This window comes from Miscanthus floridulus, unplaced genomic scaffold (assembly GCF_019320115.1).
Source record: "Miscanthus floridulus cultivar M001 unplaced genomic scaffold, ASM1932011v1 fs_322_2_3, whole genome shotgun sequence".
In the NCBI taxonomy this organism is placed as follows: domain Eukaryota; kingdom Viridiplantae; phylum Streptophyta; class Magnoliopsida; order Poales; family Poaceae; genus Miscanthus; species Miscanthus floridulus.
The window spans coordinates 1-60,000 of NW_027096577.1; the positions used below are offsets into that span (position 1 = coordinate 1).

The following is a 60,000-nucleotide window of genomic DNA, read 5'->3' on the forward strand; positions in this document are numbered from 1 at the left end:
TCCTTTATATGCCATTAAAAATATAATTTTTTTCTTTTCCATCACATCGCAACCGTAAAAAAAAGAAGAGATTTTATACATGATGATATTTTTAGACGTGTGTGGGACTTGGAGAGTGCTCATGATATGTGGCTAGCACTCCAAGCCTTTTACGGTGACTCCTCCACATGGGATGATGGTAAATTCAAGAAGGAGGATGAACCAAAGAAGGAGGCGCATGAGTGTGTTGAGCATAACCACAATTTGGTGATTGTGGAAGATTGCTCCACCTCATGGTCAAGTGATGATGATAATCGATCTACTACAAGTTCACTTGACAAGGTTGATGATGATGCTGATGCCACAAGTGTTGCAAGTGATGATGCTACCCATTGCACACTTGATGGTAATGACGGTTCATGCTCAAGCCATGATGAAAATGCTACTACATGCTCTCCAACCACACCACATTGTCTCATGTCACAAGGTGACACTAAGGTATCAAATGATAATGTGGTTGATCATGTTGATTCATATGATGAGCTTGTTAGTAGACTTGCTAGCATGACCATGTCTTTAGAAAATGAGAAAGCTAAAACATTGAAATTAGAAAATGAAAACTCATTTCTAAAGAACTCTTGTGAAGAACATAAGAAATTACATAATGCTTATAAATCTTCACTTGATGAGCTAAAATTGAATCATGAGACACTACTTGCATCTCATAATGAATTATTAGAACAACATGCTTCTCTCATTAAAGTATTTACAAAGAAACTTAAAAATAATGAGAGCTCATCACATTGATCAAATGATAAATTGCAAAATGTTACTAACCCTTATGATGTAGGCAAGAAGCATGTATCCACCTCTTGTGATGACTTATTAGAAATGCCATGCTCTTCACATATAGATGCTTGTTCTACTTCTATGTCTTGTGAGACTAACCTTTTGAAGGAGAACAATGAGCTCAATGAACAAGTGAAGAAATTGAGCAACAAGTTAGAGATGTGCTACAACTCTCAAGTCATATTTGAGCATATGTTGAAGACTCAAAGAAACTTTGGTGACAAGAGTGGAGTCGGCTTCATGACTAGCAAAGTCAATTATCAAGAAAGCCGCAATGACACAAGTGGCATTGGCTTCAACAAGAGCAAGATCAAGGGCAAAAGATGGGGCAAGAGAAGATATGAAAGAGAAATAAAGAAGCAAGAACAAGAGAAGCTCTCTCATTTCATGTGCTTCAAGTGCCATGAAGTGGGACATCTTGCAAATGGTTGCCCCAATGAAGAAAAGCTCAAGTTGAAGAAAGAAGAAGAGAGGCTAAGACATGTGAAGTGCTTCAAGTGCCGCACTTGGGGTCATCTTACCTCAATGTGCCCAACCAAGCAATTGATGAAGCAACAAGTGAAGCCTCAACCAAAGCCACAAGTTGAGCAAGAGAAGACACCCCAAGTTCAAATCAAAATCAACCATGAAGATGGTGGTGATTTGATGATAAAGAAGAAGAAAACAAGAAGGGGTGGAAAGGCAAGGCATCCAATGCAAACTCAAGATGCCAAGATGATGAGCAAGAATGAAGATGAGAAGAAAGATTATGCTCACATCAAGTGCTTCAAGTGTGGAAGTACGGGACACTTTGCCTCTAAGTGTCCTACCAAGCTTGAGAAGAAGTCTCAAGCAATCCATGAGAGGCAAGGCAATGAGAAGCACCACATGAGCAAAGAAGAGAAGGCTCAAGCAAAGAGAAAGTGCTACTCATGCCGGGAAAGGGGACACATGGCACATTCATGTCCCCTAGGTAAAATTTCTAAGCCTATTTCAATTGATGATCATGATATGCTTAGAAAGGATGGTGATGGTACCTCTATGGTTACTATTACAAAACATCCCGTTACTCATACTAAGGCGTTGCCTAAGTATATTGCTTCTAACTTGAGAGGACCCAAACTTGTTTGGGTACCATCAAAAAGTGGATGATTGTTTGTAGGTACCATTGGCATTGGAGACTTGATTCAATTGATCTCACATTGTTCATCATATGTTGAATCTAGTTATGAAGCTTAATGCACATCCAAACCCACTGCCAAGAGAAAATTGAGTGAAGTCCAAACGCTATCAACATACAAGTGCTATAATTCAAGTTGTTGGTAATTCATTGGATATATTTGATGACTTGCAAATAATTGAGTTGAAGCTTGTAAATTGGATGATCATGAGCCAACCAAGGTATATCTCTTGTTGATCATTTCATTTGGGTGCAAATGAGTTGATTGAATTGGATAAATATACAATGTTGCTTGCTATAAGATGATTGAATGGATAACTGATTAGTAGTCAAGGTTGGATTGATTTGTGTTGGATAAATTCATAAGATGACTTTTAGTAAGTAGTTTGAATGGATATATGTCTTATGGAAGTATTCAAACAAGTTAGTTTCAAGTTTGATTCATATTTGATGAAGTATAGCTCAATCGTTGAAATCTGTCCTATAATTGAGAATCTGAGCTAGCTGTGATCTTAACCATATTTGAGTAATCAATCAAAACCTATTGGATTGGCATGAAAATTGGTGTACATGCTCTAGACTTATGGTATAAGATGCTGTACAATTTTCATGAGAATTAGATAAGAAATGCTTCAATTTTGGAGTGGATCTTGTCAGCTATAGTGCAGCAGTTTTTAGTATGTAGCAGTGGTGGATGAATTGAAATTTGGCAGCAATCTAGAAGTCAAATGAAGCTCAAATTTTTACATCTGCTAAGTAACTTAGTATTGCACACCTCCACCAAATTTAGTGGTATTTAGATTTGTACTTTGGGAGATATGCTTATTTCTTTGAAGGGTACAAAATCTGTCAGAAAAGTGACAAATGTTGGATTGATCTAGAGTCACTTTGATTGAAAGGTCCTCAACTTAGAAACATGTTTACAAGTGTTTGAGGTACCTAAGTTTGGTTTTGATATGATCTAAAAGCATGACAAGCAAAGAGTACAAGACTATTTGATTGTGCAGTGTACTTTGCACACATTTGGTACTCAAATTGAAAGATCAAGATCAAACTCAAGATGAAGTTGAAGGTTAAGTTCTAGTGACTATTAAAAATCATTTGGTAGAAAGAAAAGAACTTAAACAAGAAGAAAGAAAAGGACTTAAAGAAGGAATCAAGGTTACTCATCAAGTTAAGTCCATCACTTGGATCAATCAATCAAATTATTTCAAGTGAGTGTCAAGAATGGTTCTTGGAGAGAGGTCACTTCTCCCTAGTGTAGGGGCTTGCCGCCTATGTGTAGATAAACCAAGTGTGGTACTTGGAAGGCTAACATGGAAGTGGTGATCCAAGGAACATTTGAGATGCTTAGTTGAAGCAATCAAAAGGGTTGATCAAGAAAAGCAAGCAACATCTAAAAGAGAACTAGTCATGATATTTCAAGTGGAATTCTTAAATTGATGCTCTCATGCAAGCAAAGATGAAAAGATAAAGCAAGTCAACCACAACAAGAAAATGCACTTGATCATAAGTGGTATTCATTTCATATGGGTGAAGAATGGAATTCAACATGATATCTATTGGTTTTCACCAAGCTTATAATTGGGCTTCATATTGCTATTGGAGTAATGAATTGGAATCTATGTGACTATCCTCTACTCCAACATAGCAAAGGTATCATTGTAATGTACATGATCATTTCATCCCTTACTAGTATGCGGTTAGTGCATATAGTACATGCTTCATAGGATCATGCATAATAAATGAAATGCTTAAATTCATAGCCTACCACTATTGTTTGAATGATTACTTGATCTAGTGGGAGTACATGAATTTGTTTATGAGCTAGTGAACCCAAGTACTTGACTCAATTTGGATTGCTAACAAGTGATAAGTACAATATTAGCAAGATAACCCTTGCAAGAGGTGTGAAGAAGCTTGTCATTGGTTCAAACCGGACTTGAAAGCTTAGGCAAATTAATTTAGTTCAAGTCAATCATAGAAGCTCATGATAGTGATAAGAGTACAAGCACAAGACAACAATACAAATGGATATCTAGTTTGTATGTTTCAAATAGTATCTACACTCAAGTATTTCATCAAGATTTCATAAGTGATGTCTAGATCAACTCACAAGTGATATCCTATAAATGGTACTCGTGAAGATAGCAAATGTTCAAGAAATGGTTCTTATTGAAAAATCCAACAAATGGTTCCACAAGTGATCCTCAACTTTAAGTGATCATCAAATGAAGAATACATCCCTCACCTACAAGAGCTCAAGTGTATCAAATAGATGACCCATGCTATCACATAGGGGGAGGTGTCACACAAATTGGTATCAAGATCAAAGATCCTATGTGTGGTATCTCAAGAAGCCCTACACAAGATTTAAGTGGTACAACCTTCAATTGGTATCAAATTGGTATCTACAAGTGGGGTCATTCCAACAATCAAGTGATGTCCATAAAAAATACAAGACTCAAGCCTCAACCATCTACCCCAAAATGTATACCCTTGCATCAATGAGAAACACAGCTTTTATAGAAATTGTTGACAAAGGGGGAGAGAGTGTACAAAGATATGAAAGCTCATATAAGGGGAAGAGATAAATTATATAAGGGGAGAGAGATAAGATATGAAAGCTTAAGAGGTTGGACATGAATATGGACAAAGAGGGAGCAACATTGAAGAAAAGAGATGGATCAAAATTCTTGGACAAGAGAAGCACACTAGTAGGGGGAGCAAGCTCATGAACTTTGATTGATTGCATTTGATATGTGCATATTCATGTGCTTGCTTGCATTGCATAAGCTTTTTAAATTCAATATGCATGCTTGTGTGGTGTATGCTAGTTATAGAACTTGAATGATGATTTGATAACTAGCATGCATAGGATGATAGCTAGACACTTGGTATGCTTTTCAAGTAATGCTAGTACCTTGCTTTTAATGTTGATCTCACGAGGTATCTAGTGATTTTATTTCCAAGTGACATCTAGCTAACCATGGTGCTAAGGATGAAGTTAAAGACGCAACTCCGATTGGTAACACACTTCAAAGGTTTATTCTATACACCTTAGCATCATTTTGTAGTAATTACTCTCCCACAATTTCAATCTATGCATATGTGCAAGCTTCAAATTAAATACTCTAGCACATATATAGGGGGAGCTAATACTACCATTTCGAGTTTGTGGTACTTGTCCAAAAATCATTTTCACATGATAAAATTGCTTGGGCAAGCAAAATGAATCCAAAAGAGCTTAATTTCTATATCTTTGTAGAGTTGTCATCAATTACCAAAAAGGGAGAGATTAAAAGGTCCTTGTTTGGTTTTGGTAATTGAGTGACAACCTAGGTGGACTAATTGTGTTTATGTGAGATACACAGGTGATTAGTCCACAGGTACATGTGTGTGAGCAACATTTGCCATGAAGGTGAAAATGGCTTGGAGATGTTGCAAAGCTCACACATGTGATGATGAAGGAGCTCATTGCACATGAGACATGACATTGAGTCATGTGATCAAGGTGGAGAAGATCAAGACAAGACTTGGCTTGATGGACCGGTTGCAAGCGTGAAGGGCAAGTCAAAGGCTTTGGAGTGATGGACCGCGTGGCGGTGAAGCTTGAGCAAGACTTGGCGCCGATGGACGATGGCAATGGTGAAGAGCAAGTAAAGTCAAGATCGATGGACCAATATGATCATGTGATGATATGAAGTGAATCATATCATTGTTGATCATGTTGGTGCATGTGTTGCATCAATATTGGAGGAGATGGAATGGAATGCGCAAGGCAAAGGTATAACCTAGGGCATTTCATTTCACCGGTCATAGGTGTGTAGAGAAGTTTATGTCCGGGTTTAGGATAGATGGTCGTACTATCAAGAGGGGCAAACTTATTTGCATATCGGTCATCTAGTGCCACTCGAGTGATCTAACTTTGCATCGTCGCTAGGATTGAGTGGCGTGGCAAGTTGAGTGGCTAATCCTTTGAAAAATAGTTGTGAAAATGCTAACACACATACACATGATGGTGTACACTTGGTGGTGTTGGCATATTTGCAAAGGAGAAGAAGTTAGTGATGAAAATGAGTGAGTCGCGCTGGTTACAGAGTGACCGGACGCGTCCGGTATGGTGACCGAACACGTCCGATATTTGGCGGCGTACTCAGCGATCGGACGCGTCCGGTCGCCACACTGGACGCGTCCGGTGTGAGTCAGAGAAGGCAGTGTTTGGCAATGCAGTCGATCGAACGCTGGCAGCATCCGGTCCGATGTGACCAGACGCGTCCGGTCGTCGTCGGGTGCTTACTGTACTCGACCAGACGCTAAGGCTCAGCGTCCGGTCAGTTTCTAACTAACGCGCCCGGTCGGTCCTAGAGGCTTACTGGACTCGACCGGACACAGCGGGTGAGCGTCCGGTCGTTTCGTGCTGGGCGTCCGGTCGTCTTGTCAGAGAGCGGTTGGAGGCAACGGTCGGACACGTGGCGGTCAGACAGCTACCGGACACGTCCGGTATAGCGACCGGACGCGTCCGGTATTCGCGATTGGTGCGTCCGGTGCAGCGTCCGGTGCTACGTCCGGTCGACCCGAAAAATGCCCAGTAAAGGGGTAACGGCTAGTTTAGCCCTTGGGGCTATAAATAGAAGTGGCCTTCGGCCATGGCTAGTGCTGAGCACCTTGGGGGACTTTGTGTCCATGCTTGGGAGTGCTTAGGAGCCCTCCATCTCACACATACTTGATAGTGATCATCCGATTGTGTGAGTGAGCGATTCTAGTGTGATTGCATCGTGAGGTTGCATCGAGTGGTACTAGGTGATCGAGTTGCAAGCCGGTGGTGCTTGTTACTCTTGGAGGTTGCCACCTCCTAGACAGCTTGGTGGTGGTCTCCGTCGAAGCCCGCAAGAAGCTTGTGCGGCGCTTCAGAGAAGAGCTTGTGAGGGGCATTGTGCTCGCCCCGTGGGAGTCGCGAAGAGCAACTTTAGTAAAGCGTGTCATTGAGCTACCCTCACTCAAGGGGTAGGTTCTTGCGGCACCCGACGTGCGGGCTTAGCGGGTGATGCTAATTAGCCGTCGAACCACCAAGTGAGCGGTCGACACAACGGGGACTAGCGTGTTGGCAAACACGTGAACCTCGGAAGAAAAATCATCATGTCAACCTTGTTCTTCCCGTTGGTTTGCATCCCCGTTACACAAGCTTGCGATTACTTTCATATACATTAAGCTTGTGTTGTTGCTTTTGTAATTAGTTAGCTTGTGTAGCTTGCTAGTTACCTTCTTGCTTGTGTAGCATAGAAGTAGCTCCCTTGCGTGGCTAATTTGGTTTGTGTAACCTTGTTAGTCACATTACTTAGTTTGTGTAGCTAAGTAATTGCGCTATCTAATTTGGCATTGGTTGTCTTGTTATTGAGCATTGCTAGTGAGCTTAGGTGGCTTTGTGCTTTTGCTTACTAGCATGTGTAGGAGCTCCCTTGTAGCTTAAAGTACTAGTGGCATAGGTTTGTGTGACCTTACTTCTAGAATTGGTTAGGAGAGCTCTAGCCAGCCCGGCATCTTTGTTGCTTGATTAGTATCTTTGCAAGGTGCTAGTGAACATAGATAGAGTGGTGTAGTCTTGGCTAGACCGATAGTTCTTAATTCCGCACTTGTCACACGATTAATTTTAAAAAGGACTATTCACCCCCCCTCTAGTCGCCATCTCGACCCTTTCAGTAAGTCGCCGTCGACTTAACCCTTGCTCAATCCCTAACCCTAACCCTCGATCTCTACTAACCCTTACTATGTTTTGTCTGAAGCCGTTGAAGGACCGGGGCACCGACGAGTGGCGATGGCTGTTTCCGACGACGAGATGATGAAGTTATTGTGATATTCTGATACTTTAAGAACATGTAACTTAAGATTAGATGATAAAGTTATTGTCCCTGATATTCTGATCAGTTTAAGGTGTTGGGCACTTATAGTGCCAGTGCCGGGCACTGCTGGGCCGCCGTGCCTAGTGGCATGGTACGGCTTGGCTAAGACCTGATAGTGTCGTGCCTGAGCCGGTACCTCGGCACGACGGCACTGATAGACATGTCACGGCTAGTCTATCGTGCCGCGTAGTGCCGTGCCTAGTCGGGCCGTGCCTGGCCATGCCCGTGCTAGTGCCGTGCCGGGCGGCCCATTTGGCCTCGGGCATGGCCCACGGATCCACCCAAGTCCCTTTTGCCGGCCCTTGTCTTTGCTGCTGCAGGCTTCTAGAAGCTTTGTTGCCCGGCCTTTAGCCAAAAAAAACGTGTACGTACTCCTAGGTTTCTCTTTCTTGTGACGATACGACTAGTAGTGGAGGAGTAATTGACAAGCTACAAACGGCAATGGAAAAAGAAAACTACTCGTTGGTTATTAGCTAGAAGAAGCCAAATGGATGGAGAGCTGCTACCAGTTGGTTTTTATCTAGGCGTCCATCGCCAGGTTTTAGTTATAATAATAACCAGAAGCCGTACTTTGTAATGCATGGACCCATCGTCTCAGGGGGGAGGATCTGGATTAGTTTAGTCACAGCACACAGATCCACGTCCTCCTCCCGCCGTACGCGCGCGGATTAATTCCTTGAATCTGGACGGGCGTCCGTGCCAGTGCCACGCCCGACAACCGGGCAAGGAAGGAATCAAGGAAGGGACACGGACGGATCCACACATCCAGCCTCCACTTCTGCTTCTCCCGAGTTCCAATCCCATGATCTCTCGACGTCCCTAGTGGGTCTCACTTGGGCTTATAGTATCTTTTTTGTTTTGTTTTGAGAAACACCTTGACTTACACACTATTCGTTTATGCTGAAATTTAATTTATACTGATACTTGTGCTGAAATATTATAAGAGAAAAATACTAAAAAAAATAGTGCTAAATAAGCTCGAGAGAACCAAGCATTGGAGTATATCTGCGGCGACGAAAATGTATGGAGTGGCAGCACACTCCTGCTACTCGGACCGGACCATTCTACTGCATTCTTCACCAGCAGCGGCGAAGCCACAGTGTATATGTCGGGGTCATGTGACCCCGATAACTTTGTATAAATCAGTGGAACCCCGCGTATTCCGGCCAGCTACGACACCATTAAATTGGGTTCATGAATCTGTGCGACCCCGGCAGCAGTTTAGTATAGATTCTCCGCTGTTCACGAGTGCACTCCGATTCCTCAGTCGGTCAGTGCTCGCGCACGATTGACTGCATGTCGCCCTGGCCTGTGCCCCGCGACCAAAGCCTGGCTCGGTGCTCTGTTTGCCGTGGGTTCAACCTCTACATCTTCAAGGGTACAATGAGTTTATCTTGAGGCAGTTCAAACTAGTTTGCGGGTGGCATCTCGTAGTTCATTTGTTTAAGATGAGTTAGCCAAGAGGATGACACTCAACTTAGATAGATTAACTTGGTATGCCCCCCACATCATAAGTTTACTTCTTGCTAGCTCTTTATGTGGACTTATATCTTAGTGTGGTTTTTTTTCCAAGGACTTGGCACTGCTACAGAAAAATTTAACCGTGGAGGGGCAAATAGTATTAACCGAGGCGTTTTTTCGAATCGCCTCGGTGGAAAGGTCATGGTTAATCGTCGCTTTACCGAGGCGGTTCAATTGCCCGCCTCGTTTAATTAAATAAAAAAACAAAAAAAAAAGCCCATGGATAAGCCCGGTGAGCCAACCCACGGGAAGCCCAAGCCCATCCACGCGCCGCACCGCCGCTCGCCGGATCCGCACCGCTGTTGCTGCAGGAGGTCGCCCGCTCGCCAGATCCGCCCGCCGCTTGCCAAATCCGGCCACCACGGGCACGGATCTGGCCTCTAGAAGCCGGATCTCGCCCTCCACCACCGCCACCGAGAGAAGTGAGGGGGAGAAGAGGGTGAGGCACGCTGCCGCCGGCCCAGTGCGCCACCGCGGGACCCGCCGCCGCCGCGCTGGGGAGCGGTGCCTGGGGAGCGGACCCTCCACCGCCGCCACCGAGAGAAGTGAGGGAGAGAAGAGAGTGCCGGATCCGCGATGCCACTCGCCGGTAGAGCCATGGAGGTAGGGGAGGAGGGCGTATCCGCACCACCGGGAGTGGCCGAGCCGCCCTACGCCCTGCCCGACGCTGGATCCGGGAGGAGCCGCCGCCGGGAGCCGGGCCCGCGCTCGCGGCAACCGCGCGACGCCGCCGGTAGCCGTCGTGGGGGAGAGTGGTAGAACACAACGCCATGAACCTGTTCGGCTGTTATTAAAATCGGCTGATAAGCCGGTTGAAGCTGTTTTGTTGTGAGAGAAAAATACTGTAGATTCTAACTGATAAGCCGGCTGATAAGTTCAAGGGAACATGCCCTTGGTTGTACTTGTAGGGACACCTTTAGACGTGGTGGCCGGAGCTTTGAAAGTGCAGATATATCCGCATGCTTACCCCATGGGCCGGGTTGCATCTTTTTATTATTCTCTTTTATTTAACCAGAATTGTTCTTATTCGAGCATTTTTTTTCTCTCTTTTCTGGTGAACATTCCTGTTCCTTATATAATAAGACCATGCATATCTCGCGTTCGCGTACAAGTACGTAAAAGATTATCTAGGCATATTTTATACACACTAATAATAAAGCAAAGAGGCGTCATTTTCGGCCCCAAACTACACTCTTGTCGTTTCAAAACACTTTGGCTTTACTACACGTCTATAAAGAAAAACAGCCTTTGGCAGCATCTTACGTTGGAGCTCTGTGGTTTTAGTTTCTAGAAGGCTGCAGTTTGTTGGATCTTCGGTTCGTTGCAACCTGGAACCTACTGATGTCTCCTTCCCGTGTGCTGCAGGCTTCTAGAAGCTCGACCGGTTTCTTGTGACGACACGATGGAGACGACGAGGTAGAGGCCAGCCAGAGCGACTGCGTAGCGTAGTAATAACCAGAAGCTGTACTTAATTAGTAGAGTAATTAATAATTAATGGGTTGCTGGACCGATGAATTCAGAAAACCAGCGCAGGTGGTAGCTATACAGGAGCTACCTATCTTGGGTACGGCCTCGGGACGTGACGACGCTGATGGTGTTTATTTCGTAGCGTGCTGCGCGGGCCTGGGGTGGCAACAGCGACAGCATTGCTTTGGGATAACCAAGCAGTAGACTACCATTTCTTCTGCCATTTGGTTTCTGGTGGTTCTGCACGCGTGAGAGCACCATCAATCGCCGGCGGCCCGCCAGCCCGAACAACGCGTGACCAACTAACCGTATCTTCCGGCAACACACCGGCCGCCAGGCTGCAGCGTGGTGCAAATCAGCACGAGCGGCTTATAAACCAGGCAGCCGAAGACGCTCTTGAATTCCCAGCTCACCTCGTACACGATTTCCTGGCCGGATCGAGAAAGCCCGGTTCATGGACTGGACCGGTTCCATTTCTTGCGGCTGCTGCTGCCCATGTTAATTATTCACAAGTCGGTCTTAAAAATCTCAATGCAGAGATAAGCGCACACAGACAGACGGCATTGCCCGGCATCGAAAAATGTCCTTGTATGGTATCATAAGCAAATCTCAGAAAATACTCAGGCACAGAAGAAGCCCGAGAAAAAGTCTAAACGCCGGCTGCAATAATCCGCAAGATAAGATAGTTGTAATGCGAAAAATGGTCGTTTAATAGGGGCAGTATCAATCTGTGCGATCACCTTGTCATGGGCGGGCCGCGGGGGGCGGCGACTGTGTAGCCGGAGGAGGTCACGGCGGCACAGCTAAAAAAACAAAAAGTCCACGCCTCCTTCGGCCGCCGTTAACAGTGTCACTGTCACCCTTTAATCCGCAGCCTGCGTCGTCCATTTGCTCCCAAACGGAAACATCACAGGTTTTTTTTGCAGCTCCGTCCTCCTCCTCGTGCTCATCTACACGCTGTGCACCACCAAAAGATCAGCCCAGGCATCCTTCTAGATAGATTCACAAACATGTAAAAAAAATGTTTCAGTCACATCCGTAGGTTGCAAACTTTTCGTCCTTTGTTTTCTTTTTCCACCTCTACAAGGAGTCCACCTCTTTCTTACAAAAAAAGGTTTTCAAAAAATTCAGCAACTTTTAACTTTGATCAAATATATTTAATAAAATATTAATCTTTATGGTACATAATTAATATCAACAGGTAGATCGTTGAATATACTTTCATAATAAACTTATTTGGAGATATAAATTGTCGAATTTATAAACCCGGGATCTCTCATGTACCTACTTCCCAGCAAAAAATCGGTCCAGCAGATGACGTTGCGAACGACGCGTAACTCCTGGACCGGCCCAAAAACCTAACGACAGGTTAGAAGGGCGATCCAATCTCCGACCGGAAGGCCTGGCCAAGGAGGAACAACGCTCGCTTCCGACTCCGACCCGCCTCTCCAACCGAAAGGCCTGGCCAAAGAAAGGACAGGCGCTTGCCTCCGACCCTGGCCCGCCTCTCCGACCGGAAGGCCTGGCCAAAGAGGAACAACGCTCGCTTCCAACTCCGGCTCGCCTCTCTGGCCGGAAGGCTTCGCTTCCGACTCCGACCTGCCTCTCCAACCGGAAGGCCTGGCCAAGGAAAGGACAGGCACTCTCCTCCGACCCCGGCCCGTCTCTCCGACCGGAAGGCCTGGCCAAAGAGGAACATCGCTCCCTTTCGACTCCGGTCCGCCTCTCGGACCGGAAGGCCTAGCTTCCGACTCTGGCACGCCTCTCCAACCAGAAGGCCTCGCTTCCGACTCCATCCCGTCTCTCCGACCGAAAGGCCTGGCTGAGGAGGAACGAGGCTCGCTTCCGACTTCGACCCGCGTCTCCGACCGGGGATGCACCGAGCCTTTGCTTACAGCTCTTCTCCAACTGGCATTGTCGGAGTCGACTGGGACCAACCGACCGGAGACGCCCGCTCGGTGAGGACCTAGGAAACATGCAGAGCAAGTAAGGCAGGACGCTCAAGTCAACCGCAATATCGAGGACCATACCCTGTACACCTGCAGGACAGTACCGACAGGGCATGTCAGAAGGGTGCCCTGCAACCTTCCAGGCATGTCAGAATCCAAGCAGTGTTGTGGGCGCCGACGTTTGCCCTATAGTGTTGTGGGCGCCATCAATTCCCATACCAGGTGAACACGGTAAAACCCCCCCACATGCATTTGGGCATCAACAGTATTGTGGGCGCCGTCATCTGCCATACATGGTGAATACGGTAAAACCTCCCACATGCGTCTGTCATAAATAGTATTACGGCCGCCTACAATTACCTGGTATCCGACGGCGTGGGCAACAAGACTTAGTAGCATATATACTCTCTCTCTCTCTCACTTGTAAGGCCGTCCCCTTTATGTATAAAAGAGGATGCGCTCTCTCCTAAAGGGGACACTCGAAAACGATTCGACGACTCTCAGGCAATTCGAACAACAAACTATCGATTTTTTCTCAGCGGGCTTTAGACACTCTAAAGCTACACAGAGCACACGCTCGAATACTTAGCGCACGTAGGAGCTTCCGTCGCTCTCGGTCTTTCGATCCAGAGTCCGATCGGACCTCTTGCACCCCCATCTTACTCCCTTCTGTTTGTAAGCCATAATAAACTTCGAACACATGGACTCAGGAATAAAGTCACCGACCGACTCAAACCGGACGTAGGACATGTTGTCTGAACCAGTATAAATCATATGTCATTGAGTGCTAGGCCATATCCGGTCACAACGTACGGCAAAACTATAAATATTTACGTGTTGGTCACTTTCTACACCGACATAAATATTACACGTATTTTCTACAAACTTAATTAAAATGGAGAATGTTCGATCAATATGATTCTCATATAGCGACTCTATTTTTGAGATAGAAGGAGCAGTATACAGTAGCATAAAGCATAAAGATGCAAACTTTTCCACAGGAATGAATGAACAGAAAAAAGCAAGCATCATCAAAACCCGGCCAGAAAACCCCACCTTTATCACACCCATTTGCCTGTTTTTATATCGGCTTCGCTGTGCGTTCGGTCCAATAACGCAGCGCCACGTCGCACGGCACCCCTCTATTTAATCCCCCATCCGCCGCTCTGCGAGGCCGCACACATCCCATCCCCCTCATCTCATCCCGGAATCGAGTTCGAGAGAGAGAGGAGAGGACGAGAGAGATAAGCTCAGCTCACACGCAAGCCGAAAGAAACCCAAGATGCGGAGCCCAAGGGGAGGAGGAGGCGTCGGCGGCTGCTACCGCGGCGGCGCCGGCTGCCAGGAGCAGCACGTGGACCTGATCCCGGGCATCCCCGACGACGTGGCGGTGGACTGCCTGGCGCGCGTCCCGCACGCCTCCCACCGCGCCATGCGCCGGGTCTGCCGGGGCTGGCGGAGCGCCGCCGCAACCCCCGCCTTTGCCTCCGCGCGCGCGCAGGCGGGCGCCAACGAGGACCTCGTCTACCTCATGCAGTTCGGGAACCCGTCCGCCGCCGACGCCGACGCCGAACCCAAGGACGACGACGGGCCCGCCAACACGCCGGCGTACGGCGTCGCGGTGTACAACGTGACGACCGGCGAGTGGCGCCGGGAGCGCGGCGCGCCGCCCGTGGTGCCCGTGTTCGCGCAGTGCGCGGCGGTGGGGACGCGCCTCGCCGTGCTCGGCGGCTGGGACCCGCGCACCTTCGAGCCCGTCGCGGATGTGCACGTCCTCGACGCCGCCACGGGGCGGTGGCGCCGGGGCGCGCCGATGCGGTCGGCGCGGTCCTTCTTCGCGTGCGCCGAGGCGGGCGGCAAGATCTACGTGGCCGGCGGGCACGACAAGCACAAGAACGCTCTCAAGACGGCGGAGGCCTACGACGCCTCGGCGGACGCGTGGGACCCGCTCCCCGACATGTCGGAGGAGCGCGACGAGTGCGACGGCATGGCCACCGTGGAGGGCGACCGGTTCCTGGCCGTCAGCGGGTACCGCACGGCGCGGCAGGGCGGGTTCGAGCGCGACGCCGAGTGGTTCGACCCGGCGGCCGGGGCGTGGCGGAGGCTCGAGCGCGTCCGTGCGCCGCCCTCGGCGGCCCACGTCGTTGTGAAAGGGCGCGTCTGGTGCATCGAGGGCAACGCCGTCATGGAGTGGATGGGGACAAGACGCGGGTGGCGCGAGGTCGGGCCGTACCCGCCGGGGCTCAAGGCCGGCACGGCGCGCGCCGTCTGCGTCGGAGGTGGGGAGAAGGTCGTGGTCACGGGCGCGCTTGATGGGGAGGACGGCGGTGGGCGGCACGCTGTGTGGGTGTTTGACGTCAAGACCAAGAGCTGGACCGTCGTGCGCCCACCGCCCGAGTTCGCCGGCTTCGTCTTCTCCGTCGCCTCCGTCCGGATCTGAGGATCTGGATCTTGTTCATCCCATCCGTCCGCGACCATGAGACGTAAAGGAAAGGAAAAAGGCTACTACTAGTACTAGTACGTACTCCTATGTCCGTGCACCGTTTCCGCCATTGCTGGATCTGGTCGAGATCTGCGCCTCATTTTCCATGGATCTGCGCATCTGCTTGCTACTACTATGTTCTGCCATCGAAGGAAGGGGAAGGAGGCGGTGGACGCCAGCCAGATCCGTGGAAGCCATGGGTGGAGAAACAGAAAAAAAGAGAGATTCCTGCTTTGTTGCTTGTGGTGAGTGTGAATTTGGATGAGAGATGAGCGTGGTGTTTTTGTCCCGAGGTGAAGGACAGACTGTTTCTTGTTGCTCTTGTCCTGCAGCCATGCTTTTGCTAGCCGAGTACTAGTAATAAAAAACCACTGTACATACTAGTACATACACTTGTGCCTGCGATCCAAGTTCGCCTGATCCTGCGTGCGTGTGATCTCGCGCATGGCAATGACTGATGATGAGCAATTGCAGCAGATCCTCGTCTCAACAATGGTCTGTTCCATTGCCAGCGTTGAGCAGCTGCCGTCGTTGAACACAAGGCGCATATAATCTCGAAAACATAGGGCCTGTTTGCAGGGCTTTAGCTCATCGGAAAATGGCTCCGGCTCTGTTTTCTCTGAAGGAGCATTTTAGAAAACGTTTGACAAAATAGCTTCTTCGCACTAGACGATGTGAACCCACAGCAAGGAACCGTGTGAAGCTTGTTTTTGAGGCTTCTCCTATGCAGGCAAAAAATAGATCTGGAGCTCGTTTTTGAGGCTTCTCCTATGCAGACAAAAAAATAGATCTGGCTCTTGACCGGCTCTCCATGCAGAGCTTTTTTCAAAACAGACGTTTAGCACAGCTCCTGCAGGAGCCGGAGCTGAAGCCCCTGCAGGAGCGCTGTCAAATAGGCTCATAATCTTGAATTTGTTTATCATTTCTCTTGACTGCACAACGGAGGGTGGGGTATTGCCATGCGATATTTTAATAAAATGTAGTCGGGAGGGTGGGGTGAAGCTTCGCCTTCACCAAGAGCCATCCGCCACCGCCACCCATCTGTTTTTATCTGTATCGTCCATCCTCGCAGCGCCCGTCCCTCCTCCACCAGTTGGTCCAACGGCTAATTAGACCTTTATCCGTGTCTTGACCGAGGGCCTCTAGCCGTTCTTTTGGATGATGGGCCTCGTCGCGCAGCGCTATAAAGAGGAAGGTGAGGGCTGGAGTGCAAGACATGAGGTTCACCGCAGTCATTAGCGCCCCACTGAGTTTCCTAATCCCTAGTCTGATCTAGAGGGTGTGCTGTGAGCGACGGAAAGCTCCACCGCCTTCACCGCCACCACTGGACCGCGCCTACACTGCTGCCACCTTCAACACCCTAGTGGGCGCGTTGAGCTACCTCTACTCCGACACTCGAGGCCACGTCGCTGCGACGCCATGACCGTGACGTTGCTTGGTGAGGTACATCAGCAAGTTCTTTTGTCTAAGTTAAGTTTTATCCACTGATCTACGTCTAGATGATCTAAGAATTCTATCAATGGTATCAGAGTCAGGTTCTACTAGTGAGTAGTTCGAGTATGGGATAGAAAGGTGAAAGAAATTAGAACGAGCTCAAAGATTTCCAAGTTTTTCTCAAACCCAAACCCTAGATCACAGAACAGAGAGGAGGAAGGGACCTACCTGGGTTCTTTCCCCACCGTTGTGACCGCCATCGCGCGGGAAGGACTCGCCGCCACCTCGCCGGCACTCGAGAAGACGATCAAGCCGCGCTCATCGCCGTGCGTGCGAGCCCCGGCCGAGGGCACCACTACAAGCCTGCTCGATGGCGGCACGCTCACCCTCGGGCGAACGCGCGCGTCGGTGAGGGGTCCTGTGGCGGCGTCGGCCTTCTCTTCTCCGATAGCCTTGGGTCACCGTCGCTGCCGCGCCGCGCGCTGAGCACTGAGGAGAGGAGAGGGAGGGAGAACGAATGAACTAGGGTTCGGTGGAGCGGTGGCCGTCGGGGGATTTTGTTCCGCCAAGATCGTCGCCCGACCGTTGGATCGTGATCAATGGCCGACGTTGATTGGGTCGACTTTTAGCCCAGGCGGGGAAGTAGAATCCCGGCCTGGGCGTGGGAGAGCGGGCGCGAGCGCCGTGTTAGGCAGGCCGCTTGGCCAAGGTACACCGCCGGGCCGCACGCGCGGGCATGCTTACGAGATGGGCCGCGGGCCAGAATTTTCTTGGTTGGGCCAAATGAACAGTAAATGAGAAGTTTTTGGTTTTATCTTTTTTTCACAAGTACATTTTGATGAATTTTGTCATGTTTTGATGTTAAATTTGTGTCAAAATTTAAACCAATGGGATAATTTTTTCAGAGAGCAGATGATGATAGTAAAATGCTTCTAAAAAAATAGATAAATTATTTTTTCATGTTTCCGCTGCAAAGTGTAATGTTTATTATCTTTTAATTAAATTCGAACTAATGAGAGGATTTAATCTGAGGAGCAGTTAATTTTGGTTCAGTAAATTATTATTATGTTTATCCTCTAATTTAAATTGGAGGAGTAGTCCGATTTATTTTAAGTTAAATTATGTTATTGTTATTTTCTGACCAATGTTGATGATAACAATATTATGATTTTATTTATGAGTTTAAGTTTGAAGTTTAAATCTCAAATAAATTTTATCCCAACATGGTCAATTTTTTTAGAGAGTAGATAAAGACCAAGAAATGCTCCTGAACTAATAGAATATATTTTATTATCATGTTTCGCTGCAACGATGCTGATTATCTTCTAATGAAATTCGAACCAACGGAATAATTTAATTTTGAAGAGTAGTTATATGTCTTTCAAGTTAATTTATGAGTTTTATGCATTAATTCTATTTTCTGTCCAACAGTGATGTAGAATTGATGCAGAAGCATCTTGTAAGTTTTATTTTTTTAACCGACGAGATCACTCGGCTGCATACCAATGGGCTGTAATGCTGGGGTATGTGAATGAAAAGGCTTGAGTCAAGCCAGTTCAGGACAATTTTTTGTTAGTTTACTAATTTTCTGGTTAAATTGGAACCAACAGAAAGATTTAATTAGAAAATAAAGTATAAGTGAATATTTTAGTCGTCATGACCAACTTTTTCGTTACGGTAATTTGTATATAGATTTATCTCACATGGGAAGAAGCTTGGCATAGTACTTATGCTAGACAATCCTGCATGGCAGAAAAAGTTTTGTGATGACTCATATATTTTTGTATTCCGCATAGCGAGAGAAGTTTGGGTAGCTCTTATGCTATCCTAGTATTGATCATGGCACAATAGAAATGCACCGTCATGGTCAATACTAATCAAAGGATAAGAAAAAGATACAAGCGTGACTTGCAAAAATACAGTTAATAAAAGACCTCGTCCAGGTCTTGAAGTGGAATAAGGAAAGTGTACTCCTATATGGATCAAGAAATAACTTTATTTGCATGGCATAATCCTGTGGATGAAGTAAGTCATTAGTGTCTCCTCGTTCATAGTTTTTTGAATAGTTCTTGAAATTATGACAGTATAGTTCATGCCATATTTTAAGGGGGAGAATTGTGAGATGAATTAATAGTAAGAATTAAGATCAATTAAGAAACTACTCTTCATTAAGAGTGAGATAAAGATGTTAATGAATGTGTACTCTTCATTAAGAGTGAGATACAGATTTTATAAGAAACTGAGTGAGATAAAGATTTTGATGAATGCGATCGTCGGTGATAACAATGATACCCCTAAGCAGAGAAACAACTAAATTTCTGGATTTTTTAAAGTTCCAAGAGGAAGATAGCGTAGTCACCATCAAAAATATTAAAGCGATGGTTAAAGTGCCATCTAAGGTTTTAACAGATTAAACCCAAATAAGAAATTGGAAGATACACTATCTTTATAAATGATTGGATGATCTGGGGGAGCACGGTATGTATAGACCTATGACTTGAAGAGAAGTGGGACTGCGTGTCCACTTCAGTGATTCAAAACAACGAATTCCTCGATACCTGTTGATGTTGTATGACTTATACAACATCTGTTGTTGGCTCTTCAAAGAAGATGAATAATATAAACAAGGATCTTGTGATACAAGGGCCTTTAGAATCAATTGTCTCTTGGTAATGAAGAGCAACAACAGCCCCATATGAAAGTGCCAGCAACAGGGGCCCTAGAAGGTCTCACAGAATTAGTAAACTAATTTTTTGATGACTATGAAGTCTATGTTAGTGAAGAAATTCAAATGAAGGGTTATCCCACCTCATTTGAAGAAGCCATGAGAAGCATTTACTCGTTTGAATGGCAAGAAGCTATGGAAGTTGAAATAAATTTGATGAATACAATCGATGTTTGGGACTTAGAAGAAATTCCTAATGGATCCAAAATAGTAGGTTGTGAAAGGGTCTACAAGACAAAATATGACTCCAAAGAAAATGTGGAAAGATATAAAGCATGACTTATAGCAAAAGATTTTACGCAAAGAGAATAAATAGATTACGATGAGAGTTTTCTCTCTAGTCTTATACAAGGATTCTTTTAGAATCATAATGGTATTATTGGCATATTATGATTTAGAGTTACATCAGATGGATGTAAAGACGACATTCCTCAACGGGGATTTATATGAAAACATTTACATGGCACAACCCAAAGGTTTTATCGTGGAAGAAAAAAACGTATGGGATGCCGCCTGTAGAAATCCATTTATGGGTTAAAACAAGTCTATAGACAGTAGTATTTGAAGTTGATAAAACAATAAAAAAGTTTGGGTTTAAAGAAAATGAGAAGGACAATAGCGTTTATGCGAAGTTCTAGAATGGAAAATTCTTTTTCCATATCCTGTGTATAGATGGTGTCCTACTCACTAGAAGTAATGTTAATCTACCATTGGAGAAGAAGAAATCTTTGTCCTCAAGTTTCAATGTGAATAATCTTGATAAAACCTCATTGGTTCTAGGAATTGAAATTCATCGAGATAGATAAAAAGGGGTATTAGGACTATCACAAATGCATACTTAGAAAAGATTCTAAAGAAATAAAGTATACATGCGAGTAAACCTACGCCTGCTCCTATAGTCAAGGGTAATAGATTTGAGAACTTTTAGTGTTCTAGAAACCAATATGAGATCGATCAAATGAACATGGTTCCATAGGCTTCAACTATTGGAAGCTTAATGAATGTACAAGTAAGAACTTACCTTGACGTAGCTTACGTATCCGGGATATTTTGGCAGAAGTCTAGTTCAGATATAGATCACTAGAATGGAGTTAAGAATGTCTTGCAATTTTTGCAAAGTATCATAGGCCTCATGCTTTGTAAGAAAGAACAAGTACTCTCAAATAGTTGTGGGTACAAATGTTAAGTTTTGGTGAGATGTGTAGTGAAATCCACAGTAGTTGCTAATACTCGTAGTTGGAGTATTATTGTGGAAAAGCTCCAATAAAATAGTTGTGGTGTCATCAATGATGCATACCATAGTATAGCTTGTCACGAGGTCTTAGGAACAGGCAAAAGTGGTTAAGGGAATATGTACCCGGATTTAACAATGGTAGTCAACAACAATAACAATTTAAAGTAGTTAACTCCTAAGACAACAGGTCAAGTGTGCTGCCAAACATATTGACATTAAGTTATATGCTGTAAAGGAGCAAATCCAAAATTATTTTAAAAGCATTGAGCATATAAGTACCAAGCAAGTACTTGTGGATCCGCTTACCAAAGGCTAACCACCCAGTACATTTAAAGAACACATAGTCGACATAGGTTTACGGGAAAATCTATGATTTCTGGATACTAAGGGCCTAGTTGAGAATCTATTTCAAAACAGAGAGGTGTATTATAGATGTTTAATCTAATAACAACTGATCGTGATGATGAGGCATGCTCTATGCACTAATCTACGATGGAATGAAAAAAAGATAAAGTAAGTTAAGTTTAAGTCATTAGGTGAGATCAAGGGGGAGAATGTTAGATTGATCTCCACCAGTTGGCCCAACGACCAAATGGACCCTTGATTCGTGCCCTGATCAGAGGTGCCCAACCATTCTCCTGGCTGATGGCCCCCCATTACGCAGCGCTATAAAGAGGAAGATGGGGCCGGTGTGGTAGAACCACCCAAAATGACACACTTTCGGAGGCGCTCGTCTTCCACTAGACACTAATCACCCCGAAAGTTGGCCACATCGGATGGTTCTGTCGAGCACACCCCCAAGAGAGAACTTGATGTAGACTAGGCCCGATCTTTCGAAAGGTATGATAGTGTCGATTAGTGGAGACTTGATGTTCACGATCTAGGCTTCAAACCAAGACTAATTTAGACCCCCGCAACCATTACACCACTGCTCCATTGGTTATCAACCACGCAAACGCAATTGACCTCGCCGAGAAGGCTTTCCTACAAGCGAATCGAGAACACAAGCAAGAACGGGTTGAACGCATTCTGAAATTGCAAATAAATATGAGACCTATGATAACAAGAAGGAGTTCAAGTCTTTATTCAAAAGGACTAATCACCACAGGCGAACAAGATCAAGAACTGGGGCCCTAGTTCACAGCAAGCAGCCTTGGCAGCACAGTTGTAGCAAAATGATATCTGTTTTACGAGGAAATCAAGAACTAAACAAAACCCAAACCCTAAGGAGAGCGACAGCTGCTATTTATAGAGTCTTGGGCGTCACCCCCTGGACGCGCCCCCTAATGGGCCCAAACACGATACACGGTCCAACGGACCAAAAGACGATGTCGTAGCACCCTGGTAGATTTTGGATGCTGACTTGTTTCGATGATTTCCGTTGATTTCGAAGGTCTTTTGACATGAGACTACTTGGATTGGCTTCCTTATCAAATTAGCTTTCCAACCATATGTGGATCATCGAAAATAGAGTCCGGATACGTTCTGGATGACCAGTTTAAGGCAGACTGGTCCTGAAGGCTGAGGTAGACTCGAACTTGAGTTGCTTTGGGCCTCCACCTCGGGGATTCGAACCGAATTGGCCTTGGACCTCCTTTACTTGGACACCCTTGCTGGACTCCTACCCCTCCATACCATGCACCAAACATGGTCATATGCATGGGTGTCATGTACTCATCATCCTCCCCTTCTTGACGAAAAGTCATTCTCGACGTCGATTGTACTTGAAACTGATCCTACACAATATAAAAGGAGAATGGGGTTGCGAAGACAAAGGGAACTGAAATAATTGTGAGAAGGAATGTGACCATGTTTTCAAGTTTCTAGCATGTCATCTCATATAAAAATTTCAGCAAGCATGTAGACTCCATGATTCGAATGCACACAATGTATGTCAACACTATCCTACAAAAGATTAGAACTAACTAAAGACAATACAAGAATAGATGGTCTAGCAGACATGTGTAGCAACCAACAATGCTCCCCTTCTTGGAAGTGAACTTGTTTATTTGAGGAACATGAGAAAATGTTTGTATTATTATGGCTGCCCTCTAAATGATCATAATCTTATACAACAAAAAGAGAATTCATATTACTATGAAAGTATACTCGATGTATCATATATTGTCCCTTGTTATTATATTTGCCAATAACATGATATATATGTTTAGAAAACCAAGGTAAATCAACATATTTAAATAGGCTCTCCTCCAAACAATCTAGGTTACACAAAATATCACATTCAATGTAACACAAAGTATGTAAAGAAGACAATAGTTTGAACTCATCAGTTTTAGTAGCAATATGAATAACATGTTTATTTTCAGCACAAGTGACTGGTTCCAAAACATGTAAAACTGAGGCATCATCAACTAATTCATCTTTATCACAAGGAACTTCAAGCAAATTATCATGGGACAGAGATAAATCAAGAGATTGTTCCACTAATAATTGCTCTATGATAGCATGGTTTGTGAAAGAATTTAGTACATTAAAACAATTCTCACCTTCCGTGAGTGTAGCACTATGTGCATTACCTGTGTTCTCAGCAGTAGTAATAGGTGCATTGTGAAGTGATGGCTCTGAATTTGTATATGAGGTTGTGAGCTCCTTATTTTCTTCCATGTCATCCTCTCGCTTATGTACATTATCCTACAGAAGGTTAGTGATAGTAAGAGGAATAACAACAGACTCTTCCTCTAAATGGTGCACCTCATCATATGAAGTCAAAACAGGAGGTGGATTAACAAAGGTTTCTCACATAAGAAGTTTCATATCTTTCAAGTTTGAGGTTTATCAGAAGGATCTAAAGACTCCCACCAAGATAAAGTAGAATGTCACAAAACACTAGTTGCATTTTTTACCTTCCTCCTTAGACACATAAAGCGAGTAGCAAATATGTTATCTATGATAATTTCTCACTCTATGTACTCATCAGCACCTATACCATCATAAGTCGGTGGATACGAACAACCTGTCATTGTTAGAAGACAGCAAAAGACAACACAAAAGTATTATCCCTACCAACTACTTAGGTTATGGACAAGGAGAAACAAGGCACTCAACTCTCAAGCATCTTACCATAGTCTTACAAGTGTTCTTACCAAAGCAACATGCGGTGCAATTGGTCGGTGACTGTGATACCATTGTAGCTTGAGTGTAACAGTTATAAGGCGAACCTGTACTTGGTTAGAAGAAAGTGGAGCTTGGACAGGCACAATATAGTAGCAAGGAATAACAAAATTCATAACTGAATAGCAAAGCTAAATAAGTATCCCAAGTACTTGTCTTAGTTGCTAGCCTACTCACGTTCCAAGTACCAGATGTATTAAGTGATGTGAACAACAGGAATATGATTAGGAACAAGGCAGAAATCAGCACACGCAAACACAGCTCAAATGACGCTCTCTGTGCTCCTCTAGATATTGTTTTACTTTTACCCCTCTCTTTTTTCTCTATTTTTGGGTTGTCGTTGTTTTTTTGGGATTCTTTGACTTTTTCTTTTTATTTTTTTGATATTTTTTCTTCACTTAGGAGCACAAAAGAAGTAACCATAGAAAATATGAGCTTAAACAAGTAAAAGATGTGGCCTGTGAAAATTTTAGAAGACGTGCTCAAAATCGACAAAAAGCTTGTGACCTCGAAAAGAGGATCTTGTAACCAGTTTTTGACCAAAATAAAAATCTCTGACCCTAATACATCAGGGGATGGATGGATTCGAATTTTTTTTCTGATCGATTTTGATATATGGAACGTCAAAATCTAAGTTCGTATACGAAAACTAGACCAGTTTTATGAACTGACTCTAAATTAGAGGATAAAACGGGAACAATGCGCGCAAAATTGGTCATGGTAGTATGGATTTGATAGAAATAGTGAAGACAAGTATAACAAATTAGATGGCGTGGACTAGGGTTTGATGAATATAAAGGAAACACAACAAGACTTGAAGGTGTTCATGGATTATGATGAAAAACAAAGGGAAAAACACAAACTGGACTAAAAACGATCTAAAACCAGCAACCAGAGCTTGACCTACGGCACAAACTCAACCACATGACACAGAGACGAAATTACATGTCACAACAAGGCTATAGGACAGGGAATATGTGGCGGTGTATATTTTTTTGGCTTTTTGTGGACTATAGGTAATGCAAAAACAGTAACATTCTAAAGGGAAAAACAAAGTTATACCTAACGGGCAACAAGAGCTCTGATACCACTTGATGTAGACTAGGCCCGATCTTCCAAAAGGTATGATAACATCGATTGGTGGAGACTCGACGTTCACGATCTAGGCTTCAAACCAAGACTGATTTGGACCCCCACAACCGTTATACCACTGCTCCGTTGGTTATCAACCACGAGAACACGATTGACCTCGCCGAGAAGGCTTTCCTGCAAGCGAATCAAGAACACAAGCAAGAACGGGATAAACGCAATCTAAAATTATAAATAAATATGAGGCTTATGATAACAAGAAGGAGTTCAAGTCTTTATTCGAAAGGACTAATCGCCATAGGCGAACAAGATCAAGAACTAGGGTCCTGGTTCATAGCAAGCAGCCTTGGTGGCACAGTTGCAATAAAATGATATCTGTTTCACGAGGAAATCAAGAACTAAACAAAACCAAACCCTAAGGAGAGCAGCGGCTGCTATTTATAGTGCCTTGGGCATCACTCCCCTGGACACGCCCCCTAATGGGCTCAAACATGATACACGGCCCAACGGACCAAAAGATGGTGTCATAGCACCCTGGTAGATTCTGGATGTTGACTTATTTCGATGATTTTCGTTGATTCTGAAGGTCTTTTGATGTAATACTACTTGGATTGGCTTCCTTATCAAATTAGCTTTCCAACCATATTTGGATCGTCGAAAACAGAGTCCGGATGCGTCCTGGGTGACCAGTTTAAGGCAGACTGGTCTTGGAGGCCAAGGCAGACTCGAACTTAAGTTGCTTTAGGCATCCACATCGGGGATTCGAACTGAATTAGCCTTGGACCTCCTTCTTTACTTAGACACCCTTGTTGGCCTCCTACCCTTCCATGCCATACGCCAAACATGGTCATATGCATGGGTGTCATGTCCTCATCAGAACTCGAACAATCCACATTTTTCATCCAGGATCCATTAATGAGAATGAGTTTACAATACTTACACCATTTCATACAACAAGAGTTCTCGAAAATACATTATTACAATACCATGGTCAGAGTGCGGATTTTAACAACAAAATTAAAATAAACATCTAACGATAAGATACAAGGATCCATCTGTGCCCACCAGAAGAATCCTCCACACAACAACCATTCCTCAAGCTACACCTGTAATAGGGGTAAATAAACCATGAGTATACAATGTACTCTCAAGATTTACCCGACTAGTGGGAATAATTTTCTGACTCCAAAGGATATGATAACCTTTATGGTTTGCTAGGTTTCCTTTTTACGTAAAGCATTACTAATAGTGAATCCTTATGTATGTTTTTGTTAGCAATCATGATTAGTTCATTAGCTAACCATTCTATGTAAGCACCTGTTCTACTTTCAAGCAAGAGTTGAGCAACCTGGTCCATTTATTCCCTTTTATCTTCTAGTTCTTACTATGGTGCTAGATCATAGCCAAGCTATACCGTATCACACGATGATTCACAAACCAATATATCCTAGCTGAGTACCCCAAAACACATGCCCCACTTGTACCCTAGGCACAAGCAAGACCAATCCACCACTCTCCTGTCAAAGGGTCTAGGTCCCCGTCCAAACTTGGACTCCAAGCCCCCACTCCTAAGTCCCAGACTCAGTGTGGTGCTTAAACCTTCACCATCCTCGCCTCCAATCAGTCAGTCCGGAAAGAGCTAGAACCCACGACAAGAGAGCAATGAGTCTTTCCACTTCTATAAGCAAGTATGTGCTCAGGATAATAAGTCTGTGACCTGACTAGAATCCATAGCAGCAGACGGTCCTTAACCGACACGGATAGAAAAAACATTGTAACCAAGTTATGCCCCATTGGCCGTGGGACACAACCTATTACACCCACCAATACCCGTACCATATTCCTACCCAGTCTCCATTTTCCTTTCACCATTTTATTATGAGAGTAATAATAATCACATATTATGAGTAACGGCAGGTTCCTCACGCTACCGAAAAACTTAAGCATAGTAGTTACTCAACCTAAGCTAGTAGGACTCATAGGTAGGTATATCTATGCATATAGTTTCAACAATAAGCTTGTAACATAAATGCACATCATATATATATATATCTAGTGATTATTCAAAATAAGGGTTATGCACCGAGGCTTGCCTTGGGCAGGTGGGGTGTCAGCAAAGTCAGTCACTGGTGGCTCTAGGACTCCCTCCTATATGAGAACCTCCTCCTCGTACTCCTCGATCACCTCCTCGTATGCCTGCTTTCCGGCGGTCACGAACTCCACCAACGCGTTCTCTACATGCATGCAATGATGATGTAACACTTAGCATTTTTGCAACATCAGCTCTTAAATTAAGAATATATTCACTAAGCTGCTAAACTAACTCTAATGACTAAGGTGCTAAGCTACCCATCTTTTTCATTAAACAGGCATGAAACATTCAAGTATTATCTTAGCAACAAAAATGCATTTCTTACTTGTTTATGATTTCATATATACTAACACAAGGAGTACTTAGCTACCATATTTCTCAACCTATTCTAAGGCTACAAAAATTATAGTGAGCACATAATAATATAATGAATCTACTATAAAAACTTCATGGCCAAAGCTATTACCAATTTGCCAAAAAAAAATCCTACAATTATTAATCTAAATAACATTAAACACTTCCAAATGATTTAATAGACCTTAACATCAACACAAACATGTATAGACTAACCATACTATCAGATAGACAATATTTTTAGGAACTCAACAAAATTTTTTTCATAATTTTTAGACACTTATATGAATTGATATTAATTATCAAAGATCAGCCTAGAAATAAAATGATATAACTATTTATAATTTCTCAGGAAAAAGATAAAGCAAATTCGGCCTCTTGGCCCAACAAGATGCAGCCCACGACGGCGCGGCCCATGCGCGGGGGGAGCCCGCATGCGCTGACACATTTGCACAAAAGTCCCTGCGCTTAAATAGAATCGCACATCCACTATGCGGGCTATTCACGCAGTCAACAATCATGCACTAATGACCCTATAATAATTCACCTTCGCATCGAGGAGGTCCCAGGTGCCCCCGCGCTCACCGACGCGGCGGCACAGCACTGGCCAGCCTCACCAGCCACCTAAGGTTCTCACCGGCCTAGCTAGCGGGCCGACCTCCATCTACGGTCCTAGCGCCTACGCTAAGCGAGGGTACGGGAGCAGCGGAGCTCTCGGAAGCGGTGGCCACAGTGAGCGGTCACCTGTGATGGTGGCACGGCCATACCAGCCACCCTAGACCACCGCACCTCTATCTAGCTATTGTGAGAGCATCCTTAGCTTACCCTGGAGTCGGTCGTAGCGTTCGTTGTAGCCAGGGGGCGGAGAAGGCTGGACGTGTGCGACCATAGGGGTGCGGCGGTGCTCCATGATGGCATGGCCGTGTTAGCTGTGGCGTGAAGGTAGTAGAGGTTAGGTAATGGTGTGCAAGGTGAAGTGGAGAGGGAGGCGAAGCTTGTGATGCGATTGGTTGAACGTGAGAGGCTCTAGGGTGGATGAATGCTCTCGACATTTGCCGATGTGGCCTTAGAGGCCTGGCGGTGAGTGACTCCAAAATTAGAGTTTGTCATGATGCGAGTCAAGGTGGGGTGGGGTCAGGTGGCTAGATGACTCACAGGTGGAGCCAGAGACGCAGTGAATTGACATGAGGTGACCTGTATCTACCGAATTTAAGGAAGCGGCTTCATCGTCCATGGTGAAAGGTCCTTGTGTGGTTTTGATAATTGAGTGACAACCTAGGTGGATTAATTGTGTTTATGTGAGATATATAGGTGATTAGTCCATAGGTACATATGTATGAGCAACATATGCTATGAAGGTGAAAATAACTTCTAGATGTTGCAAAGCTCACACATGTGATGATGAAGGAGCTCATTGCAAATGAGACATAACATTGAGTCATGTGATTAAGGTGGAGAAGATCAAGACATGACTTGACTTAATCGACCAGTTATAAGCGTGAAGGGCAAGTTGGAGGCTTTGGAGCGATGGTCTGCATAGCGGTGAAGCTTAAGCAAGACTTGGTGCTGATGGACGAAGGCAACGGTGAAAAGCAAGTGAAGTCAAGATCGATGAACCAATATAATCACGTGATGATATGAAGTGGATAATATCATTGTTGATCGTGTTGGTGCATGTGTTGCATCAACATTGGAGGAGATGGAATGGAATACGCAAGACAAAGGTATAACCTAGGGAATTTCATTTCACTGGTCATAGGTGTGTAGAGAAGTTAATGACCGGGTTTAGGATAGATGGCCGTACTATCAAGAGGGGCAAACTTCTTTGCATATCGGCCATCTAGTGCCAATCGAGTGATCTAACTTTTCATCGTCGCTAGGATTGAGTGGCATGGCAAGTTGAATGGCTAATCCTTTGGAAAATGATTATGAAAATGCTAACACACATACACATGGTGGTGTACACTTGGTGGTGTTGGCATATTTATAAAGGAGATAAAGTTGGAGTTGAAGTGGATCAACTCAGCGATGGAACGGAGGCGAGAAAGGTTCAAAACTCCACGGGCGCCCTGTATAGAAAAGATAGGGTTTCACAGTGTGCACCGGATGCTAGTCATGCAGTGACTAGATGCTGGGGTCCTGTGTCCGGTCAGTGACAGCAGTGAAGGCGCAGGCGTCAGTCTTCGACCGAACACTGGGTCACTTTGTGATCGGACGCTGGGTGTCTGCGTCTGGTCCCACTGATGTGGCAGCATAGAGAAGAGGAGAAATGACTAGACGCTGATGCTGCGTCCGATCATGACTGACCGGACATGTTCGGTCATGAATTCATTGACCGGATGCTGAGGTCCTGCGTCCGGTCGATATGACCGACGCATCTAGTGAACCCAAAAAACGCCCAGTGAAGAGGTAACGACTATTTTAGCATGTGGGGCTATAAATAGAAGGGGGTCTCGACCATGGCTTGAGCTGAGCACCTCGGGGAACTTTGTGTCCATGCTTGAGAGTGCTTAGGAGCCCTCCATCTCACATATGCTTGATAGTGATCATCCGATTGTGTGAGAGAGCGATTGCATCGTGAGGTTGCATCGAGTGGCACTAGGTGATTGAGTTGCAAGCCAGTGGTGCTTGTTTCTCTTGGAGGTTGCCACCTCCTAGATGGCTTGGTGGTGGTCTCCGTCGAAGCCCACAAGAAGCTTGTGCGGTGCTCCAGAGAAGAGCTTTGTGAGGGGTATTGTGCTCACCCCACGGGAGCCGCGAAGAGCAACTCTAGTAAAGCGTGTCATTGAGCTACCCTCACTTTCAGGGTAGGTTCTTGCGGTGCCTGATGTGCGGGCTTGGCGGGTGATGCCAATTAGCCACTGAACCACCAAGTGAGCGGTCGACACAACGGGGACATAGCTTGTTGGCAAGCACGTGAACCTCAGGAGAAAATCACCGTGTCAACCTTGTTCTTCCTATTGGTTTGCAATCCCTTTACACAAGCTTGTGATTACTTTTATATATATTGTGCTTGTGTAGTTGCTCTTGTAATTAGTTAGCTTGAGTAGCTCTCTAGTTATCTTCTTGCTTATGTAGCATAGAAGTAGCTCCCTTACGTGGCTAATTTGGTTTGTGTAACCTTGTTAGTCACATTACTTAGTTTATGTAGCTAAGTATTTACGCTCTCTAATTTGGTATTGGTTGACTTGTTATTGAGCATTGCTAGTGAGCTTAGTTGGCTTTGCGCTTTTGCTTACTAGCATATGTAGGAGCTCTCTCATTGCTTGAAGTACTAGTGGCATAGGTTTATGCGACCTTGCTCCTATAATTGGTTAGGTGAGATCTAGCTAGCCTGACATCTTTGTTGTTTAATTAGGATCTTAGAGAGGTGCTAGAGAACATAGATAGAGGGGTGTAGTTTTGGCTATACCGATAGTTTTAATTCCGCACTTATTTCAATTAGCCGGCACGATTAAGTTTCAGAAATGACTATTCACCCTCCTCTAGTCGCCATATCGACCCTACACATGGCCACAGGGAAGAAAAAAGCCAAGGAGGGGGAAGAGGTAGGTCCGGCTCGGTCCGTCCTCGCCTTGGCGGGGTACGGTCGACGCTACTAGGGGTGACACATGCTCAGGAGCCAAAGCTAAAACGTGCGCGTGTAGGTGGTGGGGTAGCGTGCCATGCACGACCGCAACACCATTAATGGCAAGGCGACGACGCGAGACAGCAAGGGGCAAACCCATGTGCTCGGAGGCGTGAAGGGCAACAACATCATGACGCGAGACCGCGAGGGCAGCAGCAACAGCATAGCGTGGTGATATGACGACAGTGGCAGCGGCTGCGCTGCGACACGACATAAAGGCGGCAACGTGAGGCAGGGCAATGGGCACGGTATGGGGTTAGTGGCCCGCTACGACCGGCCTCAGCCAAGCCAAGGCGGCTCGACCGACCCAACGCGACTGCGCGGCGCGCGAGACCCAAGTGCACGGCGTGGGGTGGCCACGCGGTGACCGCGCCCACGGCGCCAGACTGCTCGAACTGTGACATGCACAAATTTTAAAGCTTCAACCAGAACCCATCTAGCTCGGTTATGACCCAACCAGCTCGGCCAAGCTGAAGATGGTATTTAAGGCTACTAATTTGTTGTGAGAGAAAAATACTGTTGGTTCGTTGAAAAAATACGACCCACGGGAACAGAGCCATAAAACCCGGCACGCTAATAGCCTGCTGAGATTCTACTCTCAAGAAGAAGGTGAACTGAACCCTGATTGTGGTCCGACTTCGTCGTGCGGTACCCATCGGCCGTCGGTGGTTGTACACTTGTGGTCGAGATCGGCACGCGCACGGCGGTGTTTCTTGGCAGGCGAAACGGAAAGGGCGGGCGGGCGAGGAGGCAGGGAAGGGGCCGCGATCCGTGGTCCACGGCCGATCCGCCATGGCGTTGCGTCCGCAGCTCGCCAACCGATGACGTGGACGAGCGGGCTGTCTGTAGCGTCGGGACCACTAGATGGCCGACACGTGGCTCATCTGATTGCTTTCGTGAAAGCTCCCGCCAGCGAACTTCTCCTGTACGCGAGCTCTATGCGCGTTTCCTTCGTCATTCGTAAAATGTCCCGGTGCCTTTATTCATTTTTATCTAATAAATATATATAAGTAATTTTGATTTTATATAAAGAGGGAAAATGTTTGGAATGGCCCTGGTTCATGCGTTTGTGGCGGCTCAACGGCTTTGCCCGTGCTTCAGCTTTGGGAACTCCGCCCACCTGGGCCCGCGGGGAAATCCGGGTTTGGGCCCAGGCCGTGGTGGTTTGTGGGGATCTGGGAGGGGTGATGTGGCTGCGCTGCCAACATGGGCCTTTCGACTTCAGGAGCTGCATCTTATTGGGCCTACCATTCATCCTCTGCTTTTCCTTGAGTGGTGCATTATGCTCCCCTCAAAAAAAAAAAAAAAAATGCACTAGTGCTCTATTAGACCTTTCCTCTAAAAACTGCAAGAACTCTAAAGCAAACCATTAATTAATCAATTGAAATCGGATGGACTCGGCCGTGCCTATATGCCCAGGCGATTCCTAAATCTCATCCAAAAATACTTCCAATCCATTTTCGCCACATTTTGTTCGAGGAAAGAGAAGCTATCCCTGCTTCGAGAACCTCCTTTGGCGGGGCTTTTGTGAGGACTTGCCCATTGGTTTAATCAAAAGCCTTACCAAATATGCACACGTACAAAAAAGGTTTGCAAATCTAAAAAACCAAGCATAAAAATGATGATGTCGAATTCATTTTCACACAAAAAACCGAAGCTACGGAATGTAGTTTTCTTTGACTTTACTGTATTTGGAGATACCGAAGCCTGCCGAAGAGAGCCTAAATATTGAGACGAACATGGCCTTCATGCTCAACTCTTGAGGGCTTGTTTGGAACAGAGAAATTTCATTGGATTCGCAGTTTAATTTCACAGAAAAAACACAGGAACATGAAAAAAAAAATCCTGTATTCTAAACAGACTCTGAATGTAAAAAGCATCAATTGCCATATCGTTCAAACCACAAGATGATAGTGCTGTCATCACCGATTGCATTATTGCATTGGTGCGTCACATTCCTGCTAGATTTCTTTATGGTCCTCTCGCTGTGGAGCAACATCCTCAACTGGATGCTCCAAGACAATGACAAAGATGTGTAGCGGCGTCCAAACGCAGCCGGCGATGGCCGTCGTCTTCCGCACGGACTGATTTTCCAATACCAAGACGACGTACGTACGTGACGCTCGCTCCATCGTTTTTCAAGATAAGAACACCTAAAATATAGAGATTGTTTGTTTGCCCAATTGCCCTAGACGACCCCCTGTTGTTAAACCTGTAAATCTGACTTCTGCCTTCCTTAGCTTTCGAGTAAGAATCTTTAATTTCCTCATATGTGCATCTCCTTAGCTCAAAGTACAGGTGTAAGACATCGTTTTCAAACGCTCCTTGCGGACAAGATTAGCTTGTATATATATATATACCGAGTTCCATGCCACATTTTGGTCAAATTAACACGAAACTTTCGCAAGAAGCAGTTCAAATTTTCCTCGGATTCAGGAAGATTTGGTCGTTCCTAAGGGGCCTTAGTTTGCTTTGCCATAGTCCCTGATCTTATATATGTTGTTCCAAAGAACATGGGCGCATTTCCTAACACACAAACATATCTTAGTTTACACTTGTCCCCTTGATAGCTATGTTTCCATGTGAAGGCATTTTACATGGTGGAATCTGCAAGGTTTCGACACTTGGAAACAGAGGACACCAAGCCACTCCAAGAAATGAATCATGGAAAGTGACAAACTCCCATGGAAAACAGTTACTTCACCTACTGCAGGACGGCAACCCTGCCAGACTAATCTAGCTAGCAGCTGAACTAGTTATACCAAAATAAACAGCACTTTGTGGTCTGCAAGACACATACAGTTATTGTAACTAGATAGCTGTATGTATATATATACGAATGTGACATACTTGAACATACATGGCTCATCGATAAGTATCCAAGTCACATTTATGGGCATCCGTTTCCATGTTATAATGCTACAAGTTTCAAGTTGTAGCTAGAATCTAAGCAAGTTAAGCCTGCACAAGCCACATACATACATGCCTAGACGGTGGATATGGAGAAGGGACAGGAGATAGCAGCATCAGATGGCGAAAAGGGTCCAGAGCAGCACGCCATTGACGTTGGCCATGCCGAGCATGGTGATGGCAAGGGAGAGGACATCGAGAAGGAGAGGGTGGCTGTGGCTGAGGACGTGCAGAAGAAGAAGAGCAGAAGAGTGGCAGCTCTTGATGCCTTCAGAGGGCTAACCATTGTGGTACATACATACACCCACCGGCCCATATCTACTTTTTGCTTCTTTATTTAATCCGAAAAGTTTGATTTTCGTTTTGTGGCACACAGTATTAATTTCTAGTTGACAAACTCCTCCATGACCTTAGAAGTGATTTAAGAAAGTTCCATGTATATGGGAGGTCGAAATGAGGATAAGGAGTTTGGGAGTAGTAACTATACTCGTTTGTTTTTGCTAAGGATCTGATGTATTCAGCCCTCGTTTTATGAACCCAGAATTATTTAAATACCATCATATAAACTGTTGAATTTCCTTGCTTGCAGCTTATGATACTGGTGGACGATGCCGGTGGGGCTTATGAGCGGATTGACCACTCACCATGGAACGGCTGCACTCTGGCAGACTTCGTCATGCCGTTCTTCCTCTTCATAGTTGGTGTTGCGATCGCCTTCGCACTGAAGGTGAGCAAGCACATACACTCTTCAACTGATACTTCCATAATGCATAGGTTCTTGCACCGGTCGATTATTCGTCACAGATGTAGTACATTGCCAGAGGAAAATAGCAAGCGTCAATACTCTGTACCACTTGCTGTTTCGCAAGTGAATGTTTCATGCTAGCAGAGAGCTGATCATCACATGAACGTGATTGCAGAGAGTTCCAAATATCGGTGCCGCCGTGAAGAAGATTACCATCAGAACACTGAAAATGCTCTTCTGGGGTGTGCTTCTCCAAGGTAATTCTTTCATTACTATGATTCTGTCACAGCTTTTGTTCATTCATCTGTTAGTTGAAATAAACTCTGTAACTGTCGGATATGATGGTATATTCATATGTACAAAGGTGGATATTCTCATGCTCCGGATGACCTCTCTTATGGAGTGGACATGAAGAAGATCAGATGGATGGGCATCCTACAGGTTTGGTTCAGTCACCAATAATTTTCTTTTGCCACCTACAGCTTTACATATTTCATGGCAATAACTTGGATTCTTTTCTTTTCTTCACATTGGATCATCAGAGAATAGCTTTGGTATACTTCATTGTTGCTCTGATAGAGGCATTCACCGTAAAGGTACGGCCTACCACGGTGCGGTCCGGTCCTTACGCCATTTTCAATGCGTATCGATGGCAATGGTACACGATTCTTATTCTTCCTGATAGTTCAATAACACCGTACTTCACATATCTTTCCATTTTGCTTTTTCTTGATTCTGAAAATGAGTAACATCCCTGATGCTTTCTGGAAATAACAGGTTAGGTGGTTTCATTGCATTTGTGATATACATGGTTACAACATTCTCACTATATGTCCCGGATTGGAGCTTTGTTTACCACAATGATGGCGACATCAATGACGGGAAACAATTTACGGTATCTGTAACTTTCCTGGGCATACCATACCATCATCACTGAAATGTGTCATATTTGATACAGTTTTTGCTTGTTTTCGTGCAGGTAAAATGTGGTGTGAGGGCCAGCCTGGAGCAAGCCTGCAACGCAGTTGGTTATGTTGATAGGCAGGTCTGGGGGATCAATCATCTCTACACACAGCCAGTTTGGATCCGATCAAAGGTACAACAGAATTCTTCCTACGTACTTGCCATTGTCACTGATCCTTCTTTTTACTCGGTCACAATTAATGAATATTTTTTTTTCTATTGGACATCTGAAATTACTTTGATCAGGATTGTACATCAAGCTCACCCAACATGGGTCCCTTGCGAGCTGATGCACCAGCGTGGTGCCTTGCGCCTTTTGAACCGGAAGGCTTGTTAAGGTGGATATCTGACATCTGACAACGTACATTAGCTGAAGCTGAATATTTGCAGCCACCCGTTCAAGTATCTGACAATCTTTTCCGTTTTCAGTTCAATATCGTCAGTACTATCAGGGATAATCGGGATACATTATGGGCATGTTCTAATCCATTTCAAGGTTATTCTTGAAAACTTGCTTCCGCCTGTGGCTTCTTAAGTAATGCAAATGTGCAATGTGGTCAACAAAGTTTCTTATTTGCAGACTCACAAGGAGAGACTGAAGCACTGGCTTCTGATGGGCTTTTCGCTCCTTGTAGTCGCCATTATCCTACACTTCACAAATGGTACCTATCCATGCATATTTATTGTGAGACATGGGCTGCCATTTACAATTCTTAGACGGAGATTTACATGTATTTCTCTGCTCCTGCAGCCATCCCAATCAACAAGCAGCTCTACAGCTTCAGCTATGTCTGCTTTACAGGCGGTGCAGCAGGAATTGTTCTTTCAGCTTTCTATATACTGGTACGGTTTATGTATACATTTTAGACATGATACTTCTTCGATTTCATGTTACAGGAAAATAACAAATAAAAAAACTTTACATCTATGCTTTGATGGACAGATTGATGTCTGGGGACTGAGGACGCCATTCCTTTTCCTGGAGTGGATAGGCATGAACGCCATGCTTGTGTTTGTCCTAGGAGCACAGGGAATACTGGCTGCATTTGTGAATGGATGGTACTACGAGTCGGAAGATAACAATCTTGTAAGTAATGGGCAGAGGCTATTAGTTTGGCGTAATAAGAACATGGTTTGTAGCCGTTTTTGTTCCAGGATCCAGCTGGTGGTGTGTGTCACCTAATGAACTTCATTGGCTGATTTCTTTCTTTCTTTCTTTCTATTTCTGCAGGTCAATTGGATCGTGAAGCATGTGTTCGTCAATGTCTGGCACTCGCAGCGGCTGGGAACTCTGCTGTATGTCATATTCTGTGAGATTGTGTTCTGGGGTGTTGCTGCAGGCGTCTTGCACAAATTAGGGATTTATTGGAAACTATGATTAGTTTTGAATGACACATTATTTATATACAATGAAAAAGAAGCAATATGTGTATTGTTAGTTACTACGGTAGCCAATGTGCTTGTTTATCTCCGTGTAGCATTACTTTGTAAGATTGATGTGATATTAACACAAGCATTATTCAATCCTCTTTAATGATGTCGATATTAATATGCTGTGTGTATTCTCAAGTAGTAGGATCACAACAGTCTAGTTTTAGGAATCAGGAATTCACTGTAGTATGCTGTAAGTAGTTTCTAGACCAAAAATGGAAAAAAAAATTAAGGTTCAAACTTGAAAATCTAAATTTAATATTACAGTAAGGTAATTTCTCCAGCCATCCCTCAGTCCGTCGTTCTCACTCCCACCCTTACTTCCTTTCTTTCACTCCTATCAATGTCCTCATCTTTTGAATCTCAGTTGTAAGGACGAATGACTAAGAGAAGGGTTTGAATCGAGCTCTAAAAATTTAAAGCAACAATCTTAGTCTATGGAAATTCTTAATGCCCTTTGCACCTTGACACCTTAATTTTCTATAAAAACATACTAAATAATCCTTAGGGCCAACATTCTAAACATATCCTTAAAAAGATAACTAAAGGAGCAAGCTAACCACATCTATTATGAGCTTCACACACTTTTTGCTACAACATACAAGGTATACAACTAATTAAAGAGAAATTCATGATCACACTAAGATAGAAATAATGCAAGAATAATAAAGAGACTATCGGATTTTCCCACGGTTTTTGGCTGTTGCCAGAACTCCCTAATCCATGTTGGAGCACAAAGGAGTCACAAAGACTCAATTAAGCTTCCATCCACTAGCGAATACTCGTTTGACAGTCCAGCCCGGTGAATTTCAATATCGGGATGCCTAGCTGATGCAATCACCAAGAGTAACAAGTCTTTGAGCTTCAACTCAAAGAAGCCCAAGCAAGAACACAGTAGCACTCAAGGCTAACATTCAACTCTTCACTTACTGACTTAGATGTCTCTTCAAATGTTTCACTATTCTCTCTATAAGTGCCGACAACAATATAATGGGGTGCAAGAGAAGCTCCAAATGAGCCAGGGGAAGCAGTTATATTGAGGGTGAACAGACTGCTAGCCATTGAAAAAAGTTGTCAGATGCAGACATCACCGGATGATCCGCGTGCCTCCTACCTACACTTGATCATACAATGGAGGTGTAACACCCCGGTGTTATGCCAGCATTTAGGCACTGCAAATCATGCATATCATGCATCATCAAGCATCCTAATCATACATGCCCAATCATGAAAATAATAATTGAAACACTGCTTCCAAACATACGAAACATGTTTGTGAAACCTGAATGTTGCATACACTTGTTAGAGTTATTTTGCCCTGATTATGTTTGCTAGGCTAGTAAAACATGTTTGGCTATTATTGTAAATCATCTAGAATTATTTAGTCCAATTTTTGGAGCAAAGTTTGTATTCAAATTATTGCCAAATTCTGCTTTAAAAATAATTCTCCAAAATTAGGGTTTTGAGTTAAAATTGACTTTAATTTTATAATTCAAAATCTATCAAGAATTGGACTTTGGTCATAAAAGCAAAGTTGTAGAGGATTAAATTCTAAGCAACTTTCATTTTTGGTACATTTTCAAAAGATGTCATTTTCTTGCTCAAAATGATATTTGAAAGCTGTTATTTGAAAATTTCTTGAAAATATAAATTGAAAAAGGCTTTTCTCATTTCGCGGGCCGCCGCCTTGTTTCTTGGCCCACGGCCGAAGCCGGCCCAGCAAGCCTCCCGCAGCGCCGCACGCTTTGCCTCGGCCCAGCCCAGCCCCGTGCAAGTCTGGCTGCCTCCGCGCTGCGCCGTTCGCCCGCGCCGCGTCTCGACCACGGCAGAGCACGCCCGCCGCGTGGCGGCCATGCGCCGTCGACGCCCGCCGCGGGTCGCAGCCGGCCTGCGTCCGCTCCCACGCGCCCGTCTACACCTGCCGACCGCGCTGTGCTCCTCTCCACTCCATCCCGCCCTCTCCCTCGCTCTCCCGTGCTCGCCACTCCTCCAGCGCGCAGCCAGCTCGCCACCGAGCGCCACCGCAGCCCGCCGGGCGAATTCGCCGCCCCTCCTCCACCACGGCCAGAAATCAAGCGCCAGAAGCTCCGCCTCGCTCTCCGGCACTTGGTGCTCGTGGTTGTGGCGTCTTTTGAGCCCAGGTAGCGCATTCTCGCGCTTCGCCGACGTCGGCCATGGCGCCGCTGTGCTCGGCCGTCGTGGAAGGCACCTTTCTTCCCGTCCTCCACCCTTCCTATTGGCCTGCCCGCATTCGCCAACTCCTCGCGAACCTCATGCGCTTGCCCGCTTGCCCTGACCCGGCCGACAATGGCCGCCGGCCCCGCTGGCCGAGTCGTGCCGCCGTGACGTCTCGGCGCCGGCGTGGCCTTCGCTTCGGCCGAGCTGGGCCAAGTGACCGTGGGCCGAAGCCCCGGGCCAGGCCGCCTTTCCCCTTCGCTCGGACCGCACAGGCCGAAAGTGGCCGTGGGCCAGAGGGTTCCCACAGGCCGGCCCAGTAGCAATAGGATGTTTCAGTTTTAGTTTTTCTTTATTATTTGAAAAGAGAAATGATTTAGAAAATATTTGGATACTCAAAATTGCTCCAAATCTGTTGAAATAATTTTTGCTAGGTTCCTTATCACCAGATCTACTTGGGAAAATTATTGCATGTCATTTTTGAGATACTTTTCTATAGAACTTTATTTAATCATGGATATTGCTGATAACTTGAAAAATATGTAGAAAAACCTATAAGCTTCAGAAAAATATGATTTCCAAGTTTGTTAATCTTCTTATGTAATGTACTTCCTAGGAAAAATATGTGTTATGCATGTGCTGTAGAAAAATTTTGAGGTGTAGTTCAAGTACCTTTAATGGCTGATTTTTGTTATTTTTGCTAGAGAGCAAAATTTGTATAAAACATGCATGTGATAATTTTTGTACAGTGATTATATGCTATGAAGAACATAGGAAAAATACTAACTTTATTGTTTGACACTTTTCACAGTACAAAGTATTTTCATATTCATAATCATGCCATAGCTTGTTATTTTTGTGTAGGCTAATCCACTCATTCAAATACCATGAAAATCTGATGTTAGACTACTTAGGGTAGTACTGTGCTATGGTAATTTTCTAAGATTTTTCTAAGCAATAAAAATAGATGTTACTATTCAAACCTATTATTAATTAGGGTTTAATCAAGTGTTGCTTTATGTGTGATTAAGAAATTAGTGAAGCTTTGGTATATCTTTGAAGCATTTAATAAGATGTGTTGATTTAGCATATTAGTAGTAGAAAAGAATGCAGTAGATGACATGTGCTTGTAGTATATGTTCTTGGATGATGTTGACTACCTTGCATTCAAACATATCCATTATATTCATCTCATTCGATGCACCGATTGCATAAGCGCTTACGCACATTGTATCATACAGGATCGCAAACCGAGAACCCAGTCGTCATAATCGAGGAGCCCGAGGAGCAGCTCGAGGTGCAGCCGTAGGAAGTCCCCGAAGCCGACGAGGAGGACGTTGAGGAACTTCCAGAGTGCCCCGATCACCGCCCGAGCTCCTTCAAGAGAGGCAAGCCCCGAAGCATTTTTCTCCCGGTTTGCAATTATTAATTAAATGCTTTACTTTAATTGATGCATTACGTTCAGGAGTTGTTTGCAACCGTTGCTGCATTATACCTTGTCTACCTTTGTTATACTATATCCTTGTTACCCTGGTATCCGCAGTCGAGTCAATGCTTAGCTAGCTTAGACCGGTAGAAGTCGGGTGATTTCCTGTCACCTGCGAGCTATAGGTGGTTACCTGGATCTGCTTGGATGACTATGAAGTCATGGTATAACTAAGTGTTAAATGAAGTTGAGACCGGATGGAGACTTACAGAGTTTTGAACTGTAGTGCTTTCCATCTGTGTCGATTAAGGACCGACCGTTGTTGGGCCTCGAGTCATGTTGAATGCATGCCTTACATTTAGCTGGCCGGATAAAGTACCTTCCGACCACGAAGCTAGGAGATTATTCGGACCGAGTAGATTGCCCGTAGCGCACTGTGCCGGAGCAGGTGTGGTAGGACACGGGGGCGAGATGATAAGACCAAAGTGCAGTTGGTCGGCCCCCGAGTAATGTGGTTCCTAGCAAACTCGAGATACCTGGATAGTTGACTCGGTGATCAATACCTTACTTTAGCGGATGAGTGAGGTTTGTGTAAGGAATAAATCACCAGCTGGTTAGGAATCGATTTGAATCGCCATCGCTCCTGGATAGTGAGCACTTGACTTGAGTTACTTCATCGTAGTAAATGTTGATGGAACACTTGGACAGTTATAATGAATATGACATTATGGAAGTTGTTTAATGATCATTGGTTATCGTTATCTGCTTAATCACATGTTTGCTCTAGTATAGGTGCAAATCTAGTCGATAGGTTATAATTAATTAACTTGGCAATAATGTTTTTAGAAAGGTTATTGAATTGCTAAGAATGTTTTCTTTGCAAATGAGTCAGCTACCCTACTATAAAGCCTTCATAATCCTTGGTGTCACTTATTTTCGGTTATGTCGAGTAAGTCTAGCTGAGTACCTTCTCGTACTCAGGGTTTTATTCCCACTTGTTGCAGATGGGCAGATGTATTATGGCTACTGTATCAACTGCCTTTATCCTGCGATGGGTGATGCTTAGGACCATGGGCATGGTCATTCCTTACGTCTCGTCTAATGCTTTTGTTGGAGATGATCATTCGCTGGCACTATATTTGAACTCCGTGTGAGTGTGTGTGGTTTTGAACAAATGACTTTCGCTACTTTTATTTGAACTCGTTTTGTAATAACTATGTTTAAACTCTGATGTATCTGAGATGCAAACTTTTATGTAATATGTGATGGTGACCGCTAAACTTATTACGATCTTGGCTGGAATGGAAGTTGGTTTGAAATCCTTCGTGATTTCACGGACTACCGGGTTATACGGGCTTAAGTTTGCTAAATCGTCTGCTCTAGCGGATGATTTTCTTACTTAATTTCGTATAATTGGTCGGTTCTGTTACAGCTGGCATCAGAGCATGGTTTAGCGTGTTACTGTTCACAAGTGTATTTAAAAGAAAAAGTCATTTGGAAAACATGATTTTCAAACTATAAAGTGTGCCAATGGTCATATCCTTTATGCCCAGTTAAGGACTTTAGGTGGCTTAATTAAGTACTGACTTGGGGTTCTTGCATCATATTTCTCTTTCATCGCTCATACGGCGTGCTATTGTATGAGTGCCACTTGTTTGAGTGGTAATGTATAGATCAATTGCCTCTATGCCTCGGTAAGTGTGAGTTGTGAGAGCATGATCGGATACACCGTCGATCTAGGATGAATGCTTATATGATGCTAGAGTAATTACATGTTCTACGCATGTTTTACAAAGGTATCTCATGTGTGGGTCTTCCGTCTGTTGAGGCGATGCCGTCAATAGGATGATGGTTCGGGTGGTTACTACCGTTATACACGTATCTGGGGATTCATGTAGAGCGTGTAGATAAAATTTTACTGCTTTTATGCATTCATTGGGAATTGGGCTAAAATGAATCTTCTACAGGTACATAACAACGCTATCATGTAGAACGTATTAGTTACGTATTTGAGAGATCGTTTGTATGCCACCGAATTCGTAGCTAGACTTATTTATTTCATAAGTTTGTGAGAACGTACGACACGTACATACATCATATTACTTGTGCATTTCATTCATGTCATACATCCCTCCCCTTATAAATTGATTATCTCATTTTGATAAAAGTTGTATCACCTAAAATATGTTTCCCCAGGGTAATAAAAGAACTTTTGCTACAGATGGCCCACACGAAGCAGACCGCCCGTAAGTCCACCGGAGGAAGAGCACCTCGATGTCCGTTGGCCCTGAGGGAGCACCACACCACGGACACCTTCTTGAGCGAGTTTGGCATGCCGACCTTGCTTTGGAGAGTGCTCCATGATGTGGGGTACCCAGAGGGTCAAGAGCCGGTGTACTCCTAGAATGAGAGCCAGTTAGCAGAGGATGGACTTGCAGTGGTAGAGATCACGGTTCCTGCTCTTGGTGATGCTCCAGATTAGGATGGTTGGCACTTGGAGTTTGAGGGTCGCACTCCTACTGAGGGTGCAGCCTTCCGTGTCATCAGGGATATCATGAGCAAATTTCCCAGTGAGCTTGCAGCAGCTCTAGCTGGCACCTTTCCTAGGGATGATCCTCGTGATGCCATTTGGGTTCATCCTCAAGGAAGAGCCTTGGTCAGAGGTCCTGCTAAGGGACAGGCTAGCGACAACCATTCTATGAGTGCTATATTCGTCGCCATCAGAGCGTATGAGGGTCTCGAGAGTACCTACTGGACTTTGACTAGCTTACGTAGTCAGGATAAGCTCAAGGGGAGAAAGCAGAAGAAGAGACAAGCACGTGCTATAGCTAGTTTGCAGGAGCAGTTAGCTGATATGAACTTATAGCGGAACCAGGCGGTTGAGAGAGGTGATAGAGCTATGCAGCGGGTGCATACGCTGACTCAAGCCAACAACAATGCAGACCGCATGATTGGACAATTGGTTTAGGAAAGGAATGAAGCCTGGGATGAGAGGGACCTTCTGCTGTAGAGGGTCGATGAGCTAGAGGAATACAACGGCAACCTGCATGAGGAGTTTCACGCGCTCTACAATGGGGTTGGCCCATATGCTCCACCAGACGCCGCTGGCATGGACATCGACGACGAAAATGAGGACGAGCCTGTAGTTGCACCTGGGGGCGATGGTGACGTCTCCGATCCCGATGATGGCCCCGAGGAGTAGGCTAGTTGCCTTGCGCTAGTATCTAGGTCCTGTCGCGATGACCTTTCTTTTGTTGGCATGTAACCTAATGTGTGTTGCTTCAAACTTATGAGACTTGGCATGTGGTTGGAACTTGATTAAGAATGCAATATCTAAATGCATAAAAGTCTAGTGTATGTATGCTGACAAATTGGTTGTATGGACGCGATGTTTGCTATTGAAATAATTTGATTAAGTGATGTTGTTTTAATTGGGATGCGATTGTTGTGCCTCTGTTTTATTGTATGAATTTATTCTCTCTAGTAAATTTAGTACGACATAATTTTTCCTTCACTCGCAATTATTACAGCTTTACTCAATCATTACTTGTTGCTGAAATATGCAGATGACAAACACTCGCCGAACCACATATGAGGCCGCTAAGACCGGTGCTAACGGTGCAGGGACCGGTGGTGGTGGTGGTGGAAACCATGGCAACAACAATGAGCCTCCTCATAAACCACATTTGCCACCTCCTCCCCCGTTTACCCCTGAGATGTTCCTCGCACAGTTGCTCGGGAGTCAGCGCAACGCGGAACAATCCCAGAAGAACATGGAGGATTTTCTGCGCACCATCGCCAACAACGTTCAATGCGGTAACAATCAGGGTGGTGGCATTAGAGTGAACCAATATAGTAGCTTCAAAGATTTTATGGACACTAGGCCGCCAATATTCAAGGAAGCAACAGAGCCACTCGATGCTAAGGAATGGATCAACACTATGGAAGATAAATTCCGTGTGTTGAGGATGACTGAGGTGTTGAAAACGGAGTATGCTGCACTTCAGTTGCAAGGACCAGCGGGAATGTGGTGGAAGCACCATCGCACCACCTTCCCTCCAAATGCTCAGATTTCATGGAGAGAGTTTGCTGAGGCCTTCCATGGAGTTTATATTCCACCCGGGCTGACCGAGATGAAGTTGGGAGAGTTCTTGGCGTTGAGTCAGGGCACCAAGACCATGACGCAATATCTGCATGCCTTCAACAACTTGTGTCGTTATGCTCCCAACATGGTTGACACAGATGCTAAGAGAATAGCTAGTTTCAAGAGGGGACTCAATCCAAAAATGATGAAGCATGTGGGTACCAACAACCGCGTCAGATTCAATGACTTCATTAGCGACTGTCTGAAGCAGGAGAAGAATAACAACGCCAGCACCGCAGCCAAGACTCGCAAGAGAGCCCTTGAAGGTGGTCTGTCCCAAGCTAGAGCACCTACAGGAGGTCATCCTCCATATCGCCCATCGGCACCTGGCGCTAGGTTCAGGCCACCACAGTAGAGAAGTCAGAATTTTCATGGACCCCAAAAGCCTTACAAGATGGCAGTACAGCCCAATAAGGCAGCCGCAACTACGGTACAAGGCAGTTCCAAGGGAGCTGTGGGATTTGCTGGAACAGTGAGGGGACCCTGCTATAACTGTGATCAACCCGGCCACTTCTCGAGGTTTTGTCCATATCCGCCCAAGAAGAAGCAGCAGACTTATAATGCTAGGGTGCATAGTATGACTATGGATGAAATTCCTGAGAGAAAGCCCGTCACTGCTAGTAAGTTTCCTGTCAACGAAAACCCTACAGTTGTTCTATTTGATTCTGGATCATCGCATTCTTTTATGAGTCAAGCATTTGCACAGAAACATGAACAACTATGCATAGAATTGGGTTATGGTTACCGTATAAGTTCAGCAGGGGCTAATGTTTTGACCAACCAGATGGTTCGAGGGGCAACCCTTGAATTAGGTAGCAGAAAGTTTCGAGTAAACTTGATAGTTATGCCTGGACTAGTTTTGGATGTCATTATAGGAATAAATTGGATGAAGGATTGGGGAGCAGTCATAGATACTGGAAGTCGAGTACTTACCCTTAAGGATCCCCTGGGTGAGGGTACTTTCCAAGTACCATTGCCTCGGAGAACAGACCTTATAAGTGTTACATGTGCTACGACAGTCATTCCTATTCATCAGATTCCGGTAGTGTTTGAGTTTCCGGATGTATTCCCGGATGAGCTACCTGGTCTTCCGCCGGATAGGGAGATTGAGTTTGGAATTGAGTTAATCCCCGGAACAGCTCCAATTTCAAGGAGACCCTATCGGATGCCTCCAGATGAACTAGCTGAGCTGAAGAAGCAATTAGAAGATTTATCAAAAAAGAGGTTTATTTGGCCAAGCAAGTCTAAATGGGGATGTCCCGCCTTGTTTGTGAAGAAGAAGAAAGATAGCACACTGAGAATGTGCGTGGATTATAGGCCACTTAACGCTGTAACCATTAAGAATAAGTATCCCTTGCCTCATATTGATGTTCTGTTTGACCAGTTAGCCAAGGCTAAGGTGTTCTCAAAAATAGATTTGAGATCCGGTTATCATCAGATTAAGATTAGGCCACTGGATATACCGAAAACGGCATTTTCTACCAGATACGGGTTGTATGAGTATCTTGTCATGTCCTTTGGTTTGACAAATGCTCCTGCATACTTTATGTTTTTGATGAATACAGTTTTCATGCCAGAATTGGATAAGTTTGTGGTGGTGTTCATCGATGACATTCTGGTGTACTCCGAGAATGAGAAGGATCATGAAGGGCATCTGAGAATTGTCTTGACCAGACTTAGAGATCATCAACTGTATGCTAAGTTTAGCAAATGTGAATTCTGGTTGAAGAAAGTTCCTTTCCTTGGTCACATTCTGTCAAAAAATGGAGTTTTAGTCGATCCAGGTAAGGTGCAAGAGGTTATGAATTGGAAAGCACCGACCATAGTTCCTGAGATTAGAAGTTTCTTAGGACTAGCCGGTTATTACCGTCGCTTCATACCAGACTTCTTGAAGATTGCCAAACCGATGACAAGTCTGCTATAGAAGGATCACAAGTTTGTGTGGACAGAGGAGTGTGAAGCAGCTTTCCACACTTTGCGGAAACTATTGACCACTGCTCCTGTTCTTGCACAACCAGACATTGAGAAACCATTTGATGTGTTTTGCGACGCATCGAAAACTAGATTAGGCTATGTTCTTATGCAAGAAAGGAGAGTCATTGCTTATGCATCACATCAATTGAGAAAGCACGAGGTCAACTATCCAACACATGATCTTGAACTTGCTGCAGTTGTACATGCCCTAAAAATTTGGAGACATTATCTACTTGGTAATGTGTGCAACATTTTCACAGATCATAAGAGTCTTAAGTACATCTTTACCCAACCAGAGCTGAACATGAGACAGCGCAGATGGTTGGAATTGATCAAGGATTACAACTTGAATGTGCAATATCATCCCGGAAAGGCCAATGTAGTGGCAGATGCTTTGAGCAGAAAGTCACATTACTTGAATGTGTAGCCATTACTTGAAGATGGGTTCGATCTGATGCATCCTACTGTGTTACATAGTATTCAGATTAGTTGCTCTTTGGAGAGTAAGATAATAGAAGGCCAGAAAACCGACAAGGGAATATTCCACATCAAAGAGAAAATAAAAGAAAAGCCGCCTGAGCACTTTAAAGTGGATGAACAGGGCGTGTTGTGGTTTGATGACCGTCTTGTGGTTCCCAAGGATCGAGAGCTTAGGAATAAACTCATGGATGAAGCTCACCTTTCTAAGCTATCTATCCATCCTAGAAGTAGTAAGATGTATCAAGAACTAAGACCTCGTTATTGGTGGACCAAAATGAAGAAAGAAATTATAGCATATGTTGCCAGATGTGACACATGTTGTAGAGTGAAAGCTATTCATATGAAACCTGCCGGTATATTACAACCCTTGTCAGTCCCTAGTTGGAAGTGGGATGATATAAGTATGGATTTTATCTTGGGTTTGCCCACTACTCAAAAGGGACATGATTCGATTTGGGTAATTGTGGACCGTCTTACGAAGACCGCTCATTTCTTGCCTGTCAAAACAGAATATCGACCACCTCAATATGCCGAGAAGTATATCGCAGAAATTGTGAGGTTGCATGGTATACCAAAGACCATAGTATCTGATAGAGGCTCACAGTTCACGGCTCACTTTTGGGAACATTTACACAAAGGCTTAGGAACTAGTTTGATTCGTAGTACCGCTTATCATCCTTAGACAGATGGTCAGACTGAACGAGTGAATGCTGTTTTGGAGGATATGTTAAGAGCCTGCGTATTGTCTTCTAAGGGATCATGGGAGTCATGGTTACCATTAGCTGAGTTTTCTTATAATAATAGTTATCAAGAAAGCATCAAGATGGCTCCATTCGAAGCTTTGTATGGCAGAAAATGTAGAACACCATTGAATTGGGTCGAGCCTGGAGATAGAAGGTATTATGGCATTGACTTTGTAGAAGAAGCCGAGAAGAAAGTTCATATTATTCAGCAAAATATGAAGGTGGCCCAATCACATCAAAAAAGTTATGCACACAGAAGAAGGAGACCCCTTGTGTTTAAAGTTGGTGACTATGTTTATCTGAAGGTCACGCCAATGAAGAAGAAAAGGTTTGGAGTCCGAAGAAAGCTTGCTGCTAGATTCATAGGACCGTACAAGATCTTGGAACAAAGAGGTCCGGTAGCCTACAAGTTAGAGTTACCTGAGACAATGAGTACCGTTTTCTCAGTTTTCCATGTATCACATCTCAAGAAATGTTTGCGTGTTCCGGAGGAAAGAATAGAACCTTGAGGTATCCCACTCAAATCAGATTTGGTGTACCATGAACAACCGGTCCGTGTGTTAGACACTAAAGAACGTGCTACTCGGAATAGTGTGGTGAAAACATACAAGATACAGTGGGATCATCATGATGAGGGAGATGCAACTTGGGAAACGGGAGAATAACTACAAAAAGCTTATGAAGATTTTTATAATAAATGGTTCGTAACCCAAATCTCGGGACGAGATTTTTTTAAGGGGGGAGGGCTGTAACACCCCGGTGTTATGCCAGCATTTAGGCACTACAAATCATGCATATCATGCATCATCAAGCATCCTAATCATACATGCCCAATCATGAACATAATAATTGAAACACTGCTTCGAAACATATGAAACATGTTTGTGAAACCTGAATGTTGCATACACTTGTTAGAGTTATTTTGCCCTTATTATGTTTGCTAGGCTAGTAAAACATGTTTGGCTATCATTGTAAATCATCTAGAATTATTTAGTCCAATTTTTGGAGCAAAGTTTGTATTCAAATTATTGCCAAATTCTGCTTTAAAAATAATTCTCCAAAATTAGGGTTTTGAGTTAAAATTGACTTTAATTTTATAATTCAAAATCTATCAAGAATTGGACTTTGGTCATAAAAGCAAAGTTGTAGAGGATTAAATTCTAAGCAACTTTCATTTTTGGTACATTTTCAAAAGATGTCATTTTCTTGCTCAAAATGATATTTGAAAGCTGGTATTTGAAAATTTCTTGGAAATATAATTTGAAAAAGGCTTTTCTCATTTCGCGGGCCGCCGCCTCGTTTCTTGGCCCACGGCCGAAGCCGGCCTAGCAAGCCTCCCGCAGCGCCGCGCGCTTCGCCTCGGCCCAGCCTAGCCCTGCGCACGTCTGGCTGCCTCCGCGCCGCGCCGTTCGCCCGCGCCGCGTCCCGACCACGGCAGAGCACGCCCACCGCGTGGCGGCCATGCGCCGTCGACGCCCACCGCGCGTCGCAGCCGGCCTGCGTCCGCTCCCATGTGCCCGCCTACACCTGCCGACTGCACTGCACTCCTCTCCACTCCATCCCGCCCATACCCTCGCTCTCCCGTGCTCGCCACTCCTCCAGCGCGCAGCCAGCTCGCCACCGAGCGCCACCGCAGCCCACCGGGCGAATTCACCGCCCCTCCTCCACCATGGCCAGAAATCAAGCGCCAGAAGCTCCGCCTTGCTCTCCAGCACTTGGTGCTCGTGGTTGTGGCGTCTTTTGAGCCCAGGTAGCGCATTCTCGCACTTCGCCGACATCGGCCATGGCGCCGCCGTGCTCGGCCGCCGTGGAAGGCACCTTTCTTCCCATCCTCCACCCTTCCTATTGGCCTGCCCACATTCGCCAACTCCTCGCAAACCTCATGCGCTCACCCGCTTGCCCTGACCCGACCGACAATGGCCGCCGGCCCCGCTGGCCGAGCCGCGCCGCCGTGACGTCTCGGCGCCAGCGTGGCCTTCGCTTCGGCCGAGCTGGGCCAAGTGACCGTGGGCCGAAGCCCCGGGCCAGGCCGCCTTTCCCCTTCGCTCGGACCGCACAGGCCGAAAGTGGCAGTGGGCCAGAGGGTTCCCACGGGCCGGCCCAGTAGCAATAGGATGTTTCAGTTTCAGTTTTTCTTTATTATTTGAAAAGAGAAATGATTTGGAAAATGTTTGGATACTCAAAATTGCTTCAAATCTGTTGAAATAATTTTTGCTAGGTTCCTTATCACCAGATCTACTTGGGAAAATTATTGCATGTCATTTTTGAGATACTTTTCTGTAGAACTTTATTTAATCATGGATATTGCTGATAACTTGAAAAATATATAGAAAAACCTATAAGCTTCAGAAAAATATGATTTCCAAGTTTGTTAATCTTCTTATGTAATGTACTTCCTAGGAAAAATATGTGTCATGCATGTGCTGTAGAAAAATTTTGAGGTGTAGTTCAAGTACCTTTAATGGCTGATTTTTGTTATTTTTGCTAGAGAGCAAAATTTGTATAAAACATGCATGTGATAATTTTTGTACAGTGATTATATGCTATGAAGAACATAGGAAAAATACTAACTCTGTTGTTTGACACTTTTCACAGTACAAAGTATTTTCATGTTCATAATCATGCCATAGCTTGTTATTTTTGTGTAGGCTAATCCACTCATTCAAATACCATGAAAATATGATGTTAGACTACTTAGGGTAGTACTGTGCTATGGTAATTTTCTAAGATTTTTCTAAGCAATAAAAATAGATGTTACTATTCAAACCTATTATTAATTAGGGTTTAATCAAGTGTTGCTTTATGTGTGATTAAGAAATTAGTGAAACTTTGGTGTATCTTTGAAGCATTTAATAAGATGTGTTGATTTTGCATATTAGTAGTAGAAAAGAATGCAGTAGATGACATGTGCTTGTAGTATATGTTCTTGGATGATGTTGACTACCTTGCATTCAAACATATCCATTATATTCATCTCATTCGATGCACCGATTGCATAAGCACTTACGCACATTACATCATACAGGATCGCAAACCGAGAACCCAGTCGTCAAACCCGAGGAGCCCAAGGAGCAGCTCGAGGTGCAGCCACAGGAAGTGCCCGAAGCCGACGAGGAGGACGTTGAGGAACTTCCAGAGTGCCCCGATCACCGCCCGAGCTCCTTCGAGAGAGGCAAGCCCCGGGGCAATTTTCTCCCGGTTTGCAATTATTAATTAAATGCTTTACTTTAATTGATGCATTATGTTCAGGAGTTGTTTGCAACCGTTGCTGCATTATACCTTGTCTACCTTTGTTATACTATATCCTTGTTACCCTGGTATCCGCAGTCGAGTCAATGCTTAGCTGGCTTAGACCGGTAGAAGTCGGGTGATTTCCTGTCACCTGCGAGCTATAGGTGGTTACCTGGATCTGCTTGGATGACTATGAAGTCATGGTATAACTAAGTGTTAAATGAAGTTGAGACCGGACGGAGACTTACAGAGTTTTGGACTGTAGTGCTTTCCATCTGTGTCGATTAAGGACCGACCGTTGTTGGGCCTTGAGTCATGTTGAATGCATGCCTTACATTTAGCTGGCTGGATAAAGTACCTTCCGACCGCGAAGCTAGGAGATTATTCGGGCCGAGTAGATTGCCCGTAGCGCACTATGCCGGAGCAGGTGTGGTAGGATACGGGGGCGAGATGATAAGACCAAAGTGCAGTCGGTCGGCCCCCGGGTACATGTGGTTCCTAGCAAACTCGAGATACCTGGATAGTTGACTCAGTGATCAATACCTCACTTTAGCGGGTGAGTGAGGTTTGTGTAAGGAATAAATGACCAGCTGGTTAGGAATCGATTCGAATCACCATCGCTCCTGGATAGTGAGCACTTGACTTGAGTTACTTCATCGTAGTAAATGTTGATGGAACACTTGGACAGTTATAACGAATATGACATTATGGAAGTTGTTTAATGATCATTGGTTATCGTTATCTGCTTAATCACATGTTTGCTCTAGTATAGATGCAAATCTAGTCGACAGTTATAATTAATTAACTTGGCAATAATGTTTTTAGAAAGGTTATTGAATTGCTAAAAATGTTTTCTTTGCAAATGAGTCAGCTACCCTACTATAAAGCCTTCATAATCCTTGGTGTCACTTATTTTCGGTTATATCGGGTAAGTCTAGCTGAGTACCTTCTCGTACTCAGGGTTTTATTCCCACTTGTTACAGATGGGCAGATGTATTATGGCTACTGTATCAACTGCCTTTATCCTGCGATGGGTGATGCTTAGGACCATGGGCATGGTCATTCCTTACGTCTCGTCTGATGCTTTTGTTGGAGATGATCATTCGCTGGCACTATATTTGAACTCCGTGTGAGTGTGTGTGATTTTGAACAAATGACTTCAGCTACTTTTATTCGAACTCATTTTGTAATAACTATGTTTAAACTCTGATGTATCTGAGATGCAAATTTTTATGTAATATGTGATGGTGACCGCTAAACTTATTACGATCTTGGCTGGAATGGAAGTTGGTTTGAAATCCTTCGTGATTTCACAGACTACCGGGTTATACGGGCTTAAGTTTGCTAAATCGTCTGCTCTAGCGGATGATTTTCTTACTTAATTTCGTATAATTGGTCGGTTCTGTTACAGCTGGCATCAGAGCATGGTTTAGCGTGTTACTATTCACAAGTGTATTTAAAACAAAAAGGCATTTGGAAAACGTGATTTTCAAACTATAAAGTGTGCCAGTGGTCATATCCTTTATGCCTAGTTAAGGACTTTAGGTGGCTTAATTAAGTACTGACTTGGGGTTCTTGCATCATATTTCTCTTTCGTTGCTCATACGGCGTGCTATTGTATGAGTGCCACTTGTTTGAGTGGTAATGTATGGATCAATTGCCTTTATGCCTCGGTAAGTGTGAGTTGTGAGAGCATGATCGGATACACCGCCGATCTAGGGTGAATGCTTATATGATGCTGGAGTAATTACATGTTCTACGCATGTTTTACAAAGGTATCTCATGTGTGGGTCTTCCGTCTGTTGAGGCAATGCCGTCAATAGGATGATGGTTCGGGTGGTTACTACCGTTATACACATATCTGGGGATTCGTGTAGAGCGTGTAGATAAAATTTTACTGCTTTTATGCATTCATTGGGAATTGGGCTGAAATGAATCTTCTGCAGGTACATAACAACGCTATCGTGTAGAACGTATTAGTTACGTATTTGAGAGATCATTTGTATGCCACCGAATTCGTAGCTAGACTTATTTATTTCATAAGTTTGTGAGAACGTACGGCATGTACATACATCATATTACTTGTGCATTTCATTCATGTCATACATTCCTTCCCTTATAAATTGATTATCTCATTTTGATAAAAGTTGTATCACCTAAAATATGTTTCCCCGGGGTAATAAAAGAACTTTTGCTACAGATGGCCCGCACGGATCAGACCGCCCGTAAGTCCACCGGAGGAAGAGCACCTTGACGTCCGTTGGCCCTGAGGGAGCACCGCACCACGTACACCTTCTTGAGCGAGTTTGGCATGCCGACCTTGCTTTGGAGAGTGCTCCATGATGTGGGGTACCCAGAGGGTCAAGAGCCGGTGTACTCCTGGAATGAGAGCTAGTTAGCAGAGGATGGACTTGCAGTGGTAGAGATCACGGTTCCTGCTCTCGCTGATGCTCCAGATTGGGATGGTTGGCACTTGGAGTTTGAGGGTCACACTCCTGCTGAGGGTGCAGAGGGAGCAGCCTTTCGTGTCATCAAGGATATCATGAGCAGCCTTCCGTGTCATCAAGGATATCAGGGAGCAGCCTCTTAAAATATTTTAACAGAGACAACCTTTTGCCTATGAAAATAGAGCCAATTATAAAAGGTAGACCTCTTAAGAGGCCCATTTTGGCCTAAAAAGCCCACTTTGGCCCTAACCATAACTTCTTCCCCTCAGCCCCTCTGTCTGTCGGACTCATTATGGTTTCCTACCAGAGACTGTAGGTTTTCTCCGTGAAGACAGGCGGGAGTGGCCTCTCAATCATGCGCGCACCACGCCGGTCTGCCGCCTGCGGCCGGAGTGGCCTCTCAATCGCGCACGTGCGCTATGCCCATAGCCCAGCACAGACGCTGGGACACTGTCCAACTGGCAACAACCCACCCCTGAGAGTTGCCTCACCAACTTGCAATAGATTCAAAACAGAATCCCTAATAGCTTCCTTTCAGATTGTGATGGACCTAAGGTTATGGTCCTGAGATGCTATTTGTTAAGATTTTGATTTGTTTCAGGCTGGAAGAGTAGCTTGATTTCTTTGCTATTACACTTTTCTTGAACAGTGATCAAGCTAGGGTTGTGTTATGAAATTGAGTACCAATGAGTAGCAAAAACTGAAGTAGTCTAGTTACTCTGCATTTGCTTATCTATCTTGACATGCAAATTGAGTACCAAAAGATTTGCTTGATCTATGTGTTGTTTATTGTTTACAGTTAATGTTTTGCTTGATCAAAAATCCAAATCTGCAATCATGTGCTATTAATTATTTGCAATATTTTATATTCTTTGGGACATAGTTTGACAAGGAATATTTGGTTTATGTGAAAAGCAATGGTAGAACTTGATAAGGGAACACCTCAAGTTGGTTTGAGGTTTGGAAATTCAAATGTTGACCCAAATGCCAGCCAAAGATATGATTTGCTTAGTGCTACAAAGCTAAAGAAAAAGGAAGTTCAGTCAAAAAATTCCAAGAGAAAGAGGACTTGGATCGATAAGTCACGGCACAAGGGGAGATGAAAGCAAATAAAATCTGCCATACCAAAAAAAGGAGCAAGGTATATTGCAAACTTGCAACCTATACATTTACACCCATTGTTATCATTCAAATATAAACTAATTAGTTGAATTTTCATTGTCAGCAACAAAAGAAAAATGATGTTCTACATCCCCAAGTCGAATTGGGGAATAATGGCAGCAACAAAGAAGCAATTCTGGGATCTCAAGATTACAATGGTTATTTGCAGTTTTACTCAGCTCATGATAGCTCCAAATTGCGGTAATGATAACCTTCAGTTCTAATATGTATAGGCTGGTTAGATAGCATTTTGGACAGGACTAACTATAGTCTTTTGCGACATAACTTGGCCTAATTGTACATGGGAAAGGGTCTACAATATGTCAGTAATAGCACATGTTGCTGGTTCAGAAGTAGCACATGTCAAAATGGCTTTGTTTGTGTGGAAATCTGATGTATTCTTGTCATCAGTGAAAATTTGGTGCCAAACAAGTCCTCGGTCTATTTTATTGAATGAGTATCTATTGTGTGCTAGCTCTATCTGATATGAGTGATGCTCTAAAGTCTTGTTCTTGCTTATAATGGAGGAAATATTTCAACAAAAATACAATATGAAACAAAGTATGCATTTCTAGAGTCCATTTTTCACAACTACACAAGTTTTGTCAAGGCAATACCTCAAAATAATGCGCGACGCCATGGTTTCTACCTTGAGCAGCGCCCTGGCCACAACCTCAAACCATCTCGCATAGATCCGGCATAGGGGCTCTCTGGCGGTCCTGGATTTGCATGAGGGCTCTTCGGCGCCCGCAGATCTGACGTGGGGGCTGACCGATGCCCGCAGATTTAGTGCTGGGGTTGGTGGATTTGGCACGTGGGTGGTGGATCTGGTGGCACACACCTCTTTCGGCGAATCTGGCTGCTTGCAAAGCTAGCTTGCTGTCACGGATTTAGATTCAGTGAGATCACCACGCAGAGGAGTATCCCAGTGCGCTCAGAGCAGGCTCAGTCAGCCCCTTTTTCCTTCGTTTTTTGTCTAATTTACAAAGGCGGGCATGAACCTTGCCTCTATTGTTTCTGATTTACATCAACCTTAGAGCAAAGGCGAGCGTGCAGCCCGTCTTTGAAAATCAACTTTGCTTGTCTGTAAAATGCATCCTGTGCTAATTGTGGGCTCGAGAGCCGGCTTGGCGACGGGCTTGCAGCTTTTTTGTTCTTTAATCTATTTATACAGACGGGCGTTATAGCCGTCTCTATAAAGCATTTATTAATCGCATGGAAAAGCTCTGTGATCGCCTCTGAAAATGCTTTAGGTAGTAGTGTTAAGGTTCCTATAGAAGTTCTATGCTATTTTGACACAACACTGGTGAAGATCAAAAGAGCTTATATTAGCAACAACCTAACTCATATTAACCAAACTAGTACTTTAACACTTGGGTACACTAGTACCTTTCCAACCATTGAGGGGGAATTGTTTATTTGAGTATGCCAATTGCCACTGTGCTCAGGTATCTTGGGGCACTCCAGCCTATCCTGCCACCGTTTTGCTCAGGCATCTGCTTGCAAGAAACAGCAAGTCCATTGAAGACAGCGACGCCAAAATTGGCAACAGAACGAATCAAGTTCTCCCTGCACTATGTATGCATCTTGCTCGCTCTTATCTGCAACACCCCATATATCATTGGACTTCATTTCTGCCATGTGCAGTGTGGCACGCTGCTCTCGACAGCATATGCTGCATTGGAAACCAATTCCTAATTGAATAGCATCGAAAACTGACAGATAGATCGAAAAGACGGCATCCTGATCTCCATTTGTGCGTTGGTTTCGTGTTCTGCTCTTATAATCTTATCCAACCAATGCAAACCATGCATATTTCAAATATCTTTAATAGTGTTGAACGAGGCGTGTGATCTGTTATTTTGTTCTTTTGCAATAACAAGAAGGGCCTCGTCCACATATCAAGTGTTAGGATATCAGTCTGAAGGTACTTTAAAAATTTGTGCTCGTTGTCGAGTATCCGAGGCATGGACTAGATGCCGAAACGACGATTCTAGTTGCTTGGATGATTTTGGACTAGCTTTCAGTTGCGCAATGCTCATGTACAAGACACAATAAAAGATTTCTAACACTGAATCATTTGTAGCTGCTCTCAAGATATAACTTCTGCATTGTGACTATCATATACTCTTCATTTCCGCAAGAAATGTAGACAGGACTTTATTTTCTTTTAAAGAATGAGTGCAGACGATTTATAGGTTAAGTTGTGTCACTGAAATGAATGGCTGAACTTTATTCTTTCCTTTTTATTTTTTTCTATATAAATTTATAGGCTGTAGTGCTGAGTGCAATGAATAACTAGAGACAGCGTGGACAACAACTGTCTGATGGACTGCTAACCGTTTATGGTCAGATCAGATCTTTGATTACATGAGCCCTGCAGGGTGCCTGTCGAGGCCTGAACTTGTCAAGCTACCAGCTAACATCGGTGTCAGAGTTACCAATCTCTAGAGCATGCATGCATGCATGTATGCTCTGATATGCCACTGTCAGGCATCCTTTATCTCTCACATGAATAATTATTGTGAGATGAGATTCAGAATTAGTATTGAGCAGTGAGTTAGCGTGATGCATGAATACCGTTGTGACTTGTGAGGAAGGATGGACTGTCTGGTCAATGTTGTTCTTGGGGGGAACAAGCAGTGAGCAAACTAAAACAACCGCCAGTGAGATCCATATGGACCAAATGTACTGAAATAAATATAAACTTATCATCTTCTGCTGCCTGCAGCTTCACTGAGTCAACCAAGTAGAGTAGTAGTATATACTATTAGCTTGCTTATCCTTTTATCTCTCTTCTACTGACATATTTAAGTAAATATAATCTACTGTCAGCTTAATATCCTCAGCTTTTGTGGTGCATACTGTAATACTGTATTGACTTGGAATCAAGAAGATCAGACTTTTGATGCCGCTGATTTGCAACTTCTTCAGTGATGACATACAGTTGGCTGGCCTATGATGAACACCAGCTGCTGGTCAACCCAAAGATTGAGCATCCACATGGATCGACAAGATGAACCCCCAGCTATGAGTTATGATCCACCCCAAAGGTCAACCTGGCTACCAGCATATCGAAGTGGCTGCAACAGCTAGATAGCTTGCCACCACATACTTTGTTAATGGAGCTGGACTTCCAACAATCATTCAGTGGATTATGTTCTTTTTCCTCATTTTCATTACATATATAATGTATGAGTGCGCGCGCGATAAAGGAATATCCCTGCGTTCACGCAATGCTTCAATGCTCGGCTGCTCGCCACACGCTGACCAGCTAGCCAGCAATCTACCTTATATCACGCATCCAAACCCATTATTTTTCAGTGGTATAGGAAAAGAACCGGCCTTGAGACACTTTAGTTGCCACTATATGTGGTGAGGACATTCTTCTATCAATGTGATTTTGTTTTAAAGACAATTCTCGATATTACATTTCAGCAAAAGTTGTATGCATGCTTTATATTGACATGAGTCATGACATTGGCATCTAATAGTGAGAAGTTTCGAGTGCCTCCATTACACAATCTTCATATGCCTTTGGTAAGTTCCATTTGACGAGCACTACTACAGATTGCACATCATCGTTGGTTGGTAAAGGGTCATCACTGTCGGTCTCGCCCCAATGGTTATCACCGTCGGGTCCAAACCAGCAGTGAGAATCTACTCAGTGGTAATAATGTTTTTGCAATATTTCTTTTAAAACACAATCAACTACAGCGATGAGCCCACTGGCCCACCGCACAGACCACCATCACAGTCCATTTCCACCATAGCTGCCCGCGTAGGGCCGTCCATGGCCGGTCGCCGTGCCAGGGGCCGCCCACCCGCTCGCGCACGGCTACCGTGGATCTACGCCAATGCCAGAGCCAGACCTATTTGCGCCGAACCCCGTTGGAGTCAGAGCTACCTGTGCCCGATCGGCGTGTCAGGGGCCGCCTGCTCCAGCACCCAAACTGGGACTGCCGGGCTGGGCAATCTGCAGTCCTCATTGCGGGACGTGCAGTCCACGTTAAGCAGCTGGGATCAGAACGTGTTTGGGTCAGTAAAAAAGTCCCTTGCTGCGCTACGCAACGAGCTAGAAGTGTTAGATTGATCTCAATCCCAAACTGGATCCAACAGCCCAGTTGGGCTTTTGATTCGTGTCCTGATCGGGGGCGCCCAACCAATTATGGCTGGAGGGTCCCAGTTACACTGCGCAATAAATAGAGGTGGGGGCCGGTGGCTCAAGTCACGAGGTTTGCCTGAGCCGAGCTCCCCACCGACACCTAAACCCTAATCCAATCTAGAGGGGCGCAGCCAGTGACGGGAAGCCACTAGCCGCGCCGCCCGCTCCATCGATGTCGACATCTTCATCGCCCTCTTCACCGACCGTCGCTGCCCGTGCGCAGACTACACCGACGAACGTGATGGCGTCCTCTGAACCCTCCCCCTCTGCGGTGTCAGGTTCGACAGCCCTTGTCCATCCTCTCTGTGTCCATGTCTCTCTGTCTAGAACGTGTCCTAAGTTTTGGCTCATCCAATAGCGAGTAGCCCCTCGGATCTACCCCTAGTACGATCTAGATGCATTACAATGGTATCGGAGCCAGGTTTGCAAGGTGTAGATCACGGCAGAGGCTAGAAACTGATTAGAAAAGGAAGTAGAAGGATAGATCCAGTGCGGGCCTAAGAAGAACAGAGGGTTCGGTGTAACCCTAACCCTAATTGGGTGAAAGAAAGAAGAGAAGGAGGGCTCGGCCCGAAACCCTAACCCTAATTTTTGACCCCATCCCCAAATCGGGTTAATCCAAGAAGAAAGAAGGGGGAAGGGGGAAGAGGAAGAGCCATTTTGGCTTACCTCGCTACTGCGCAGTGCTGCTGCCTCACCGATGCGCGAGGAGAAGAAAGGGCCGAGCCGGGGAGCTACTCGCCGGGCTCGGACAAGGGGGCGCCGCGGCCAGGCCGCTCGACGGCGGCGCGCTCACTCGCTGGGAAGCGCACACGCCGGCGAGGGGGTTGACGACGGCGCCATGGCTGCCCGCTCCACTACTTCGCTCGCTACGGCTGAGAGAGTGAGAGAGAGAAGGAGAGGCGCGGATGAGGGTTAGGGTTCGGGAGGAGGCTGGCATCGGCGGTTTTGTTCACTCGATCTCACCGCTCGGCTATCCGATTGAATCCAACGACGCCGTATGCATGGGCC

At 44.8% G+C, this 60,000-nt stretch overlaps 2 protein-coding genes across 2 annotated transcripts; both read left to right on the forward strand.

Annotated features, from left to right (window-relative positions):
• Positions 1-14,008: 14,008 nt before the first annotated feature.
• Positions 14,009-15,692, forward strand: LOC136531302 (F-box/kelch-repeat protein At2g44130-like). The gene has a single exon (XM_066523967.1). The coding sequence runs from the start codon at positions 14,107-14,109 to the stop codon at positions 15,262-15,264; it is 1,158 nt and encodes a 385-aa protein (XP_066380064.1). The 5' UTR covers positions 14,009-14,106; the 3' UTR covers positions 15,265-15,692.
• Positions 15,693-33,993: 18,301 nt separating this feature from the next.
• On the forward strand, positions 33,994-37,013 carry LOC136531303 (uncharacterized). Its single transcript, XM_066523968.1, has 13 exons — positions 33,994-34,194; positions 34,494-34,631; positions 34,825-34,906; positions 35,014-35,090; positions 35,192-35,307; positions 35,427-35,544; positions 35,629-35,745; positions 35,859-35,950; positions 36,042-36,108; positions 36,193-36,274; positions 36,364-36,455; positions 36,556-36,699; positions 36,844-37,013. The coding sequence occupies exons 1-13, from the start codon at positions 33,994-33,996 to the stop codon at positions 36,988-36,990; spliced, it is 1,473 nt and encodes a 490-aa protein (XP_066380065.1). The 3' UTR covers positions 36,991-37,013.
• Positions 37,014-60,000: the final 22,987 nt, after the last annotated feature.

Bases quoted from the DNA above. Each gene is read 5' to 3' on its own strand.
- LOC136531303 (XM_066523968.1), top strand. From the start codon at position 33,994: ATGGAGAAGGGACAGGAGATAGCAGCATCAGATGGCGAAAAGGGTCCA. The intron at 35,545-35,628 runs GTATCTGTAACT...GTTTTCGTGCAG, and splicing joins ATGACGGGAAACAATTTACG to GTAAAATGTGGTGTGAGGGC. The intron at 35,951-36,041 runs GTGGATATCTGA...TTCCGTTTTCAG, and splicing joins GAACCGGAAGGCTTGTTAAG to TTCAATATCGTCAGTACTAT.
- LOC136531302 (XM_066523967.1), top strand. From the start codon at position 14,107: ATGCGGAGCCCAAGGGGAGGAGGAGGCGTCGGCGGCTGCTACCGCGGC.